Raw genomic sequence first — 71,489 nt, forward strand, 5'->3', positions numbered from 1 at the left:
TAATTACAGTTTTGGCTCTCCCAGAAATGGAATCGTACACCAGTCCACCAGGAATAGCACTAGTTAGGCCACCTGCTGCGAGACCCCTGCCATCCATATAGGAAAGTAACCTTGTAATAGCCAACCACTTTGTGCCTAGGATAGCTTCCTTGTGCCTTCTGCCTATAAAAGTCCCTCGTTTTGTATAGCTCCTCAGAGCTCCTTTCTATCTGCTAGATTGGATGCTGCCTGATTGAATCTATTTTTGCTCAAATAAACAAATTTTTTTTAATATGCCTCAATTTATCGTTTAAAGTGTTTCAGAGTTGATGACAAAGTTTTGTCCCTGTGAATGACTTGTGAACCTGATAACTGTCTAGTTTTAATTAAAATGTTACCACTCTGCTGCCCAGGAAACAAATAATTCATGACAATTAATTCTGTTTCATTTTAAGGAGACTCTAGGCCTTTATGACTTTACACAGTCAAATTTCCATAATATTTTGTTATCTATATTTTAAAGAACATTTCAAAATAAGATGCATTAAAAATTCTAAAAAATTAAGCATGCAGTAAGAAAAATATGGTGTACTGATATAGCAAATTTCATGTATTCAATAACTGAAAATCTGAATATTTTGTAAACTAAATCTTTCAGTCACGTAAAAGTGAACTATTTAGAAAATTAATTTACTTTGTCCTGAAGGTACAAAGGCCAAAATTACAGTGTAATTCATTTTATTTTTTCTTTTTCAAAAATTTATTTCCTTATGCAATTCCATCAGCAATCAGATTAATATTAAAAGTCAATAATAAATGTATGAGTATGTGTGAACTGGGCTGCAAGGTAAAATGAATTTCAAACAGTGAGTTGCAGTGAGAAAAAAAAAGGTTAGAAAAGCACAGTTCTATGGTTATGACAAAGGTCCTGCCTGCGGGAGCCAGGCTGAGCTCAGAGCTCCAGCTGCCACACGCCCAGGTGTGGTCTCCAGAGACGCAGCTATCTGATGTTATTTGGTGTCACGGCGCCCTCTGCTGGTCCTGGAAGGCATAGCTCTGATAGTGACAGGCGGGGCTCAGGTGGAAGTCCTGCAGGTCTTCTAGACTGACCACAGAGCGGTCTTTGGATTCCCTGGCAGCCAGGCCCTCGCTGTGGCAGCATCCAGGAGGCGCAGGGGCCGAGGATGGCTTGTGATAAGGCAAACATTTGCATTCGCTAAGTTATGCAAGGAATAGGCAAGGAGTTGAGCAGAATCAGCTCATAAAAGATCTTGGGGTCTCACTACAGAACTAGACTTGGTGGGTAGACAGTATGGAGAGTTTTACTCAGGGGATGGTGTGATTGCATCTGTGTTTTAGAGGAATTTCTTGGCCAGAATGAAGCGGGCAGCCTGGAGCAGTGAGTGGCTTGAGGTGCGTGGGCAGTTATGGGCTGGCCTAGGAATCCAGGTGATAAGTGGTGCCCTTGAGCCTCACTGGGCATGCCACGTGTCTCACCTGATCCAAGCCTGTGAGACTGACCTTGTTCACTGCATGTTCTGTCTCTTGCTCTCTGTTTCCTGGTTGGCGCAGGCAATGGGAGATCAGAGAGAGAGAGGAGAGTTTGGTTAGAGTCCCCATCCCCACCCCCCCCAAATTTGGCGGTGGCTGCATTCCCATATAGAAGGCCACAGCTCCATCTCTCGGTATACTGGTCAATGCCTGGTCTCCTTGCCTCTTCTCTTCAGGAGGGGTAATGGATTCCATCTGTCAGCAGCCCCCGGTGCTTCACCATCTCCTGTGGCTTTTTCTGGACCTGCCTGCACTTCGTCAATACTCCCTTGCTTACTTTCTCCCCAGTGTGCACCTTTGGAGTGTGTGCTCTATCCCTTGTCAAGACCTGACCCATGCTGGAGTTTTAACTGTATTGTCCAGGCAATAGGGAGTCATTGAAGATTTTAGAGAGGACAGTGGTAAGAGCAGGTGTGTATTCTGGAAAGATCTGGCTGACTGAAGTGAACAGAACAGCCTGAATTAGCAAGGGTTTGAGGCAAGCAAACCATTAACAAATAGCAGCAGGCAGCCACATACTAAACTAAGACACACCCCCTGAAACGCACAGCATTGGGTCAGGGAATGGCAGCAGGAAGCCAAGCCAGTAGAAGAGTGTGTCAGTTGCACATATCACTTGATAATTAGCTTTAAAAATCTTTAAATTTAATATTTTGTTTTTTTAGGGTTTAGGGTTGCAAAAATGAGTGTGTCAGAAGTGTCCACCAAAATGTCCTGCTTTGTCTCTTCTCTTAGCGCCTACCCCTTCCATGCAGGCTGGCTAAGCGGCTGCCTCTTCACTGATGCTGGACCTGGGCTTTCTGGCACCACAGTCACATCCTTAGACTAGTGTATGATCGAAATATAATGCGAGCCGCAAATCTGAGCCGTGTATGGAATTTTAAATTTTCTAATAGCCATATTAACAAAAGTAAAAAGAAATATGTGAAACTCAAAATATACAAAAAACTCTTAAAACCCAATAATAGGAGAACAAACAACCGAATTAAAAATGGGCAAAAAATCTGAATAGACACCCCACCAAAGAATAAGATGGCATATGAAATGATTACCATAAGATTACCACATAGATGGCAAATAAGCATATGAAAAGATGCTCAACATCATATGTCATTAGCGCACTGAAAATTAAAACAGCAGGGAGATACTACTACACCCCTATGAGGATGGCCAAAATCTGGAACACTGACAACACCAAATGTTGGCAAGGATGTGGAACACCAGAAACTCTTGACCATTCCTGATGGGAAGGCAAAACGATACAGTCACTTTGGAAGACAGACTGGGAGTTTGTTTGTTTGTTTTTTTACAAAGCTAATTACAGACTTACCATGTGATCCAGTGATTACAACCACACAAAAAATTGTGCGTGAATGTTTATAGTAGCATTGTGAATCATTGCCAAATCTGGAAGCAATCAAGACGTCCTTCAATAAGTAAATGGATAAACAAAATGTGGTACATGCCTGCAATGGAATATTATTCAGCCATAAAAAGAAATAAGCTATCAAGCTACAAAAACACATAGAGGAAACTTTAATGCATATTGCTAGGTGAAAGAAGGTAGTCTGAAAAGGCTACATACTGCATGATTCCAACTATGTAACATTTTGGAAAAAGCAAAACTACAGAGATAGTAAAATGATCAAGGGTTGCCAGGGGCTGGGGGAGAGACAGGAAGGGATGAATGGGTGGAGCACTCAGGATTTTAAGAGCAGTGAAACTATTGCATATGACAGTGTGATGGCAGATAGACATTATGCGTTTGTCAAAACTCGGAACTGTGAGCACAAAGAGTAAAGCCTAATATAAACTAAGGACTTCAGTTAATAATAATGCATCAATATTATTCATGATTATACATATAAAATACTGGCTAATCAATTATAACAAATGTACCTCACTAACGCAAGATGTTAATAATGGGGGAAACTGTGTGCGGCTCTGTTGGGGGTGGGGGGTTGGGGACAGTGTGTGAGAACTCTCTGTGCTTCCTGCTCAAGTTTTCTATAAGCCTAAAACTGCTCTAAAAAAATAAAGTCTATTAATTAAAGAAAAGAGAAATAGGTGAAAGTAATTTGAAAAATACATATTCTTTAGCTCAATATCCAAAATATTATCTTTTTGGCATGTAATCAGTATAAAAATTATTGAGACATTTTATACAACATTTTGTACTAAGTTTTCAAAATCTAGTGTGTGTTTTACAGTAGAGCACATCCCAATTTGGACCAGCCTCATTTCAGGCGCACAATATCCACCTGTGGTGACTGGCTGCCATAATGGGCAGCGTAGTGTTAGACTTCCGCAGGGATTGTATACAACTTCTTGGCTTGTTTTTTCCCCGACATTAGTTAGTAAGACAAAATACGAACTCATACAGCCCTAGCACCCCCACCGCATCCTGAAACTGGCCCCAGGTCAGAAAGCTGGATGCTGTCACCTCTCCTCTCCTCAGTTCTACAAAGCTCAGCACACGAAAGCATTCATTGCTCCTGCATCCCCACCTCCTTCAATCAAGCTCGTGAAGAGTGGTCTCTACTGTCTCATTTCCTTGTCCCCCATTCACTGCTCAGCTCACTCAGTGGGTCCTGAGCTCTGCCATTTCACTGAATCAGCTTTTGCTAAGAGCACCCGCCACTCTGTATGCATTTACACAGTGGGTATTTTTAGTTCTAAAGTGGCTTGACCTCCCAGCAGCAAGTACAATGGATCTCTTTCCCTCCTGCCAAAATCTCTTCCCAGGGCATCCATGATGGCCATTCTTCTGGGTTCCTTCCAACTTCTTTGACACATCCTTCTCCATTGTCTTTGTTAGACTCTGGGCTGGGCCACTAAATGGTGCAGCTCTTTAGGACTCAGTCCTAGGCATCCCTTCATTCCATCCTTTCTTCCTAAGTAATCACGTTCATGTGCTGACTTAAAGGATCATTTATGTGCTGACTACCTTGTTTATATCCCCCACCCAGCTCTCCTCTGAACTCCAAACAGCCATATGATCTTAACAAAGCTCATTCCAGAAAGAAGCTATTATTGACATAATATCCATTTTAAGTTGAGAATTTCCAAGACTTGCCCAACATCATACAGTTGGTAGCACCAATCACTGGCCCGGCTGTGTCCCTACCAGGGTCCTCTGGAGTCTGAGAAAACCTTGAGGGGTTCAGTTTGTGGGCTCTGGCTTCTTGTCACTGCTGTCCACAGGTTGGGCAGGATCCTGGTGAGAAAGTGTGACAGACGTGAGACTGGCAATGGCAGAGTGAGGGAGGGAGGAAGCTGGTGGAAACTAGCTAAGAGAGAGAGCGGGTATAAACACTCGAAACCATGAAATGTATTTTTTTCATTCACGGAGAGAAAAGGGAGATTCGGGGAGAAATTGGAATACATACTTCTCATTTTTAGCGTCACTTAGAGATCTAACATTACCGTATTCATTTGCAAACGTAAAATGTACTAGATATAAGTAGGAGGAATAAGGAAGGATATTTTAATTCTTTACAGTTGCTAAACTTCCCTGGTGATCTCACTTTTTCGAGAAAGTAAGCCTCATCGTGTCCAACTTCCATTTTAAATCTGCTTTATTTTTTGTGAGGAAGATTGGCTCTGAGCTAACATCTGTTGCCAATCGTCCTCTTTTTTGCTTGAGGAAGATTGTTGCTGAGCTAACATCTGTGCTAATCTTCCTCTATTTTATGTGGGATGCCACCACAGTGTGGCTTGACAAGTGGTGCTAGGTCCACACCCAGGATCTGAAACTGTGAACCCCGGGCTGCCAAAGTGAAGCATGCGAACTTAACCACTATGCCACCGGGCTGGCCCCCTTAACTCTACTTTTTGACAATATAACATTTATTTAAATTTATTTTTTGCTTTCTTCCCATTTCACTTTTTTTATTTTGCAAAATTTTAAAATCATGCAAAAAATAAGAACCTTATTTCCACCTCCCAGATTTTACAACAGTCAATTTTATTTTTAATAAAAGATAGCAAACATTACAAGGGGCATTTTTAACTCTCATCCTCTTCTGCATCTCCATTCTCCTCTATCCTTCCCAGAAACAGACACTAGCATGGATTTAATGTGAGTTCCTTCTGCTCGTTAAAACTCTGAATACATATTTAGGTGTGTTTACATACATAACCAAATGATATCTTGAATATTTTAAAGATTTTATTTTTTTTTCCTTTTTCTCCCCAAAGCCCCCCGGTACATAGTTGTATATTCTTCGTTGTGGGTCCTTCTAGTTGTGGAATGTGGGACGCTGCCTCAGCGTGGTTTGATGAGCAGTGCCATGTCCGTGCCCAGGATTACGAACCAACGAAACACTGGGCCGCCTGCAGCAGAGTGCGCAAACTTAACCACTCAGCCACGGGGCCAGCCCCCTATCTTGAAGATTTTAAAAGGGGAATAAACATATCAGATTATCTTGTAGTTTTATTGATAAATGATTGATGCATGATAAAGTGCATTTATTTAAGGTATACAATTACATGAGTTTTGGTCTATGTGTACACACATTAAACCATAACCACAATCAAAATAAGGCACATATCTGTCATCCCCCATTTTTTTTGTGCTACTGTATAACCCACCTCTCCCTCCCACTGCCCTGCAGAAATTAGGCAGCCACTAATTTGCTTTTCTGTCACCATAGATTAGTTTGAATTTTCTGTAGAATATGTATTAGGTAGGTAAAATCCTACAGTGTGTAACATTTTTGTCTAGCTGCTTCCATTCAGCATACAGTCATGCACCACACAACAACATTTCAGTCAATGATGAACTGCATATATGATGGTGGTCCCATAAGAATATGATGGAGCTGAAAAATTCCTATCACCTAGTGATGTCGTAACTGTCCTAACATCATAGTGCAACGCATTACTCACATGTTTGTGGGGATGTTGGTGTAAACAAACCTACTGCACTGCCAGTTATAAAATTATGTACAGTACATAATACTTGATAATGTAATAAATGACTGTGTTACTGGTTTGTGTATTTACTATATTATACTTTTTATGGTTATTTTAGAGTGTACTTTTTCTACTTATGAAAGCAAAGTCTACCATAAAACGGTATGCTGTGTTATTCCTGCAGTAGCCTCATACATCTCATGTTTACTGTGTCTCTTGATTTAATCATGTTCTCTTGTGCTAGATTTAATCTCATGTTGTTTTGTTCATCATTACTCCTAAGTGTACAATATCCACTGTTAATATTGCCAGAGACCACACTGAACGATTGACCTAGAAATGAAATTAAAAGTGATTAAGGACTATGAAGGTGGAAAATCAGTGATAGTTATTGCTCTCCAGTCAGGCATGTCCCATTCCACCATAGCTGTGATCTTGAAGAACAAGAACAGAGTGACAGAAGCTGTTCAAGGATCTGATTCATTGAAGGTAACAAGACTAATAAAAATCTGAGAAGGGCCTGTATCAGACATGGAAAACTTCTAATGACCTGGATTGAAGACTAGACACAGAAGTGTATCCCTCTCAGCACCATGATGATCACAGTCAAAGCAAAAAGTTTGTGATGTTGAAAGAAAAGGGTAGACCCAACTATGATGTTGAATTTACCAATAGCTCTGGGTGGTTTAAACAATTCAAGAATCATTGTTCATTACATCATGTGAAAGTGAGTGGTGGGTCTGTGAGTGCTGATGTGAAGGCAGCTTAAGAATTTTTGGAAACTCTAGATAAGCTGGTTGAGGAGGAAAATTACTTTCCAGAGCAAATATTCAATATGGATGAAACTTCCTCATTCTGGAAATGAATACCTGAAAGGACTTTCATCTATAAGGAGGCCAAGTCAATGCCATATTTCAAAGCTGTTAAGGACAGGATAACAGTCTCACTTGGGGGCAATGTTGCAGCCTACAAATTGAAACACTTTATGATATAGCACAGTGAGAACTCCAGGGCCTTCAAGCATATCAGTAAGCACACACTACCAATATACTACAGGAGCAATAAGAAGTCATGGATGACCAAGCTTCCCTTCCAAGATGCCCTCCTGAATTGCTGTGCCAGTGAAATGGAGAAGTACTCTTTGGAGAATAACATACCTTTCAAGATTTTGCTTATTATTGATAATGCTACTGGACATCCTCCTTTTATTGGTGATATTATTGCTAAAATCAAAGGGATGTTTCTCCCTCCAAACACCACCTCTTTGATCCAACCAATTAATCAAGAAGTTGTAACAGTTTTTAAGGCCTACTACCTGAGGAGGACCTTTGCCCAGGCTATTGCTGCAACTGAGGAAGACACTGATGTAATTCTGGAAGGGTTACATCTAAGACTGCATCAAGAACCTTGCTTTGACTTAGGGTGATGTTGGCAAAGAATGTTAATGGCATCTGGAAGAAGACACTCAACAGGTTCATCCATGACTTCAAAGGATTTGCCAAGGATGAGGACACAAGGATGAAGATGCAAAAATCAACAAGGCTGTGGTTGAGATGGCAAACAACTTAAACCTCAGTGTGCATGAGGATGATGTTGAGGAGCTCCTAGATGGTGGTTCCTGAGAAAGTGACTAATGAGGAGTTGTTGGAACCGGAACAGAAACACATGGCTGAAGAAGAGGCAAGAGAAAAGGAAACTGCAGGGGAAGAAAAAGAAGAACTCCCAAGAAGATCACGAGGAGGGTTTAGCAGGACCCTTTGTAGACCTCAACAAGCTCCTTTAAAAGCTTGAAAACATGGACCCCAACCTGGAAAGGTTTTCATTAATAGAGAGGACTATTCATGGTGCATTATCTGCTTACAAGTAACTCTATGATGAAAAAAAGAAACAAACCAAGCAAACCATATGGACGTGTTTCTGAAAAGTGTGGCACCTCCTCAGGACGAGCCCCAGGCAGGTCCTTCAGGAGGTATTCAAGAAGAAGGCATTGTTATCACAGGAGATGAAAGCTCTGTGCAGGTTATTGCCCCGAAGACCTTCCAGTGAGACAAGATGTGGAGATGGAAGACAGTGATATTGGTGATCCTATGTAAGCCTAGGCTAATGTGTGTGTTTGCGTCTTAGTTTTTAACAAAAAGTTTAAAAATGTAAAGAATAAAATAAAAAATTTTAAAAATAGAAAAAAGCTTATAGAATGAGAATGTAAAGAAAGAAAATATGTTTGTACAGCTATACAGAGTGTTTTTGTTTTAAACTAAGTGTTATTACAAAAGAGTCAAAAATGTTAAAAAATATTAAAATGTTTATAAAGTAAAAAAGTTACAGGAGACTAACGTGAATTTATTATTGAAGGAAGAAAAATATTTTTTAATAAATTTAGTGTAGCCTAAGTGTACGGTGCTTATAAGTCTGCAGCAGTGTACTGTAATGTCCCAGGCCTTCACACTCACTCACCACTCACTCATTGATTCACCTGGACCAACTTCCAGACCTGCAAGCTCCATTTATGGTTAAGTGCCTTATCAGGTGTACTGTTTTTTATCTTTTATACTCTATTTTTACTGTACCTTTTCCATGTTTAGAGATGTTTAGATAGACAAATACTTATCACTGTGTTAGGATTTCCTACAGTATTCAGTACAGCAACATGCCTGTACAGATTTGTAGCCTGGGAGCAATAAGCTAAACCACATAACCTAGGTGTGTAGTAGGCTACACCAGATAGGTTTGTGTAAGCACACTGTGATGTTCACACGATGAAATTGCCTAGTGCCACATTTCTAAGAATGTAGCCCTGTCCTTAAGTGATGCATGACTGCACAGGTAACAACGTGGACTTGCTATTGGCATCCTGAGTTGAAGGGGGTCTTTGCAACCTTCAACTTGTAGCCAGGTGATCAGAAGCACAGGTAACAACTTGGGATTTCCGCTGGCATCTGAAGTGGGAGGGGGGAGGGCAGTCTTGTAGTACTGAGCCCTTTACCTGTGAGATCTGATCTATCTCCAGGTAGGTAGTATCAGAATTGAGTTGAATTATCAGACACCTAAGAATTGCTTGTTAGTGTGGGGAAGTCCTTCACACACACATACACGTTGGAATTGGGTCCAGGAACCCTTTTAACCCCCAAATTCCATTTCAGGTCTCAGCAGCCTGTAGTTACAGATGAGGTTACCTTACAGTGCCCTGTAAAGCGCCCCCTCTTCATCTTGAGTGTGCACTTGTGCTCATGACCAGTCCATTCTTGCTGTTCCTGGTGTCCCTGGGGTTGCCTCTGCTCTGCAGGTGCTGGTCAGCCATGGTGACCGAGGAAACTGCATCCTTAAGGGGCCAGAGCTACGTGGTGGCTTGGGGTGTAGTCAGAGAGTGACGCTTAGGTGAGAGTCCAGCGGGAGCTTGGGAGAAAAATCTGAGTCACAGACATCATGTGAAACTCAAAATCGCTCCTCCCAGTTACTAACTGTGCTGTTATTACTGGGTTAAACTCACCAAGCCTTGTTTTGTCTCCCCTTATGGTGTTTTCTCTCTTAGAAGACTTCTTAATTCCTTCTGGAGTAGGCTTCTAGTGAATTCACAGACAACTGCACCAGGTATGTACAGAAATAGCTGACTCTTAGGTTTGACTTAGGCTGCATACTCAACTATGTCCTCATTATGTATATGCATAAATTACTCAAGCTTACAAGGGTATTAAATGGCTCCTGATAAATCCTAATGTATTTCATCACCATGCACCTTGTAGGGTGTGTGTGTGAAGGAGTGTAGGCATGGGTAGATTGCAGTGTTTGCCCATAAGGCTTCCTTCTCTCCCTGCACTTGCCATGGTTTCCCTGCCCTATGGGTAGAGTGTGTTCCCTGCCCCTTTGACTTTGAACTTGGTCATGTGACTTTTGGCCAATGGAATGTGGGCAGAAATGACAGTGAGCTAGTTCTGAGCTAGGGCTTTAAGAAGTGTGGCAAGTCTATGCCAGCACTCTTGGAATTCCTGCTCTTGGCGAGGAGAAGAGAATACCCAGATTGCACCCTCGGCCTGTGTCCTTGAATGCAAATATGCGGAGGAGAACAGAACCTAAATCAAAGCCTGGAGGGAAACTGAGCCTCATGGGATCAGCTGAATTGCAGGTGACCTACAGACCAAGAGTGAAATAATCAACTGACCTATGTCCCCAAGATTTTGTCTTTGTTTGTTATATAGCAGAAACCTAAGTAATACTGGGGCCTAAATACAGTGGACCAGTGATAGCACAGAATGGTAACATGGCGTGGTGGCCACTTAGATGGCAACCCTTCATCTCTGTTGATAAAGACTAAAAAAAAGGTGGCAGTCATTGAGAGTTGAGAGTGACTGAGGGTTGAATCCTGGCTGGTTAGAACTGGCAGATGGAACTCCGAGTAACTATAGGCATGTGTTCCTCCAGCTTCCTCAGTTCAGGTAATTAAACTAAGACACAGAAAAGAAAAGTGGAAGGCTTCCTTGACATTTAGCAGCAGAACCAGAGCTAAAGAATGAGTCTCTTGTCTCCTGCCTTTCTATTCTTGTTTCCTGAAGTTAGGATGTTGGGAAACGTCACAGAGAGATCAGCAGCAGGGGTGTGGAACAAGATGACTGGGTAAATGAAAGCCTCAGTTTCCATTCCTGCAGCTCTCTCCATCCACCAAGGCATCTCCAGATAACTCACCAGCAAGGGCAGCTGTGCCTTCTGCACAGTTTGTCTGACTGGCCACTGGAGTAAGCGTTCTTTTATAATGACTAAAGGGCTAAAATGTGCCTATTAAACTTTCATGTGTGAATCACCTAGGGGTCTTGTTAAAATGCAGGCAGGTCTGGTGTGTAGGTCTGGGGTGGGGCCTGAGATTCTGCATTTCTAATGGATGGACCACACTTTGAGTAGCAATGCATTAGATCATTCCAGTGGAATCTTGCTTGAATGATTGACATGAATTAATCAAGGCCAGGTAAGTGAGGCACTAACACATGAATATTAAGTTGAAGCGAAATTCCCATCGAAATAATAGTTTCACCTTGGCTTACTGTCCCAAGATTGTTCCCTTTTGAATGGTTTGGAAATGAATTGAATCAGCCATGGGTAGGTCTGTGGGTTGTTGTGTGATTAGAAGCCCTGCTCTAGCTTTGTGCTCCTTCCAATTCTTCAAACATGCAGTGGCCCCCTAGAAATTTGACTTTTAGGCTCCCTATGGGTCATCTGCCCCAATATCATCAGCTTGGCACATTTCCTGGGTGGGGTAGGGACTCAGGGACTGGGAAATGTGGAAAATCCAGCCTGGCAGTGAGAAGCTATGTTAAAATGATACATTATATTTCTAGATATTCAAATACTGGACTATTCATGCATTGATGAAATCTCACTCAGGACATGATGTATTTTTTTTAAAGTGACTCATTTTTCTGTTGTGCAATCTTTGTCAGTTTTTGGTATTAATTTTTATACTCACTTCATAATAAGAATTTGAGAGTTTCCTTTCTTTTCCTATGCTGTAGAACAGTTAAATAGAACTGAAGTTAGATCATTGCATTTTCGGTAGAATTCCTGTGTTAAACTCCTTGGCCTGTATTTCTGGGGGAAGTTCATTGGCTTCGTTCTCTCTTACTTCTTGGGAAATTGCCTACACAGATTAAAAAAAAGAATCTCCTCTAGGCTGTTTTGATAAATCACATTTTCATAGAAAATTGTTTATTTCATTCAAATTTTGCACAGAGATGAACAAGGTAGCCTTTTATAAACTTTTAAATTTATTTTATCCATCCACTAATTTCCATTAATTTGTCCTATCCATTTCATACTTTTTTTCATACTTTCCCCTTTGTTTTACTTTGTCTTTTTTCCAGTGTTTTGAATCAGGCTTGATGTTTGTTTTCTTCTTTTTCATCAAGGTAAGTATTTAAGGCTTTGAACTTTTCTGAGACGTGGCATTAGCTATCTCCTATAACTTCTGATATTTAGTCTTTTCATTATATTTTGCTAGAAATTCTGCAATTTTAGTTTGTGTATAACCTCTTTGACCTAAAAGTTGTCTAAGAGAAAATGTTTTAATTTCTTAGTGGAAGGGCCTTTTCATTTTCTGATTTGCTTTTTAGTGTCTGATTTTATTACATTGTGATCAGTGCATGTTATCTGTAATCTAGCTTATTTTGTTTTCTGGGTAACTTATTTTATTGTTCACTTGATGCGTTGCACACAGGCGGCCTTTTCTCCCTGCTGACCCCCTACCAAAGGCACAGTGGTGTGGAAGCTAGGATTTCATCTGGAGACACTCTCGAAGCACTTGGCCAAGGCACTGCAACTCGCTGCACTGCTCTTTATTCAACTGTAAAATGTGGGTGTCGTTGGGGTTCCTAATTTGAATCTACTCTGAGATTCAGGAATTTCTGGACATATACGATCAAGTTGTAGGATGGTTTCATTAGAACCCTATTTTCAGGACAGCAGTCAGTCAAAGAGAAGAAGAAACGTGGCTTGGGGAGGTTATGTAGCAATAGCAAAGTTTTGAAGCAGAGGGGTGATTTTGAACATGCTACAATTTGCTCACTTAGCTTTGTCTCTGAGCCAACTCTTTTTGGACTTGAGTTAGACTCATTCAGCAAAGAAAAGATGAGTGTTATTAGGAAAAGAACCATTTATCTAAATGTTCTATTTGGCATTAGGACATTGTCAAAACTACAGAAACAACAGAGGTTTAAAAACAAAAATTGTACTGAAAAACTACTCTCAAAAATTTGAAAGCCTAGATGAAATGGATAAGTTAGAAAATATAGTTCTAAAACAACATAAGAGGAAGCAGAAAATTTGAATAGGCAAATAAGCATCAAAGAAAGTGAAATGACACTATAGAATCGCCTTTTCCCAAAATTACTAGCCTGGGAGAATTTGAGGGTTAATCCTACCAAATTTTCAAGGAACTCTTAATTCCTGTTGTACACAAATTGTTCCAGAAAAAACCCCAAACTAAAGTTGCTCAACTCACTCTATGATGAAAATACAATTTTTGTTTCAGAAGCAGATAAGGATAATAATAATGGTAATAATAATAATAGTAGAAATAATCGTCCTATTTCATTTATAAATGTCAATGAAAAATTCTAAATAAGATATTAGCTCTTCAATATATTTTATGATCATATAGAATTTATCCCAGGAATGTAAGGAAGGTTCAATATTAGAAAATCTGGCTAATTCACTATAATAATAAATAGTAAAAATTACATAGTTGTCTCAATAGATACAGGAAAAGCATTTGATAATATTCAACATCTATTTCTGATTTTAAAAATTTCTTAATTTTAATCTAAAATTAGGAACAGTAGGAGAGTATTTCTTTAACTTGTGAAAAGCTATATATCCCAAATCTAATCAAATTTACAACCTAATAGAAAAACTTTAAATTCATTCTCTTTAAGATCAGTAACAAGACAAAAGTGCTCACTACTCTTTAATGTAATAGTGGAGTTCCTGGACAACGCTTTGGAATAAAAAGAATTGAGAAATGTAAGCATCAGAAACAAAGATAAAAAATTGCCATTATTTGTAGGTGATATTATCATAAAGAAAAATCAATAAAAAGCTATTAGAACGAGTTCAGCAAGATTGTTAGATACAAGATAACTTAGGAAAACCATTTCTCTCTGTCAGCAATAACCAACTAGAATATATTATCAAAAAATATTACTCATAATAGCAAAATACTGCAAATTAAAGTCAAATATATGAAACAAAAATATGCAAGATTTATTTGGAGAAGATTTAAAAATCTAACAAATTATATAGAAGAGTATCTGAATAATTGAGAGATGTTGCATTCTTTTCAATGGGATGACAATATTATCAAGTGGTTAAATTTATCCCAGATTAATTTATAAATTCAATTTTATCCAACAAAATTCCAGTTGTATTTTTTTTTTAAAGAAAATCATTAGAAATTATTTTCAAGGTCTACGGATAGCTAAGTGTACGTTGAAAAGGAGGAGTGAGTAGACTATTTAATTAAATCAATTTTTTAACGGGCACTATTAGCTTTAGGGCTTCAGAATATTATTTTTTTCCAAAACATTTTTCCAAAATAGCGTCTGAAGTGTTTTAGTATTTGTATCTTTTGAATATTTTGGAAATTCAATGGGTGAATAAAATAAATTTGTTATCCAAATTTTAATTTATCAAATATTTCATTGATTTGTTTTGAAACATCCTTAAGAATAAAGATAACCTAAATTTTTAAGAATTAATTCTCTAAAGTCATAAGGCCTTTTTGTATTTTATGTAAATAGATTCACTGCTTCTTAGATATTTATTTTCTGTCCAGCAAAAAGGTAAATTTTGATTAAAGCTGAGGAGTCTCAAATCTACAAGATAAACGTTGTTTTGTTTGGGGAAAAACAAACAAAAAAGAAACTGAAAATTTAAATCACCAATTAGACAATATATTAAAGTGTATTTCAGTTTGGATTTGCCTACCCCAATAATTCTCCTCTTCATTAGCCTAAACATCTTATTTGCATGTAAAAATTGTCAAGAGAATCAATAGCAGCAAACCAACTACTCTAGAAGTTTACCATAACACATTCACTTTACTTTTTTAAAAAACTTTATTTGAAATAATAATAGGCTTTACAGAGAAAGTTGAAAACAGGACAGAGAGTTTACGTATATCTTTCACCTAGCTTCCTCTAACATTAAAACCCCATATACCATAGTATAATAATCAAATCTAGGAAATTAGCATTGGTAAAGTACTAATAATTAAGCTACTGACTTTACTTGAATTTCACCAGTTTTTCCTCCTAATGTCCTTTCTCTGTTCCAGGATCCAATCCAGGACCCCACATTATATTTAGTTGTTGTATCTCCTTAGGCTCCTCCAAATGTGATAGTTCCTCAGTTTGTCCTTTTCTTTTATGACCTTGACTCTTTTGATGAGTATTGGTTAGTTGTTGCATACAATGTCTCTCAAATTAGGTTTGTCTGATATTTTCTCTTAATTACATTAAGGTTATAAATTTTTGGCCAAAACACCACAGAAATAATGTGTCCTTATCAGTGCATCATATCAGGGGTACATGAGTTGATGTGTCCTGTTACTACTGACATTAACCTTGATGGCTTGGTTAAGGTGGTGTCTGTTGAGTTTCCTCATTGTAAAATTAGTATATTTCCTTCCATAATTGACAAATATCATGAGATACTTTGAGACTATGTTAATATACTATATCTCCCCAAATTTTGCCTGCTGATTTTAGCATCTTTTAGTGGATCTTGCCTGCAATGGTTATTACTGTGGTATTTGCTTAATGGTAAACTTGCATTTCCCTCATTCCTTCCACATTTATTAATTGGAATTCTTCTATAAAGAAGAGCTGTTATTTCTCCCTCATGTATTTATTTGATTATTTGTACCTGTATGGTTTTTAAAAATTTGTGTGTATTTTCATTCCAAATTTGTTAAATACAACATTCTTATAAATTGATTCATTTCAAGTGCATTCATATACAAATGGCTGTATTTTCCTGTCCTTATCAGCGAGTTTTATACTTTTACGTGTTTTGCTGTTATTAATTAGTATCCGTTTGTTTCAGCTTGAAGAACTCCCTTTAACATTTCTTGTAGGGCCAGTCTGGTGGTGATAAATTCCTTCAGCTTTTGTTTGTCTGGAAAGCTTTCTATCTCTCCTTCAATTCTGAGGGACAACTTTGCCAGGTAGAATATTCTTGGTCGGTAGTTTTTTTCTTTCAGCACTTTGAATATATCATCCCATTCCATTCTGGCCTGCAAGGCTTCTGCTGAAAAATCTGCTGATAGTCTCATTGGGATTCCCTTGTATGTAACAAGTTGTGTTTCTTTTCCTGCTTGTAAGATTCTCTCCTTGCTTTAACTTTTGACAGTTTAATTATAATATGTCTCAGTGTGGGTCTCTTTGGGTTAATCTTTTAGCAACATACTTTTTTTTTTAAAGATTTTACTTTTCCTTTTTCTCCCCAAAGCCTCCCGGTACATAGTTGTATATTTTTAGTTGTGGGTCCTTCTAGTTGTGGCATGTGGGATGCCACCTCAACATGGCCTGATGAGCTGTGCCATGTCCGGGCCCAGGATTCGAACCGGTGAAACCCTGGACCCCCAAAGTGGAGCGCACGAACTTAACCACTCAGCCATGGGGCCGGCCCCTCTGTGGGTTAATCTTATTTGATATTCTCTGGACTTCCTGGATCTGGATGTCTGATTCTTTCCCCAGGTTAGGAAAATTTTCTGCTATTATTTCTTTGAATAAGCTTTCTGCCCCTTTCTCCCTCTCTTCTTCTGGGACCTCTATAATGCATATATTGGTCCATTTGAAGGTGTCATTGTTATCATGAATATTTGCTTCATTCTATGGTTTATGACACTCCATTTTAATTTTTTCTGTGTGAGGAAGATTGGCCCTGAGCTAACATCTGTTTCCAATCTTCCTATTTTTGCTTGAGGAAGATGATCACTGAGCTAACGTCTGTGCCAGTCTTCCTCTATTTTTTGTGTGAGATGCCACCATAGTGTGGCTTGATGAGCAGTGCTAGGTCTGTGCCTGGGATCCAAACATGCGAACCCGGGTGGCTGAAGCAGAGCACATGAACTTAACGACTATGCCACCAGGCCAGCCCCTCCATTTTAATTTTTAAAGTATAAATAAAAGATTATAATTTTAAAAAATGACTACAAGTGCCAAATAAGAAACACATTTCTTCTGAGAGATTAAACTCAAGATACTGGTTAGAGAGTGCCATAATTAATAACTAAAGGCACAATGGCAGAATTACTCATTTACCAGCCTGTACAGGAGTTGTTGGCACCGTGTTTGGGACCAATGAAGTAAAAGAAAGAGAGGAAGGTGCCATTTTGCAATAGTGCTATTTGCAGACACAATGCTGTGATGTCAGATGTTATAGAAATTCATAATCCCAAAGACTATTAAATAAAGTGTTCACTGTAAATTTATGAATCAACAGATATTAGTATTGTACTCAGTTAATAACACTGATTAGATTATTGATGAGAAACACTGGAAAGTACATTATTTCTTCTGCAAAAGAGTACGAAATTAAATTCCTAGGTACTGAGTATAGAAAGTGGTAAGTTAACACTTTGAAACTAATAGGATATGAAGCTCTGTGGAAGTTTGTGTAACAGTGGTGTGGCTGCAGTGACAGAAAAGGGTAACATTATATTTGTCAATAAAAGAAAAGAAAAAGATGAAGATTTAAAGAATGATTGCACCCTTGAAGTATAAATTAAATACATCGAAACATCCAGAGCAGTTGTAAGAAAATTTCTGCCAAGCAAGAAAAAAGGAATAAATACTCTTTTCCATTTGTTAACACCTACTTGTGTGATCACAGTTTCTTATTGATGGCAGCAGTCAAGATTTGAAGATATAGATTATTGTTAAAGAAAGGCTTGATCAGGAATTATCTGTAGCCATTTTGAGCTTTAAATCTGTTTTGAAATAAGTATGCTCACAGAAGCAAGCTCAAGCTTCTCACTAAAAATTCAAAAAATTTTATTTGGAAAATTTATTCAAATTCAATATTTAGTGATTCCCATAATATTTTGTGTTTTAATTTCATACTATTGTATAATATAAACAAGTAGTATAGTGCAATTTTCCACAAAACTTACGTAGATGTCTCTGAATCCTCTCCAGTTTACCTCTGTGTTGAAACAGTGAAAGAAGTTAGGTTTCATTGACCTTCAGATCTGGAAACTCAGCCCTCTGCACGAATTTGTGAGTACACTGGACAGCAGCTTGGAGTAGTAGGAAGAACAGAGGCAAGGATGTTAACCACTGTAGATTCCAGCCCCCTCCCAGTTTTTTAGTGGTGGAGAGAGCCCCAGTAATGGCTGAGATTTACCTCCCTTACCATAGATCAGTCACTGTGCGGGACTCAGTGAACAGATTTAGTTTGATTTAGGTTAGTAAATGAATATGACATTTCTTATACCTGAACGTAAAATGCAGTGGCATTACAATTATTCAAATTATTCAAATTATCATGGTGGCATGGGATAAAGATGCTATCGCAAGCATCAGGAAATCAAATGTCTGGTGACAACAGCAATTTCACAAGTGATGGAGCCAGCTGGTTTCTTTGGAAGATTTTAAAGAGCATGTATGGAGAAAAGAAGAAATTGAAAACCGTGAATGTCCCATTGAGAAGAACAAAGTGGACAATCAGCAAGATTTAATGGCAGAAAGAGTCCCTCATTTCCTGCAATTACAGAGCAGAAATAACTGAAAACTAAATCCAGTGCCTGCTGGTAAGTGTTGCAGTTTTGCAGAACCAATTAATTACTTAACCTGCCAAGAGGTCTCTTATGCTGAGGTCGGGAATGGTGCTCTGAGACATGAGTGGGGACACTGGAACAGACACATACCTGTTGAGAACTTCTAACCCTCATCAGCCCCTGAACCTCTGTTGATAGCTGAGGTACATAGTCCCCTCTGCTCCCCACCAAATGTGAAGGAAGCATTTCAGTGGTTGCACCTGAGCCCTTTGCCTCACAGGCCAGAGCTCCTCAGGACTTCCATAGAGCACTGATAAGGAAGTACAAGGCCTACTCTGAAAAGAAATGGCCTAAACTCCAAAAGACTTAAAGGATCTTGCCATCGGAGTCAGTACAAGCATGAACAGTATTCATGGGAGTAAATACTAAATGTGTTGATCAAGATTGGGCTGAATTTGTTGATAGAGACAGATTTACTAGGATTATGGAAGTAATGCATTGACTTGAGTACCTGGAGAGATGTTAATCATCTGCTAGGTTGACTAACTGAAGCCTAGATTTAGTAGTAAACTATGGTTAGTGAAGCTGAAATACTGTAATTTCCCTGGAATAATGTAGGGTGATGATTTTCAAACTGGGCACTTTGAACAATACTGATGCCTGGATCCTACCCCTAGAGATTCTGATTTAACTGGTTCGTTAAACCAGTTTAACTGATTTAACTGTGCGTGTGGTTGTATGGACAGGGGTTTTTAAAAAGTCTCCTCAGGTTATTTTCATATGTGGCCAAGGTTGAGTTGTTGCTGTACAGGAGGCTCAGGGAGATGGTGAGAATCTTGGTATACTTCTATTATGTGCAACCTACTCAGCTGCCCATTGATCATACACCTCAGGATGACCCAAGGGACTGATAGCAAATATGTTGGTGAGGGGCCCACCAGTTTCCTGGGGAACTCAACTAAAGACAGTTGCTGTCTTTAGGCTGGAGACGACAGTGAGGGTGCCGCAGTGGAATTGGGTTCCCAGCTCTGAAAGGGAATTAATGAGATCTCAGAGCAGAAGAGGCCAGATGATGGCGCCTATCACCAGAGACAAGGTGGGTGCAATTACCATAATAATCCACAGGGACAGGATGTTAGCCAGAGTATTTTGAGGATCAGAACTCTGTAGCAATGACTAATTCAGTGTAGGATTTCTAGAATGAAATAGTTGGAGAAGCATCTAAGGTGCTGCTTAACACATATGGGAAGAAAATTGCTAGGTCTAGTAGTCAGAAAACCTAACCTGAACTGCTGTAGTGAAGATTCATGGCTTCCTACCCACTTTCCAGATCTAAAGAAGATCACAGACCTGAAGCCCTTAGACTGAGGTGAAGGCCAGGTCCCTCTGAGGAAGAACTTTGCATGGTGGTGTATGCAATTATGGGGTGAATTGCCATGCCCCACTCCCCAAATTTGCATGTTGAATCCTTAACTCCCAATGTAACTGTATTTGGAGACAGGGCCTTTAAAGAGGTAATTGAGGCTAAAGGATGGGGCCCTAACATAATATGATTGCTGTCCTTATAAGAAGAGGAAGAGATATCAAGGAAGTGTATTCACAAAAGAAAGGCCAGTTGAGGACATAGCAAGAAGGAGAGATGCCTCAGGAGAAACCAAACCTGCTAGCACCTTGATCTTGGACTTCCAGCCTCCAGAACTGTGAGAAACAAACTTCTGTTCTTTAAACCACCCAGTCTGTGGTATTTTGTCATGGCAGCCCAAGCAGACCATACTTGGTGACAGGACTCTTCCCCCAAGCCTTCCCCAGAGATACTTGTGGCCATTTACCAGAGGACTGTGGATTGGGAGAGAGAAAGAGCCAGACCTTCTGGGGGGTTCAATACTGGCTCCATACTGATGCTAATTCCCAGAGATGCAAAATGCCACTGTGGTCCATCAATCAGGTAGAAGATTATAAAGGTCAGGAGACAGAAGGACTCTGGATCTGAGTCTGTCTGGAGACCCAGCCTGAGACTATTTCCCCAGGCTTAAAATTTATCTAATTTAAATAGATAAATTTAGTGATTGGCAGGGTGCCAATATTGGGTTCCTTCTGATAAAGTGAGGGCTACTATTGAAAGAGTACAAAGGAGAAGCCCATAGATTTCTTCCTCATCCCCTGCCAAGATAATAAACCAAATTCCTAAAGCAATACTACATCCCTGGGGAAATTACTAGAATTCACGTCATTATCAAAGACTTGAAAGATGCTAGGGTATTAATTTCACGTCCCCACTTAATTTGCCTTTTTGGCTGATGCAAAGGCTCCATGGGTTGCAGAGAATGCAAGTAGATCATCACAAACTTAACTAGCTTGTAAAGCCAATTCCAGCTGCAGTTCTGCATGTGGTGTCTTGACTGGGGCAAATAAACACAGCCCCTGGGAGCTAGAATACAGCTATTAGTCTAGAAAATGTTCTTTAAACACTATATATATGATCAAAGACGACCAGAAGCAATTTGCCTTCACATGAAGTCTTCATGTCCATGTCAACTCTCCAATTCCCTGTCATAATAAGTCCTGGGGACCTGGTGCTGGTCCATGACATTGATGAAATTAATGTATGTAACTGAATCTGGTAAGCAAGAAATAGCAAACATACTAGATGCCTTAGAAAGATAAATGCATGCTAGAGAAATGCATTCAGGAGTCTGCTCTGTTGGTGGGATTTCCAGGGATCCAGTAGTCTAGGACATCTCAAAATATCCCCTAAAAAGTGATGGACAAATTCTTATACCTCATATTTCCCAGCATGAAAAAAGAGGCAAAATGCTTGGGAGGCTTCTTCGGATTTTACAGTTAACACATTTCTCGTTTGGGCAGGCTGTTTTGGTCCATATACCTAGTATCCCACAAAGCTGCTAGTTTTGGTGGGTCCTAGAGCCAGAAAAGTTTATGCAGAGGATCCAGGCTGGGACATAAGTTTATTTGTCCCTTAAGTCTTATGATTTAACAGACCCAACAGTTTTAGAAATGTTTGCAGCAGATAGAAGTGCTGCATGGAGTTCTTGCAAGCCCCAGTTGAAGAATCACAGGGTATATCTCTAGGGTTTTGAAGTAAGGCCATGTCCTCTTCTGCCTTGCTGAAAATCAGCTCCTGGATTGCTATTGGTCCATTACAGAGACTGAACTCCTAACCCTGAAACACGAAATGACTATTTAAATTAAACTGCCCACCATGAGCTTGGAATGACCCAATCTACCAAATCATAATGGACATGCACAGGAACATTCTATTAAAAAATATTAGTAGATGGGAGACCAAACCCAAGCACACCTGAAAGGTAAAAGTAAACTTCGTAAGCAAGTAACACAGACTCCTATAATATCTGCTCCTACAGCTTTTCCACCCATTTCTTAGTCCATATTTATAGATAGTCTCATAGGGAGGTCTAGAGTAGTGGAGAAAAAGCATAGGCCTGATTTATGTATGAATCTGCATGGTATGCTGGCCCCAGCCGGAAATAGATGGCTACTGCCATTTCACTGTAGCCCACTCAAGTGGCCCTGAAAAACAATAGTGAAGAGAAATCCTCCCATTGGGCAGAATTTGAGGTACCGTATTTGTTTGTTCGTTTCACGTTAGAGGAGATCTGAGATATAGATCCACACTAATTTGTGGGCACTGGCTAATGGGTTGGCTATCTGTGCAGGGATTTAGAAAGACAAAGATTTAAAAATTGGCTACAAGAAGGTGTAGAGTATGGCATGTGGATGAACCTCTCAGAGGGCACAGATGTGAAATGTGAAGATATTTGTGTTCCAAACAAATGCTTACCAAAGAGAATCTACTGCAGAGGAGGCTCTAAAAAATTAGAGGTCGAGATAACCCAACCTGTGGATGTCAGTCTTCCCAAGTCACTTGCCTGCTCAGTGGGTCCATGTCCAAAGTGACCATGGTGGCAGATATGGAGGTTATGCATGAATTCAGCTGCTTGACTTCCCCTCAACAAATTCAATTTGATTATTGCCACTGATGAGTGCCCGAACCACCACTAGCAGAGATCAGCAGAAAATCCTTGATATGGCACCATTCCCTGACAAAATCAGCCAGCTATCTGGTGGCAGACTGATTATATTGGACTATTCCATCATGAAGAGGTCAATGCTTTCTTCCTGTGGGGATTGATATACGTTCTGTGTACTGACTTGCCTTCTCAACTCATGGTATTTCTGTCAGTAACACCGTTGTGGACTTACTGCATGACTTTATCTAAGGTGTCCCACATAGCATCCCTTCTGACCAAGGGAGACATTTTTCAGTAAAGGAACTGTGGCAACAAGCTCAACTCACGTAATTCATTGGCTTTACCACGTGCAGCTGTCTTGACAGCACAGTGGAATGGTCTGTTGAAGACTCACATGTAGTGCCAGCTGGAACATAACAGTCCGAGAGGGTGCTGTCTTACGGGAAGCAGTATATTCCTTAAACCACTGGCTGATATATGTTGCTATCTTCCTCATGACTGGAATGCACAGGTTCAAGAACCAAAGGGTTTTGAAGTCAGGCAGGGGTAGGGGGGAGTACCTCCTCTTACTCTTAAATCAAATAACCTACTGTAGGAATCTTTTCTTCTTGTTCTGTGCCCTTAGCCTCCGTAGATTGAAGGTTCTTGTGCCCAGGAATGACATGCTTTCTCCAGGGAATACAGTGAAGGATCTGAGAAACTGGAAGCTGAGATTGCCCCCTGGCCATTTGGGCCCCTCGTGTCGCTGAATAAGCAGAAAGGAGTCACCTTACTGGTTGGGGTGATTGATCCTGATTACTCAGGAAATCAGGGAAAACTGGGAAGCTGCTACTCAATAGGGGTGAACAGGACTATGTCTGGAACCCAAGGGATTCCCTCAAGCATGTCTTATTACTCCCTTGTCCAGTAGTTTTTGTCAACAGAAAACTGCAGCACCAATAAAGAAGAGTACCAAAGACTCAGGTTCCACAGAAAAGAAGGCTTGATTCGCCCTCAAGGTGAAGAAGAGCATACAGCTGAGGTACTGGTAGAGGGTAAGGGGAACATGGAATGGGTGGAAGAAGGCAGCTAGGATTACCAAACTAGACCTTGTGAGTAGCTATAGAATCAAGGAGTGTATCAGTTGACTGCTTAACTGTTTCCCCCAACTCCTGCCTTTTCCTCTAACCACCTTATATGAATAATACTGGGAATGGCTTTAAAAAAGTTTCAGTTGAGAGTATGACCACATTGACATAAATTACAACGACTCAGAAGCTGATGTCTTTTTATATTTTGATTGAGATAGGGAACACAGATCTCTCACTCATGGAGGAAGAACATGGGCGTGAGGGGCAAAAGGCTTGGACTGTACTGGATGACTTCCACTGATCCTTCAACATCCACTGGAAGGAAATTGGCAGATGGGAAGAGAGTGAGGTCAGGCTATTTATAGGCTGACTGCTTTTCTTGACAAAGGTCACAGCTCCTGCTAAATATCTCTCTCCACAAATCTCTCTCTCTCTGAGTTGTGGTAACCACTTTCTTCTCTTGTCTCTTCAGGCTTATGGGTGGTAAGGGCTGTATCCTACTGAAACTAGCTTTGGGATTTCTGTGTACTCTGCCCACATCTTTGTAAATAACTCCTTTATTACATTTATCTCAAATTGCCAGATTTGAATGTGTCATATGTTTCTTGTTAGGACTTGATTGACACAGCGTGGCTCCCAAGTTGGCCCAAATAGACTTGAAAGACTTTGGTGTGAGAAAGACATTCTCTTTACCATAAGATATAAATGATGGAGCATGCAGTTCTGATCATCATAGACACTTATCTTACAGACTAGAAGGAACTTGCCCTTAAGTTATGAATTTTGGTTCAGAAAGAATTAAAAATGCTGATTCTTGCTGACATCAAAGAATTTTCAGAACAGCAACCCTGATCCTATACTACTTCTGGACTTCCGATTGTGTGATCTAGAGTCGACATTTTTATTGGTTTAGCCACTTTGAATCAGGTTTTTCCTGCTTTTGAAGCTGCAAGTAACTTAACTGCTAGGTTCTTTGAAGTAGAATTGAGGGCTCAAAGGGCATGAACATTTGGATTTTTAATAGCTCCTGTGAAATTCCTTTCTAAAAAGGCTGTGCTGACTCATACACCGCTCGTACAGTGAGTGAGTCTATTTCCTTACACCATTGCCTACCATCATCTTTTTAATTCGTACCTTTCTGATGGGTGGAAACGGAATCTCGTTATTGCTTTGATTTGCATTTGCTAATTACTAGTATGGTTAAGTATAATTACTTCTATTTATTGGATATTTATATTTTTTCTCAGTGAAATGTTTTTTGCATTTATTGCTCCCGTAGAATTATCTGTATTTTTCTTATTGATTAGCAGGAGCTATTTAACAAGTTTGAGTATTAACTATTAGCCTGTTAGCTTGTTAGATGGGTTGCAAATATTTTCTCCCAGGTACCTTATCCTTTAACTTTCTTCCATGGTGTGTTTTGTCCAAAATTCTAAAATTTTGATGATGTTCAATTTATCATCTTTTCCTTCATGGCTTTTGCCTTTTCTGTAACGTGGATCATTGGGCAAGGCTAGAAGTTCTCTGTCATTTGGCTCTTTGTCCAGGAATTTCAAACTTTAGGCATTTAACCTACAACTTTTCCTTAAATACCGTGAGCTGTCCAATTAAGGCTTAAGCTGTTTATTTTTAATTTTTTGGTTGCACGTAAGTGTACAATTTAGTCCATAGTTGTTTTAAATGTAGAGAAACGTACATTTTTGTTGGAGCTATACAGATAGGTTCTTTTATCTTAGTGCTTTTAATGCTGCTATTTATTTCTGCCATTTTGGTGAGTAGTTTGGGGCTATTTTTGTTGATTTGTCCTTTATTTTCACGTGAGGGAGAGTAAACTGTTAAATAGCATGTTGGCCCAGATCCTAAAGTCTGGAGTTTCATGAAGAAAGCAGTTTCAAGGAGACGCGATCAGGCAACCCACAGGGAAGAACGTCTTAGACAGTGGGCTTGGGCTGTTTGGAGGAGCAGAGGTTCAGGCATGTTCAACTACATCATCCCACCCACGCTGAGTAAAGGCTGACCTGCAGAGGCTGCCCTGGGAATTTCCTGGGCATTTCCCCAGATCTACTAGAGTATAAATAGCCCCACACAATCCTCCGTGGTTCATGGTCCACATCATGTTGTTCCATCAGTTCAACTGAGGTAAGTGCCAGTTCTTTTCCAGTAGCAATGCCTGGGCCAGACTGCCAGCCCTGCTGGTAGGTAGCCCTTGATAGGACCTAAGCTACAGTGGTTTTGGTCGTCTCAGAAGCCCCAGGGGAGCTGGTGGGCACCGTAGCAGAGAGCCCTGGACTGGGGAGTTGGAAGTTGTAGATCCTATCCCTAATTCTACTATTAATTTGATTCTGTGTATTTGTCACCTGCAGGGGCCACATAACCTCTACTACTTCACAGTCCCTTCTGCTTTATTAGTTGTGATTGGCAGCTTGGGTACACGAATAAGTTGTTATGGAGATTGTGCCTCTATGAGCAGATTCTAGAGATTCTAGTGGTGGTGAATGCTCAAGCTTTCTCGCCCTACCTGGTTTCCATGACTTATCAAGATCATGGACATGTTATGTGAGCAAACTAGCAGGACTTGTTGTTATTGAACAAGCCTGGATGATAATGTCTTAGAGCTTGAAAATTGGAATCTGAACTTATTTGTGATCTCTTAAAATTATTTCCATGTCTAAGTTCTTTGACTTTATGAATACCTGTTTGAATTCAATTCAAGCCACACTTAATGGTGTGCATAATTTTCATTGTTCTATGTGACAGTAAAACATTAATAGAAAGAATCTGGCAAACTGAATTATGTTTATAGAGCAGAACCACATTCTTTACTTTTTATAACCAACATAAATATTGATAGTCTTCTCAGATATCGTATAATCACATTATTCATCCCTTCTATTCTAAGACAAAAGTGCCGGTTCATTTCTTCAGTAGATCGGCTCTCTGCTCTTCAATTATCCACCCCAATGGTTCAGTTCTTTCCTCTTTTCACTATCCCTCTTATTCCCTCTAATTTCTCTGATACCAGATCACACTAAAGTTTAAACTGGAGACTTCAGAATGGATGCTGATTGCTGAGAATTGTGGGAAGTGCTGTATCCTCTGAATGTTAGGAAGTTAGGGAAAGGTCAGCATCAAGTGGAATAAGAGGCTAAGGCTAAAGAGGACACTTGTGACCATAATACACAGATTTTTGCAACCTTCTTCTGGGCATGAAAAATTCAAGCCATACCCAAAGGCTTTTGAATCAATAGAAATACAGTTCTCTAGGTTGTGTCGCTTGGGTCCTCTGAGCATCTCCTGGGCTGCCTCCTCCTCTCCACCTTTGTGGTTCGTGCACTCACCAGACCATACTCTCTTTTCAGAGGTCTGAGCCTCAGTTTGGCAGAGGAACCCTCCTGAGCTCTGGCATCAGTCCTACAAGGTCCCTCCTTTGAGCGCCTGTGTTCTTTTGTTCCCTCTTCTTTCCTTCCCACAGTTGTTACAATCTGGAATACCTCGGGAAACTCCTTTTTACTCTGTAGCCTTCTAACACATGTGTAACCAGTTCTTCGTTTTCAATTTCTTATGCTTGAAATTCCTTGTGTGGGTTCTGCTTTCCAGACTGGCTCCTGATTGAAACAGAGACCCAAGGAATTTGGAGGCCAGATGATGGTGTCTTTTAGATGCTATTTTGTGGTGAGAATCCCAAGAAGGGGATATGTTGACTGATGCATAATGGAGAGGCTCTTCAACTGGGCAGAGGGGACTCAAGAGATGACTGGCTGAGCCTGGCTTTGAGCAGAAGTGTGTCTGAATTTGTTACTGTGCTCTCTCCTAGGGTAACAGATAAACTGGAAGCCAAAAGTGATGGGATTGAGACCTCTGCAGGAAAGGACTAGGTTCCTCCAAGGCCAAAAACCAGATAGGGGTGGAAAGTATGAGAGGGTGAGAAAAGAGACTCTTTTCAGGATGGGAAAGAGGGGCTCACAGAGGGTTGCCTAGAAGATTCTGTCTTCTTCTTCGCACTTATTTCCCCCCAGCTAGACAGGTGAATATGAAGTTGTAGGTGCTTCTAGTCTGTCTCCTGAAATTCACTTCAGTCAAGTTAACTTGTGCCTCAGAAAATTTTTATGCTTGACTTCAGCGGATGGGATGGGGGTGTGTGTAAAAACTTGATCCACAGAAAAGTAACAGTTACCATTTATTGAGAACCTACAAATGTCCTGAACCACAAGAGCAGAAGTTGGCGGATAAGTTGGGACCTGGGGCTCCGTTTCTGGAGAAATCACTGCCTCCCTCTCTAGTCCTTAGGCATTTCTGAAGTCCGCTGTATTTTGGGGCCACCAGGGACCAGGCTTGCCTCAGTTAAGGGTGTGCTGCTCAGGGCCTGTGGCTCCCCCAGGGAATGGAGGTGCGTCTCTGAGGGACTGAAAGAGCAGAAGTAGGGAGCTTTCAGCCTAACTATCCTTTCAGGGGTGGCCTGAGATGGAGCAGTTGTGACCAGGATTGCCATATGGATCCTGCCTGAAGCACCCAGCTAATTTTGCAATCACAGGATTCGCTTAATGGGACTGTAAAGGGCAACTTCCCAGCCCCAGGAGAAGGTCTCCCTCCACGAAGGGCCTGGCATTTCCAGTCCTAGCCCGGGAGTGACACGGCAGGAGAACTGAGCTTTGGGGAAATCCCTCAGTCTCCCCTTTCTGAGAAGCCCAGGGTCTGTCCTCTATTTCTTGTAGGGCTTGACTGGGTGCTTACTGCTCAGGAAGCTCAGACGAGTCTGATAAATAAATGAAAAGCAATAATATATATTGGGGTATATATAGGTTGGAGGGAGCCATTTGGTTTAAAACGAATTTGGCCTGGCCTTGTTTTGCCGAAAGGGCCTGATGTGGTCTGTTGAGCATGTATTGTACAACTGTTTAAACATTTGCTATGTCCCAGAGGTAAGAATGACTCCCTTATGGGCTGGTCCTGTGGCATGGTGGCTAAGTTAGCACACTCTGCTTTGGCAGCCTGGGGTTTGCGGGTTTGGATCCCAGGTGGGGACGTACACTACTCCTCAGCCATGCTATGGCAGTGACCAACATATACAGTGGAGGAAGATTGGCACAGATATTAGTTTAGGGCTAATCTTCCTCAAACAAAAAAAGAGGAAGATTGGCAACAGATGTTGGCTCAGGGCTAATCTTCTTCAGCAAAAACAAAGCAAAACAAAAACAAAAACAAAGAATGATGCCCTTAAAGATAGGGATGTAACTTTCCCCCATATCAGCATTTCTTTAAGGATAAGCATCTCTTCTTGGAGACTAAGGATTAATTACTGACCTGCTGTGCTCACCTTGTGACCACTGACCTGCTGACCACCGACCTACTGTGCCAGCTAAGCATCTCGAGACAGTAGTAAAAGGGACATTCCTATCATATGTGCTATAAGCTCTTTGTTCCAAGATGGTATATAAACACTCAGTATACCCTACTTCTTTGATGCCCTTCTTTCCTTGGGGAAGAAAGTCCCTGGGCAATAGTCCTCAAACCTGGGTCATACTAAACTCACCCCAATTTTGATTTATAGATTGGCTGTAGATTATTTGTGTCGATAGGTCATACTCATGCTGATGCTGTGATTTCTTCATCTGGGCCTCAGGGGATCTTCTGGCAGGAGGAACTGGCTTTCTTTCACGTCATACAATAGTCACACCCCACCAGGGAAGCTGCAGCCTCCCTATGCTCACCAGATAAATGACCCAGGCTCTGTCAGGGCCCGTCACTGCTCTTGGGAGCTGCTGGAGCTGTGATTCAGTCCCCCGTACTTTCGATAAAGGTCTTTCCTTGCCAGCTGATAGTAGGAAAGTCTTCTAACTCTGGAGCTTTCCCTCTTTTCTGTGCTTTAGGGCTCAGTCAAGGGATGGGGCCATGCCAGGCTGGCTCCGTGTCTTGTCCTGTGCGGAGCTAGGTGCTTCTGATGGGGAGCTGCTAGGATCCTGAAGGAGCTGCCCTGGCACGAGTGCCTCCCCTGCTCCCAGGCAGAACCAGATGCCAATGAGAGGTGGGAGGGCTCCTGGGAGGAGGACGCACAGGCATAGAGGGCTGGGGGTATTTAAGGACAAAAGTCATGCCTGGCTTTGGAACTTCTAGGGAGAGACTATCATTGGCTGGATCTCTGGGTGGAGGAAATTCTGCCTGACCTCCCACCCCTGAGGCTGCCTTGAGGGTTTTTCTCAGGAAGTGGCTCAGATTTTCTGATTAGGGCTTTGTGTCAAGCCAGGCTTCCCAGCTCCCTGTCCAGAACAAGAACCTCAGGAACCAGTGTCCTGGGAAGGTTTTGGAAACATCTCCTGAGGCTCATATCTCTTATTGCTGTCCCCACAGGTGTTGAGACAACCCCACTATGTCAGACGTTCGAGGATCCCCTATCCCCGAAAGAACCCATGAAGCAGGTGATGTTGGGTGGGGGCCTGGAGGCCTGGGACATAGGCACTCATACCTGTCTTTTCTGAGCACCTCAGCATTCTTAGCCCCTCCCTGTATATGGCCCTTACCACCCAGTGCTGTCCATCTCCCAGTGGACCGTGGGCTTCCCAAGAGTGGGGACCAGTGCTTATTCACTGCTCTAGCTCCAGACCCAACATTGGGCCAAACACAGAATAGGCATCAAAAAGCATGGCTGGGTCTTGACACACATGTGCTATGAGACCGATGGTTTACCCTCTTAGACCAGTTACAGCCCTTTCCCTCCTCACCAGAGCCCACAGCTCTACTGGAAAAGAAGGCCAGGCTGATAGGTCACTGAGTGCTGCCAGTTTTCATGTGTAAACCCTGGACCTTCCTTCCTAAAGGGCCTGGATTAGATAATCTTTCTCCTCGCACCTAGAAAAGCAGTCTAATCATAACGTTTCTTCATTATTCTTTTCCATTTAAACCTCAGTGAATAAACCTCAGACTGGCAACGTCTCTGACTTGAGTCAGCAGGTGTGGATCCTTCAGGGTCAGACCCTCGTGACAGTTCCACGGAGTGACAGAGTGGCTGCAGGTGAGTGGTCATCCAGCAGCTGCTGCTCCTAGGAGGCAGCCTCCTCCCCTTTGTGCAGCCAGCATGCTGGCGCCAGCCTTTTGTTGAAGTGTGACTTTACAGTAGGGCTTGCCTGGAGGGAGGAGAATTTCATACCTGCCTGGGAAGGCATGCCTTGTTGTTCTTACTTGTGGTCAAGTCAGCTCCCACTTCTGGTGACCCTAAGAATGAGTGCTGTCCACAATGTCTTGTCCTCAACAGACCTCCTCAGCTTCTGTAGACTCGTGCCTATGGCTTCCTTTATGGAGTCAATCCACCTCATACTTGGTCTTCCTCTTTTCCTGCTGCTTTCTACTTTTCCCAGCATTGTTGTCTTGGGCCAGGATAAAGAAAACAGAGAGGCTAGAGCAGCTTCCTGAGGAGCAGGAGAGCTCCATTTAGTGAGAGAAAGGCTTGTCCTATGGAAGAGGAGCAGCTTGTTCTGCCTGACTTCAAAGTGTCCTGAAAGGGCTAAATGGGTGGATATCACAGGAAGGCAGATTTCAACATCACATTAGCAAAACTTGCTAATGGACAGAGATCTCCAAGGATCAGAGAGGCTGCTTGGGGTTGGAGCTTTCCACCTCCAGATGTGTAAGCAGAGATGTGAAAATCTCATGGGCAGGGTCTGCCGTCTGTTTAACTCTTTGTGTTTGGTCCATTTCCTAGGGCAGTGATTGGCACATGGTGTGAATGAATGAATGAATGAATATAGTGGTTGGCCATTTGGAAGGTCTAGCGTAGCAGGGATTGCACTCTTAAGGTCTCTTCCATATGCACCTGGAAAATACTGGTTTTTTCCTGACTTCTAAAGGACACTGACACCATCTCCCTTCTTATCTTTATAGTCACTGTCACTGTTGTCCCATGTAAGTATCCAGAGTCTCTTGAACAAGGCAAAGGGATTCCCATTTATCTGGGGATCCAGGATCCAGAAATGTGTCTGTCTTGTGAGGACGTTGAAGGGCAACCCACGCTGCAACTGAAGGTGAGTGACTAAGAAAAAGTTATTTTAAAAAAAAGGCAATTTCTTTTACAAGTGGTAGAAAAATGTAATTCTACAATTAAACAAGAAATATTCTCCTGTTCCTAAGCATATTTTCCTAACTCCTTTTGAGTTACGTGCATGAAATAGACTTTTCTTTGATTTATCCTGCCCCTCACTAGTTGAGGACTCTTGTCTTTCTTGAATATTGAGATGTTCTGAGCCATGGATTCTTCAAGTATATTCTTTTTTTCATTCTGCCTTCTCTCTTCTTTTGGAATTCCTATCCGTCAGTCGTTAGAATTTCTAGATCTCACTTCAATATCTCGTCTAACTTTCCATACTTTCTATCCATTCATTGTTTTTCTTTACTTTACTTTTCTTTTCCTTTTTGGTGTTGCATTCTAGGAGAATTTCTTTGTTCAATCTTCCAGGTCATGATTACATTTTAAGTCTTGTCCCATCTGCGAAATCATCTTTCTACTGTGTTTTCTGAAATGTCAATCTTTACCATGTCAATTCTCAAGCTTTCTAGTTGGTTCTTTTTTTAAATTTTTATAACTACTTGTTATAAAAAAGACTTATTCCTTAGACTTCAGTTTCATAAACTTCAGTTTAATTCAATTCAGCTCAATTCAATTTAATTCAATTCAGCAAATGTGTGGATTCTTATTGGTCTCCAGCACTGTCATGGGCATTTGAAATACATCAGTGTACAGAATGGCCAAGAGCCCTGCCCTCATGGGGCCTGGATTCTAGTGGGAGGAGAAAAATGGTAAACAATAAGTATAATAACAGGTAATTTGGAGATATGTCACAGGGTGTTACGTCCCCTGGAAAAGAACAATTAGAGCAGGATAAAGAGACTGGAAGTGCCAGAGACAGGTGGAGTCAGGTTTTCCTGCTAAATAGTGCAAGAGGCATCATTGGGAAGGTAAGATTTTAGCAGAGAGTAGACGGAGGCAGTGGAGTTAGCCAGCAGGGTGTCCAGCAAGAACAAGTTCAGGACTAGTGAAGAAACCAGTGTGGCAGGAGTGAATTGAGGAAGGAGAAGTTCAGAGAGAGAAAGATAGATCATGAAGGGCCTTGACGGTCTTTGTAAGGATTTTAACTTTCAATCTGAGTGAAATGGGAAATTATTAGAATGTTTTGAATAGAAGAGTGACATGAATAGACATAGGTTTGAAAAGGATTATTTTGGCTGCATTGAGAATAGATTGTGGGGGACAAGAATGAAAGTCCTGTGGCAGGCTTTGGGGTGATCTAGGTGTGATTTGGTGGGCAAGGGGACAGCAAGGGAGGTAGGGAGAAGCTGGTCAGATTCTGGAAATTTTAAAAATTGAGGCAACAGGATTTCCTGACAGAGTGAATGTGGAATGTGATCAAGACAAGGACTGACAAAAGAAAAAAGAAGACAGTGACTGAGAATTACATTTTCAGCTATGTCCTGTCTGCTAAGCTGCCCTTTGATTGTGATTTTGTCCTCAGACAGACTGAGAATTGACTGTCGCATTCAGCAATGTACAGGTCATTAGGGACCTTCATGAGAGCAGTGTTGGTGCAGTGGCGGAGGCCAAAGTTTGGGTGGAGTTGAGGTTAAGAGAGGAATTGGGAGAGAGAAATCAGAGCCAGCAAATACAGACAACTGTTACAAGGAGTTTTCTGCAAAGGGGAATTGGGAGTGGTGGTGGGCAATCAAAATAGTTAATTTGAAGATGGTGAAATGACAGCGAATATGCTGATAGGAATGATTGAGCAGAGAAAGCAAGACTGATGGAGTATGAGAAAGCAGGGAGAATGGCTAGAGGAATACCCTTAAGTTGGTGAGTGCAGATGAAGCCTGTCACCCAGTCCTTCCCAGGCAGGAAGCTGAAAGTAAGGATGGAGAAGGAGGCATTAGAGTTTGAAATGGGAAAGTGTCCTTTTATTTATTAAACAGTCAATATATTTCCACTGAGTTTCTACCTGTTAAGGAATATAGTCTGTTCTTCTTAAGATGAACAAGTCTGGCAATAATTAAATGACTGGTGAATAAATGTGCTAAGTTCAGAGAGGGATTGGAACTAATGAAGAAAATAACCCAGTAATGAGATAGTGGTGGGTAGGAGGAGGGGGTTTGAGACCTCCTTTGGCTAGGAAATTCATGGAGTTTCTCCCCAATGAGGTGGCATTTGAGCTGGGAGCTGAGTAATGGGAAGGAGTTGGCCATGGGAAGATGGGGGGCAGAGCACCCGGGGGAGTGAGAGTAAGTGCCAGGGCCCTGGGGCAGGAATACCTCCATGTCTTTGAGGGGAAGGAAAAAGATGGGTGTGGCCAGAGCAGAGTGAGCATGCAGAGAAGTGATAGGAGGTAAGGGCAGTGAGGTGGGCAAGAGCTGAACGGCATAGACCCTGCAGGCTTTGTGAAAAAGTTTGGATTTTATTGTAATACAATTGAAAATCATATAAAACATTTAAGCCAGAAGATAACACAATCCTATTTATTCAGTGGTTTCAGTTGAACGGTCATTCATCTGCTTTGTGGAGAATGGATGGTAAGGAAGGGAGCAGGTGATAGATTGGGGCTTTGGGAGTGTGTGAGGGGTATGAGAAGTGGCCTGTTCAGGAAATATTTTGGAAATAGAGTTCACAGGCCTTGCTGCTGGGATTGAAGAAAGCGGTATCAAAGTGACTCCTGGGTTTTTGGCCACCCAAAGAATTGGAGAGATTCACTGGAAGTCATTAGCGGAGTAAAGGAATCTTATGGAAGAACTCCCCCGTCAGGGGAGAATGGCCTGCATTACGGAGGATTCTTATGTCTCTCTGGAGATCTTACACATATGTAATTTTACTTAGAAATACTTATTTTAGCTAAATATACAATTTATGCATATACAAATATATACATATGCAAAATCTACTTCTGTATAAAAGAAGGCATTTTCTGATTGCTCTATTTGCCTTGTTCCTTTGCATGCAAATCCTTTGTTTTGTCAGACCTTCTTGTGTCTTTTTCCCGGCATTGACCTTTCTCACATGTGGGCAGTTGGTCAGAGACCCACACCCCCAGCCTGGCCATCCTTTGTCAGAGCAGTGGTTCTTGCAGGCTGGTGGCTCTCCCTGGTGCGGCTTTGGTGAGGGTGGTCCTTGGCTTACTGCTGCAAATTTGCATCTCCTTCCCTTTTCTAGAGGGCCCTCGCAGCCTCTTTTGTAAGGAGAATTCCAATTTATTGTTCCAGTGTGGCCACTTGTTCATTAACCTGTCCCTTGCGTCTGTCTGACGCCATCTCTGGATTAGAGGCTGGGACCTGGGCAGGTGAGCTTTCCTGCGTGCTTACTCTGCTGCTCCTTTGAAACGTGTGCATCCAGGCCCGCTCTAAAAGATGGATAAGGCCCTCTCGATCTTTGGAACACTTAGTAGTTGTGTACAGGTAACCTTGAACTACTCAAACAGCCTCAGCTTCTCCTCCTGGGCATTCTCTGTCACGTTTCAGGAGCAGAAGATATTGGAGCTGTACAACCAAGCTGAGCCCGTGAAGCCCTTCCTCTTCTACCACGTCAAGACGGGCAGGACCTCCACCTTCGAGTCCGTGGCCTTCCCTGGCTGGTTCATCGCCTCCTCCGAGAGAGGCCAGCCGATCTTCCTCACTTCTGACCAGGGGGCAGTGCACAATACTGCCTTCAACATCGATTTCAGTGCTTGAACTCAGCCTGGAGGTGGCAGCTTAGTCAGAGGTTTTGTCTTAAATTTTCTAGTTCCTAGTGTGTTTTCATCTATATTATTGCAGTGTCATTTCACATCAGTGCTGAGAGGTGAGCTGGGCCCTGTTCTCATCTCATTTGTGAATGGAGCAGAAGCGATGACTTCATGACAACCGAGGAATAGAATATGGGCTCAGAGCAGGAGGGAGGGGTGGTGTAAGGCTCTCCTCCCAAGCTGAAGCTGTCCTGCCCACAAGCCATTTGCATAAGCACATCAGTACCCAAAGATGGTACAGCCTTCTCCTGAGGGTGGACATGAAAAAGCCCAGAGCTCATGAATCTTACCCAAGATCGCGTAGCTAGCGTGCAAATGATCTTTGTTTTTCTTTTGCTTTGTTTTCTTTCCTATTTGGATTACATTTTCTGTATTCTCTATAGGTTGCCAGTACACCTCCAAGTGTGTGATACATCCTTTTAAGGGTTAGGCCCTTTTAAAGAAAAATAGTGTTTAACAATAATAAAATATTTTTGTCCTAATTCTAACGTGTAAACAGAAAGCCAAATATAAACTTCATGTGTTCATACCATAAAAAGACTAAAACAGGTATAGAATGAAACAGAAAACAAAGAGTAACCTGAAATTAGCAAAAGAGGAATTGAATGAGGACGTCACAGTGGGTGAGCCCAGGACTGGGGGAGAAGGGACAGCGATCCATGGTGACTGGGTGCGTGGGAGGTTAAGCATGTGAAAGCACCACTAGCTGAATACTTTCTCTACAGTCTCACAGCTTTGCTTTCTCCCTGCTTCCTCCAGTCTTTTCCTTTCAGGCAAACTCAGCATACACATATGCCCTTTAAAAACTGTAGTAAAGGTGCCTTTCGTGGAACAGATAGCCTGGGTCACTCCCCAGCCATGCTTCTGGTGATGTATTCTGATGAAATTTAATAAGTGATTGTGGGTATAACCGGAGAAAGACGTAGCTCAGATCTGGTTCTGTATATGATAGATTTCTTCTTTTGACCCTGATACTACAAACGCAGAATATTCTGTTTGCTTAAGTACTGTCTCCAAAATAGCACCAGTAACTTAACTGTTTTTTTTTTTCTGCTTTTGGACAATCAGACCACATACTCTGCTAGGCATGCCAGTGAGCAATCAGTAAGCACTGATTTATTACAATGTCTCTTGATTCTTTAAAGTGTTCTTCTTCAACTAAATATAATTTTAGCACTGCAGTTTTATGAAAATCAACATTAAAATGGCACTATGCTAATTAGTTTTAGAATATCAAATAAAAGAATTAGTCACTGGATATTTACTGCTGTACTCACTGCTAATAAATGGTGGCAGGTTGTTACATCTGCCAATTTACATTGTTACATTGTCAGTTGTTACGTATGACAACTGGGATCTTATGACACATTTGCTTGTGACATGATTATAGTTCTGAGTGCTGCAGCATTGCCACCCTACCACAGGCTGTGTGATGATTCAGTTTCCCCGTCTCCTTTCTCTACTGTGAAAACTTTATTTGTGCAGGCTCTATGACTCCTTGGATTGACACTTGGCACAGATGAGCTCAAACAAAACCTCAAATATGAGTCCTGGTGTCATGTAGCTGGATTCAAAGGTAAAGTGGTCATCCTGTTGATCCAAAAGAGGTTTTGATAACTATTTAGAGTGTAATTAAAATGAAAACACAATAATCTCATAGCTTCTGGAGCCTGGAGAACAGACTTCCATGGACACCTGCCTTACGCATCACATTTGAGATCTGCCACAGCATATGAAATCACAGAAGGCCCCTGTGAGTAGTAACACCCTCATTTTCAGGCAATTGCCTGGTGCACACCTATTTTCACACATTTGCTGTATCAAATGCTCTTGAGTTTGAGTACCAGGAGCTCCGGGCCAACATTCACTGAAGGATTTTGTTCCTTTGGCTCTTTAGCACATAGGTACTGTCAAGGGCCTGATGCACTGGGCGAGGGGCTTTTGGATTCCAGGGGAGGAATCGAGAAACTTGCTACCAAAATCACAATTGCAGAGAAAACAGTTGAGTGGGGTGTTTCTCTGTCAAGCTGCTTTGGGGCTGGTATCTTCTGGCACCAGGATCCCCGAAGGGCAAAGGCTGCTTCCTGAAGCTGGACCTGAAGACACTGTCTCTTAACTCATGAACAACTGGGCATGAGGACTGAAGATGCTGCCTCCAGGACCTTGAGAACAATGTTTGTACTTAATAATTCTTCACATCAATAAAACGTTAATTTTTATTTCTTAGACTTTAAAAAGTTGTTCAAAAGAATATTCTTACCAGAGTAATACATGTCTGGGGTAAAAGCAATATTCTCCTGTCCCAGTACTATTTCCATGAAGCACCTGCTAACTCTTTTCAGTTCTTTTCCAGTTTTTCCTTTGTGTGTCTAGGTATATCCTTTGTTAAAAACAAAATTTCAACCGAGTAAATTTGAAGATCTAATTGGCTTCACTCACTGGTTTGTGAATGGGGCAGCATCCATCTAGCAAGCAGAGAGATACTCTGAGAACTGTGCAGATGGAAGGTTTTATAGGCAGAAGGATGGTGCAGTAAGGAAATTGTTAGTGAAAGAAAAGAAAGCATAGTTTCAGGCCAGGGCATCTTCTCTTAGGGGAAAGGGAAAGGCAGGGGTTTTATTATGTAATTATCTCACCAGTGCTAATCAGGAAATTTCAGAGTGACTGTTAACAAGGTCACATTCCTGCCATAGGTTGAAACCGTAATGAAATCTTGATTTGCTGTCGTGGGGTGAAATGACTCCATTTTGGGCCTGTTACTTCTTTTTTAACAGTTTGTACTTCTGTTTCTTGAAGTACCAACTTTAGACATTATCTTTTCTACCAGACTGATGTCATTTGCATCTCTACTGGACAAAAATCATATGCTTTTTATGTTTTCTACAAGTTAATAGTAAGTGGTAAGTCACATAAAGTTGTTTTTATAGTGAGTAAGATGAAACTTGGGTGGCCCTGCTAGACAATGCTCTAGTATGACATTGAAAAGGCATACAATGATCTTTTTGCATTTTTTTCAAGATTTGGATAATTTTCTTAATGACATCATCTCCTTTACCCTTTTCATTTTGTGAGTGAGAAAAGGGAGGTACACGGAGTGGACACAACTTGATGAGAGTGGCACTGACCTTTAGTAATAGAACTGGAAATAATGATACTCTTGATTTTGGTCTTTCAATTTCTGTCTCCTGGACCTGGAATGTTATGAGACACTGTGTGAGAAATCAGCAGCAATTACCCAGAGCAAGACAGCAGAGCAAAGTGTGAGCCACCCCCTCCCGTCATTAGGGCTGTCCTTATCCAGCAGGGTGTCAGCAGATGACCCACCCAGGGCGGATCACCCTTGGCCATCTAAACATATGTGTGTTATGTAATGATATAAATGCTGAAATGTATTGTGTACCTGTATTTCTCAAATTTGAAACAACATCAAAATCACCTGGGGTGGGCACTAAAAACCCAGGTATTTAGCCTCCAAACCTAGTAAATTAAAACCCATTCCCCTCGAAATTCCAAGTTACTAGGTTTAGAGCAGGGCCTCAGAATCAATATTTTACTAAGGACCCTAAGGAATGCTGATTAACCAAGCCTGGGAAATACTCCTCTGGTCCATCCCAGTGGAGTTTCACATGTAAAAAGATTCAGATTAGTCATGCTTGGGATGATTTATGTGCTTCTACAGAAATAAAGAGGTATATAGAAATTTATACTTGTTGATTTTGTTGACATTTACTTCTGTAAGGTTGTTCTCGCTTGAGTGATTCAAAAGTGAATTGAACAGGGGCCATCCTGGTGCAGAGGTTCCGTTTGCACGTTCTGCTTTGGTGTCCTGGGGTTTGCTGTTTCGGATCCTGGGTGCACACCTGTGCATCACTTGTCAAGCCATGATGTGGCCGGCGTCCCACATATAAAGTAGAAGAAGATGGGCACAGATGTTAGCTCAGGGCCGGTCTTCCTCAGTAAAAAGAGGAGGATTGGTGGCAGATGTTAGCTCAGGGCTAACCTTCCTCAAAAAGAAAAAAAAAGTGAATTGAACAAAATGACTTGTATAAAAATATCCAAACTCTCAAATAAAATTTCATAATGTTCCATAGCTGGAAAGAACCCAAATTTCCATTGGCCAGTGAATGGATAAACAAGATGTGTTATATTCATACAAAGGAATACTACTCAGCAATAAAAAGAAACGAACTACCAATAGACATTCAACTGGATTAATGCCGAAAACATTGAGGATGCCAGACACAAAAGGGTTCGTATTGTGTGTTTTTGTTTATAAGCAGTTCAAGAATAGGTAAAACTAATCTATGATGATAGAAATCAGAAAAGCAGTTACTTTGGTGGGGGTAATGAGAGATAGAAGATTCTAAAAGCTGCCATAGAGCTAAAACATCACACCCATAGAGTCAAAAACCACCACAATGGCTTTGCTTTTCTCTGCAGCAACATAGTAAGCCAGAAGTCAATGGAAGGATGCTTTCTACATTCTGAAGGAAAATGATTTCCATCATAGAATTCCATACCCAGTCAATCTATCAATTAAGTACAAGAGTAGAATAGACCTATTTTCTTTTTTTTCTTGCAGTAACATTGGTTTAATAGCATTATATATATTTCAGGTGTACATCATTATATTTTGATTTCTGTGTAGATTACTTCATGTGCACCGCCCAAAGACTAATTACAATCCATCACCACACACGTGTGCTTAATCACTCCTTTTGCCCTCCTCCCTTCCCCCCTTCCCATCTGGTAACCGCCAATCTAATCTCTGTTTCTATGTGTTTATTTGCGGTGGTTTTATCTTCTTCTTTTGAGTGAGATCATACAGTATTTGACTTTTTCCCTCTGACTTCTTTCACTTAGCATAATACCCTCAAGGTCTATCCATGTTGTCACAGATGGCTGGATTTCATCATTTTTATGGCTGAGTAGTATTCCATTGCGTATATATACCACATCTTCTTTATACATTCGTCCCTTGATGGGCAACTAGGTTGCTTCCGAGTCTTGGCTATTGTGAATAATCCTGCAATGAACAAAGGGGTGCATGTATCTTTATGCATTCATGTTTTCATGTTCTTTGGATAAATACCCAGCAGTGGAATAGCTGGATCATATGGTAGTTCTATTCTTAATTTCTTGAGGAATCTCCATACTGTTTTCCATAGTGGCTGCACCAGTTTGCACTCCCACCAGCAGTGTATGAGAGTTCCCTTTTCTCCACCTCCTCTCCAACATTTATTGTTTCCTGTCTTGTTAATTATAGCCATTCTGATGAGAGTGAACTGATATCTCATTGTAGTTTTTTGTTGTTGTTTTTGTTTTTTTAAAGATTTTATTTTTTCCTTTTTCTCCCCAAAGCCCCCCGGTACATAGTTGTATATTCTTCGTTGTGGGTCCTTCTAGTTGTGGTATGTGGGATGCTGCCTCAGCGTGGTTTGATGAGCAGTGCCATGTCCGCGCCCAGGATTCGAACCAATGAAACACTGGGCCGCCTGCAGCGGAGCACGCAAACTCAACCACTCGGCCATGGGGCCAGCCCCCTCTCATTGTAGTTTTGATTTGCATTTCTCTGATAGTTAATGATGTTGAACATCTTTTCATGTGCCTGGTGGCCATCTGTATATCCTCTTTGGAGAAATGTCTGTTCAGATCTTTGGCTCATTTTTTAATTGGCTTGTTAGATTTTTCATGGTTGAGATGTATTAGTTCTTTGTATATTTTGGATATTAACCCCTTATCAGATGTATGGTTTGCAAATATCTTCTTCCAATTTTTATGTGTCTTTTCATTTAGTTGATGGTTTCCTTTGCTGTGCAGAAGCTTTTTAGTTTGATGTAGTCCCATTTGTTTATTCTTTCTACTGTTTCCCTTGCCCCATCAGAGATGGTGCTTGAAAATATGCTAAGACCGATGTCAAAAAACATACTGCCTATGTTTTCTTCTAGAAGTTTAATGGTTTCAGATCTTACATTCAAGTATTTAAATGATTTGGAGTTAATTTTTGTGTGTGGTGTAAGATAATGGTCTACTTTCGTTCTTTTGCATGTGGCTGTCCAGTTTTCCCAACACCATTTATTGAAGAGACTTTCCTTTTCTGATTGTATGTTCTTGGCTCCTTTGTTGAAAATTAGCTGTCCATAGATGTGTGGGTTTATTTCTGGGCTCTTGATTCTGTCCCATTGATCTCTGTGTCTGTTTTTGTGCCAGTACCATGCTGTTTTGGTTGCTATAGCTTTGTAGTACGTTTTGAAATCTGGGAGTGTGATACCTCCAGCTTTATTCTTTTTTCTCTGGATTCTTTTGGCTGTTTGGGGTCTTTTGTTGTTCCATATACATTTTAGGATTTCTCGTTCTATTTCTGTGAAAAATGTTGTTGGAACTTTGATAGTGATTGCATTGAATCTGTAGATTGCTTTAGGAAGTATGGACATTTTACCTATGCTAATTCTTCCAATCCAAGAGCATGGGATATCTTTCAGTTTCTTTGTGTCTTCCATTTCTTTCAACAAGATTTTGTAGTGTTCAGTGTACAGATCTGTCACCTCTTTGGTTAAGTTTGTTCCTAGGTATTTTATTCTTTTTGCTGCAATTGCAAATGGGATTGTATTCTTAATTTCTCTTTCTGCTACTTTGTTCTTAGTGTATAGAAACACAACTGATTTTTTTATGTTGCTTTTGTATCCCACAACCTTGCTGTATTCATTTATTATTTCTAAAAGTGGATTCTTTAGGGTTTTCTATATATAAAATCATGTCATCTGCAAATAGTGACAGTCTCACTTCTTCCTTTACAATTTGGACTCCTTTTGTCTCTTTTTTTTGCCTGATTGCTCTGGCTAGACTTCCAATGTTATGTTAAATAAGAGTGGTAACAGTGGGCAACCTTGTCTGGTTTCTGTTCTTAAAGGGATAGCTTTCAGTTTTTCACCACTGAGAATGATATTAGCTGTGGGTTTGTCATATATAGCCTTTATTATATTGAAGTATACCTCAACATGATTTCCTTCTATACCCATTTTCTTCAAAGTTTTTATCATAAATGGATCCTTTATCTTGTCAAAATGCTTTCTCTGCATCTATTGAGATGATCATGTGATTTTTATTCTTCATTTTGTTAATGTGGTGTGTCACATTGATTGATTTGGGGATGTTGAACCATCCCTGCATCCCTGGAATAAATCCTACTTTATCATGATGTATGATCTTTTTAATGTATTGCTGTATTCAATTTACTAGTATTTTGTTGAGGATTTTTGCATTGATGTTCATCAGTGATATTGGCTGTAATTTTCTTTTTTTGTGTTGTCCTTGTCTGGTTTTGGTATCAGAGTAATGTTGGCTTCGTAGAAGGAGTTAGGAAGCTTCCCGTCTTCTTCAATGTTTTGGAAAGTTTGAGGATAGATATTAAGTCTTCTTTGGATGTTTGGTAGAATTCACCAGGGAAGCCATCTAGTCCTGGACTTTTATTTCTTGGGAGGTTTTTGATTTTAATTTCAATCTCCTTACTGGCGATTGGTCTATTCAAATTCTCTATTTCTTCTTGATTCAGTTTTTGAAGATTGTATGATTCTAAGAATTTGTCCATTTCTTCTAGATTATCCAATTTGTTGGCATATAGCTTTTCATAGTATTCTCTTATAATCTTTTGCATTTCTGAGGTGTCCATTGTAAGTTCTCCTCTTTCATTTTTGATTTTAATTATTTGGGACTTCTCTCTTTTTTTCTTGGTGAGTCTAGCTAAATGTTTGTCAATTTTGTTTATCTTTTTAAAGAACCAGCTCTTGGTTTCATTGATTTTTTCTATTGTTTTTTCAGTCTGTATTTCATTTATTTTTGCTCTGATTTTTATTATTTCCTTCCTTCTACTGATTTTGGGCCTGGTTTGTCCTTCTTTTTCCAGTTCCTTTAGGTGCACTGTTAGATTGTCTATTTGAGATTTTTCTGTTTGTTGAGGTAGGCCTGTATTGCTATAAACTTCCCTCTTAGAAGCACTTTTGCTGTATCCCATAGATTTTGGCATGCTGTATTTTCATTTTCATTTGTCTCCAGGTATTTTTTGATTTCTCTTTTGATTTCTTCATTTACCCAATCGTTGTTCAGTAGCATTTTGTTTAATCTCCACATATTTGTGGCTTTTCTGATTTTCTTCCTGTAGTTGATTTCTAGTTTCATAACTTTGGGTCAGAAAAGATGGTTGGTATTATTTCAATCTTCTTAACTTTATTGAGATTTGTTTTGTGGCCTAATATGTGATCTATCCTGGAGAATGTTCCATGTGCATTTGAAAAGAATGTGTATTCTGTGGTTCTTGAACGAAATGTTCTGTATATATCTACTAAGTCCACCCGGTCTAATATGTCATTTAAGACCAGTGTTTCCTTATTGATCTTCTGTTTGGATGATCTATCCATTGGGGTAAGTGAAGTGTTAAAGTCCCCTACTATTATTATGTCACTTTCAATTTCTCCTTTTATGTCTGTTAATAATTGCTTTATATATTTAGGTGTGCCTATGTTGGGCACACAGATATTTGCAAGTGTTATATCCTCTTGTTGGATTGTTCCCTTTATCATTATGTACTGCCCTTCTTTGTCTCTTGTTACAGTTTTTGTTTTAAAGTCTGTTTTGTCTGATACAAGTATTGCTATCTCAGCTTTCGTTTATTTGTCATTTGCATAGAGTATCTTTTTCCATCTCTTCACTTTCAGTTTGTGCGTGTCTTTAGGTCTGAAGTGTGTCTATTGTATGCAGCATATATATGGGTCTTGTTTTTTTATCCAATCAGCCACCCAATGCCTTTTGATTGGAGCATTTAGTCCATTGACGTTTAAAGTAGCTAATGATAAGTATATACTTATTGCCATTTTGTTACTTTTTTTCTGGGTGTTTTAATAGTTCTTGTCTGTTCTTTTCTTCTTCTCTTGCTCTCTTCCCTTGTGGTTTGATGACTTTCTTTAGTATTATGTTTGGGTTCCTTTCTTTTAATTACTTGTGTATTTATTATAGGTTTCTGGTTTGTGATTACCACGAGGTTTATATATAATAACCTAAATTTAAAGAAATCTATATTGAGTTGATGGTCTCTTTAGTTTGACCTCTTTCTAAAAGCCCTACTCTTTTACTCACCTCCTCCCACATTTTATGTTTTTGATATCATATCTAAACTCTTTGTGTGTGTGTATCTATTACCTGCTTATCATTGAAGTATGTGATTTTAGTACTTTCATCTGTTGACTTTCATATTATCTTCATAGGTGGTTGATCTGCTACCTTTACTGTATTTTTGCCTTTACCAGCCTTTTTTTTGGATAACTTTCATATTCTTATTTGTGGTCTTCTCTTTCCCACTTAAAGAAGTCCCTTTAGCATTTCTTATATAACTAGTTTCTTGTTGATAAACTCCTTTAATTTTTGCTTGCCTGAGAATCTCTTTATCCCTCCTTCCATTCTGAATGAGAACCTTACCAGGTAGAGTATTCTTGGCTGTAGGTTTTTTCCTTTCAGCATTTAAAATATATAGTGCCACTCCCTTCTAGCCTGTAAAGTTTCCACTTAGAAGTCAGCTGATAGCCTTGTGTGGTTTCCTTTGTATGTTACTTGTTGCTTTTCTCTTGTGGCTTTTAGGATTCTTGCTTTATCTTTAAATTTTGGACATTTTAATTATAATGTGTCTTGGCGTGGGGCTCTTTGGCTTTATCTTGTTTGATGCTCTCTGTGTTTGCTGTACTTGGATATCTGTTTCCTTCCTTAGATTAGGAAAGTTTTCAGCTGTTATTTCTTCAAATAGATTCTCTGCCCCTTTGTCTCTCTCTTCTCCTTCTGGGACACCTATAATACAAATGTTAGTGTGCTTGAGGTTGTCCCAGATTTCTCTTAGGCTGTTATTCTTTTTAATTCTTTTTTCTTTTATCTGTTGAGTTTGGTGATTTCCTCTAGTCTTTTATCCACCTTGCTGATCTGTTCTTCTGTATCATCTATTCTGCTATTGAGTCTCTCTAGTGAATTTTTCATTTCCAGTATTATTGTCTTCATTTCTGATTGGTTCTTTTTTATGTTTTCCACTTCTTTGTTGATGTTCTCACTGAGGTCATCCATTCTTCTCCCAAGATCAGTGAGCATCCTTATGACTTTTTGTTTGTACTCTTTGTCAGATAGATTGTTTATCTCTGTTTCGTTTAGTTCTTTCTCTGGGGTTTTGTCCTGTTCTCTTGCTTGGAACATATTCCTTTGCCTCCTCACTTTGCTTTTTCTCTATGCTGTATCTATGTATTAGGTGGGTCAGCTACATCTCCTGGTCTTGGAGAAGTGGCCTTATGTAGGGGATGCCTTATGAGGTCCAGCAGCGTGCCTCCCTCTCATCACCAGTTCCAAATGTTTCAGGAGTGACCCTGTGTGGGCTACATGTGTCCTTCTGTTGTGGCAGGGTTGCTCTTGCTGCAGGTGCCCAGGAAGGATAGGCTGTCCCCCTGGCTCGCTAGTTGTAATTCTCAGATGTTTGTGGCTGCTATGGGCCCTTTGGTCACTTTATCAGTTTGGGGAGTCCCAGCACAGTTGGCCGCAAGGTCTGATAGCACAATCCTGTTGCAATTTTTGCCTTGAGTAGGCCCCCAGTATTGCTGGTTGCTAGGCCCAGGTGCTTACAATTGCTGTAGGCTTCCAGGCTGCAAGCCTGTTGTCAGCTCTCTCAGGATTGAAGTTGAGTAGGGCTGGCCCCAGGCATGGGAGCATCCAATTGTTTGAGGTTTTGGAAGATGGGACTGATCCCTTATGTGGCTATTTGAGAAGCACAAGTCTTCTGCAGTTGACAAACCCCATGGCCCACAGGTCCACACACACTGTCAACACAATTCTGGCCTGTCCACACATCCTGACCCCCTGGAAGTGGACACAGTCACCCCACTGCTACACACTCCACCAACACTCCACACATTCGACCTGCTTCTCATGCATGCCTTGCCCAGCATAGGCAGACCCTCTTGCCTGCCTGCAGAAGATCCAGGCACCCCACCTATGCAAGCCCACAAGTTGCCTGAGGGCTTGCTATTGGGTAGGGCCAGTCACTACTGCGGGTTGCCTGCCCTGGCTGAGCTGGATTAAAATGTCTCTCTAGTGGGTGGGGCCAGCCCTGGGCTAACAGGCCAGGTCAAGGGAAGAACTCCAATGGCTTCTGCTAGTGTCTGTGTCAGCATGCCTGTACTAGGTCACAATAATGGCTTCTGCCAATGTCTCAGTCTCTGGAGAGGTCTCACCTATCGCCAAGATGCACCCAGAACCTATCAGGTGAGTCTCTTTTCAAGAAAGGACTATGCACCTTTCTTTCTGATGATTTTAGGTTGCTTTCTGAAATGGGTGATTTTGTGCATGGGCCCTTTAAGAGCCAGCTTTTTTCTGCTTGTGTCTGATAGCTTTTCTAGGGTTATTCCCCATTGTAGTTAATAGCCAGCAAACCCAGATAATATGAGACTTGTCTCAGTTGTGCTGAATCTGAAGGATGCCTATAGTGGTAACACTCCCCTGCTCAGGTCCCCCACTCCTCCAGGGAAGGCTGCATAATTTAGGATAGCTCCTGGCTGGCTGTGAAGCTCTGTGGCTCACCAAGGTGGCCTTTTTTCTCTCCAGAAGGAGTTTTTGCCTCTTCCACCTCAGTCAGTACTGCCCTTTCTTGCAGGGGTTCCTTTTATCCAGTTTCAGTTCTCTCTCAGGGCTAACTATTCCAAGAATATTTGTAAATTGATTGTGTCTATGGGAGGAGGTGAGTTCAGAGTCCACCTATACAGCCATTTTGACCTGATCCCTCAGAATAAATCTATTTTCAAACAAGCAAGATTTATCTTTTGTGTAGTTGCACTTGAGAAGCTCCTAGAGAATGTGCTCTGCCTGAACAAAGGATTGAGCTAAGAAGGACAAAGCTACGGGTTTCTGGAAGCAGGGGATCCCAACCAGAGAAAAGTAATATGAGCCTGCTAGATGGTTGTAAAGGGAGATCCCAGGAGACAGGCAGGCAGTGTGAAGCTGTTCATGGCTCAGGGGCATCAAGAAAGTCAAGCTGATAACATGCCTGACATGTTTGATTGAATTGGGAAGAGATTTCAGCAGTGGGGAAAAGTTTTGGGTTGATAAATTGCATAGAAAAATAAACAAAAATCAGCAAAAATAAGACAAGTCTTAATTCCAGGGAAAACATTAAGTTATCTAGGGGAGGAAATATAATCATAAGTTACTATATGACTCAACTGTTAATAGTGTTTATGTTGTAATAAAAATATAAAGTCTGTATGGTGATATATTCAAAAGTATGATGTAAATATTTGGGGCGGATGCATGGGTTTGTGTATGTGTGTTTGTGTGTGTGTGTGTGTGGTAGCAGGGGGGTTAGGTGAGTTCTATAGGAAAGTGTTAAAACTTTATCATTCATAGAAGGATGTCATACATAATGATCAAAACTGAAAAGTCAAGAAGTAGCAACATATTAATGGTATTTAGAGATATGGAGGTAAATATAAAAGAGAATCAACTAACAGAGTTAAAAGCAGTTGTCTCAGAGTAGCAGGAAATAGTAACTGTTCTGTTTTATAATAAGACGTATTATTTATTGACTTTTTAAATTATGTACAAGTACAATTTTGATAAAACTTAAAAAAATCTTTTGTTCCATATAGGCTAGCCAGCCCTGGTGGTCTACCGCCGTAGCCCAGGTTCATATCCTGGTCAGAGAACTATACCACCCTTCTGTCCGTTGTCATACTATGGCAGCTGCATGTTGCTGTGATGCTGAAAGCTATGCCACTGGTATTTCAAATACCAGCAGGGTCACTCATGGTGGACAGGTTTCAGCAGATCTTCCAGACTAAGACAGACTAGAAAGAAGGACCTGGCTACTCACTTCCAAAAAATTGGCCGAAAACCCTGTGAATAGCAGTGGAGCATTGCCTGATACAGCGCTGGAAGGTGAGAGTATGGCACAAAAAAACCAGGCAGGGTTCAGCCATGCCATACACAGTGTTGCTAGAGTCAGAATCCACTTGACAGCAACTGTATTGGCTGGGCTGTGTCTTGAAGAGGCAAAGTAAAATATTTAGCCGAGCACATGAGATACCAGGAGGCAAGATTCCATGTACAGGCTTTCCTTACCACCCTGAAATCTCCCTCTATCCTGTGGGTTGGTAACCAAATCTGGTTCCCAGACTGCAAGGGAACAGGCACATACAACCCATGAGGCGGGAGTGGGTTGGGGGTGGAGAGGACAAAAAAATATATAGCTCTCCTGAGCATCACAGTGGGAACCACCCCTATCTAAACCTTTGTGTGAGTCAGCTTATAGAAATGAGTCATCACTTTTGGTGTGAGTTCTTCCTAGGGCTGGTGAGGCCCAGAAAATCACGGGCTGCATTTAGGTGAAATTTGTTCTTGGAAATGAAAAGATGAGAGCAAAGAGGACTGGTGGGAAAACTTTATTTTTCTATATGGAAAACTCAGGCTGTGTTCACAGTCTGTCTTTCAAAAATGATGTTTTAAAGTACATCATCAGTTGTCTAACTCTTAACATTTGAGCTTGAAATAATTTTCCTTGGCCAATATGCTCTTTTTGTTTTAAGCAAATTTTGATTGTTAATTTTGCCCATGGGCTGGAGGCCACAGACTGGGGAAGTGGTCCTTCTTTTCCACACTGGAAGGATGTACCGTCCCTGTGCCTGCAGGACCTCACCCTAAGGTCGCTTAGATTGAGCCCCAAGTCTATGGAGAGGGACCAAGTCTTTTCATTCTTCACAAATCCATGTCTTTGGATTGTAATATCTGGATATTTATACCTAAAACTTTCATAAATGATTTTATTTTTTCTCTTTGTAAAATTTAGATAAAAGAATTTCTGGCTTTTCCATATGGCTGAATTTCTTTTTTCTTTTTTTTTAAACTGATGTCTGATTTATTTCTACCTTTTAAGTAATTAATATTTTAGCTTATTTTGTTTTGTTTTAAATATGGCTCTAAAAATAATTGTTACATATGGCTTTTAAAAAATTGTTATAAGCATTTAACAAAAGAATGAAATTATGATTGATAAACATTCAATAAATGATAGCTTTTGTTGTTGTGTTATTCTTATTGTTTCCAGAAAATTCAGGAAATCTCTTCTGGACCACTGTCTATGTTTTAAAATAAATATTGAGTAGGTATGAGGAAATATTTATAACAAATATATCCAAGATATAAATAAAAGGAACCCACATGAACTCATCACTAGCTGAAGAAAGAAAACAGGGACCTTTGGCACCCCTGCGTGATCATCTTCCATCCCACCCCCCTCCCTCCTTCCCTCAATGTAACTATCACCCTAAATTTGATGGATGTTATTCCCTTGCATTTTCGTATAGTTTTACCACATATGTACATGTCCCTAAAATAGATGTTATTTAGTTTTGCATGTTTTTAAACTTAATATAAGTGAAATCATACTGTTGGTATTCTTCAATAGCTTACCTCCTGTTCCTGGGGTTCATTCATGGTTATGTCACAGTCTGGGTACTCTGAAGAGAGACACCAAGGTTAAATTAGAGAGGCAGTAAATGTATTGAGAGATATGCATGAAAGACAGAGGGCAGAGGGCTCAGGAGTTGGCAGCCTTCAGAGCACAATGATGGACTGACACCAATGATAGGATAGAGGGAAGAAAGATGTGGGTGGGAAGAGCCTCAGACTGCAGTGCTGCTGTGAAAACTCTGAGAAAGTCTTGACCAGACTGATGGGGAACCCCTGAGCAAAGCTTACCTGTAGAGGCTTCCCTGTCACCAGGAAAGGCCTGGCTATAGTACCCCGATGATCTCAGTCTTTGGCTGGGAGCAGCCCGTGGAGATAGTAGCCTTGGCTGGAACCCTGCAGTGGATGGAAAGGTGTGGGAGCCTGAGGCTGTCTGCCAACTGTTCTCGCGGTAACAGATTCTCCTAAAGGGAGATCTGAGAGGCACACCTCTGGCCACCACACTCCGCTCTTGCGTGGCATCCATCCTCTCCTCTACACATATTTGGGAGCAGATCCCACATGGTTCCCACAAGTCTTTTTCCTGAGGGGAACTTAGAAGCAACACATTAGTGAGTGGACTACAGCACCCATTTCTACTACTGGCTACAGGGCAGTGACTGGTTCTTATCATCTCCCTTCTCCACTATCTATTCCAAATTCTCTTTATCCTCAGCCATTGCCTTGGCAGGTTCTAGTGGCTTTCCTGGTGACGTGACCTAAATCCTCATTCTTGAGGATTCTGACCATTTGGTAATCATGCCCTTTCTAGGCTGAGGTTGCTGTGTGTGTCCATTCACAGTTACAGTTAGGCAAAGAAATATCCAGAGGTGCCTGAGTGGATCGCCTGGGTTCCACAAGCATTGCATGTGCGTTCCTCCCTGCCTTCACATGTGAAAGTAACTCTGCCTCCTCCTGCACGTGCTGCATCCTGAAGAATGGAATCCTATCCTCCCAGTGTTTTGCTGCTTAGATGGTACTTGGATGAATGGTCACTTGGTGCCTCATTTTGAAGCATTGTGTCTCCACTAGGGCTCAGTAGCATGTCAAGAACTGTTTCTCAAAAAACATTCAATTCTCTGCTACAGAGAATTCTCTGCTCAAAGTTCCTCCTTTATTATTCCGTTAAGTGAGCCTTTTCTCATGATGAGCTTTAAGTTTTCATCTGAGAATGTTCTTGATCTGCATTTAGTCTGGAAAGAAAATTTGCAGAGTGTGGAATTCTATCAGAAGTTTCTTCTTTCAGCATTTTGAGATATTGTTCTATTGTCTCCTGACTTCCATTGTTGTTATTGAGAAGTTAATGGTAAATATTTTGCTCCCTTGAAGGCGATGTCTGTCTATTATCTGTTGTTTGTACTATTTTACCTTTGTCTTTAGTATTATGCAATTCTAGTCTGATGTGGATTTATTTTATTTTATCTTACTTGGAATTTGTTGTGTTTCTTGAATCTGTGAACTGGTGTCTTTATCAGTTTGAAGAAAGTTCCCAGCAATTCTTTCTTCAAATAATGTCTTTGCCCCAGTTTATCTTTCCTTTTGGGGACTCCAATAAATGTGATAAATCTTCTCACTTCCTTCCCCACATCTTGTCCACCTTCTTCTGTATTTTCCATCTTTCCTGTGTCTGCTGCAATCTATTTTTCTTCTCATTTATTTCCAATTTGCTAATTCTCTCTTCTATTTTTTCAGCTTTGTTGAGATATAATTGACATATAATATTGTGTAAATTTAAGGTGTACAATCTGATGACTTGATACATATATACGTTATGTAATGATTACCATAATGAGCTTAGTTTACACCTTTATCACATCACATAACTATCACTTTTTTGTGTGTGGTGAAAACATTTAAGATTTACTCTTAGCAACTTTCAGGGGTATGATACAATATTGTTAACTATAGTCAGAATGCTGTACATTAGATCTCAAGAACTTATTCATCTTATAACTGGAAGTTTGTATTCTTTGACCAACATTTTCCCACCTCTCTCCCCCAATGAAATAAAAGCCTAGCACGGAGGGACATGATGGACCCAGGGCAGGCAGCAACCACTCTGGCACTGAGGGACAATACTTTGACCAGCAATGCTTTCTATTGAAAAATTATTGATCAAAAGGAGAAAATGATGAGAGATTTTCACAGATTGAGGTATATGGGGTAACTATTTGAGTTCAAAACCGATTCGGCTTGAACTAGAAAGCCCGACTTGTGGCCTATCAAACGTACATTGTACATCTACTTATCCATTAAAGTATGGAATCTCTCTTGAGATAAGGAATGCACACTTCCCCTCCTATGCCCTATTGGTAACGCCTGGATTAGTCCTTTTCCTGGCATCATGGTCATGTTGACCTGCTAATTTGCAACTGAATACCTCTGTGAAAATGTATCCTAGGTGTGTTTAATGTATCTTCTTTGTTCTGAAAAGATATAAGACTGGAACACCTTCTAAGTCCTTCTCAGGTTATAATCCTCACTTTGGCTCATAATAAACTCACCCCAATTTTGATTTATAGATTGGTTATGGATTATTTTCATCGACACCGCGCATTAAAATTCCTTCACAAGAGCTGAAGATTTCAGGTGAGGGGTTACAGCACCTTGGTGGAACACAGAAATAAGAAAAGAGACGTTGAAGAGGATAGGAAGGAGACAGTTTCACATTACCCCCATCACTCCTCCCTTACAAGAAATGCTGAAAAAATTTCTTCAAGCTGAAATGAAAGGACGCTAATTAGTACCATGAAAATATACAACAGAGTGGTAAAGATAGTATACAGTAAGTATATAGTAAATTCAGAATACTCTAATATTGTAATATGGTGGTGTGCTAATCCTTTGACTCTAGTATAAAGCTTAAAGGACAAAGATATTAAAAGTAACTATATATGTAATAATTTGGTAATAGATACACAATATAAGAAGAGATAAATTGTGATAACAAAAATATAAAATAACAGAAAATGAGTAAAAGGGTAGAGTTTATGTATGTGATCAAATTTAAGTTATCAGCTTCAAATAGACAGTTGTATCTTATAAGATGCTTTATGTAAGCCTCATGATAACCTTAAAGCAAAAATCTACAATAGAAACACAACAGATAAAGAGAAGAAAATTACAGTATACCACTAAGAAAAAATCATCAATTCACAAAGGAAGACAGAAGAAGAGAACGAAAGGAACAAGGAAACTAAAAAAGTCAGAAAATAATTAATAAGATGGCATTTGTAAGTACTTACCTATCAACAATTACTTTACATGTAAATGGATTAAATTATCCAGTCAAAAGACATAGAATGACTGAATGGATAAAAACAAGATACAACTATATGCTGCCTATAAGAGACTCACTTCATATTTAAGGATACACATACATTAAAAGTGAAGATATGAAAAAAGATATCCATGCAAATAAAAACCAAGATAAAGTAGGGGTAACTATATTTATATCAAAGAAAATAGATTTTAAGTCAAAAACGACACAAGAGACAAAGAAAGTAATTACATAATGATAAAGGCATCAATTCACCAAGAAGATATAACAATTGTAAATATGTATGCACCCATCTTGGAGTTGCCTAAATATATCAAGAAAATATTAAAAGATCTCAAGGGAGAAATAGACAACAATATAAAAATATTAGGGGACTTCAATTCCCCACTTTCAACAATGAATAAAACATCCAGACAGAAAATCAATAAGGAAACTTTGGACTCAAACTATATTTAGACCAGATGGACTCAGCAGACATATATAGAACATTCTTTCCAAAAGCAGCAGTTTACGCATTCTTCTCAAGTACATATGGAAAATTCTCCAGAACAGATCATATGTTTGGTCACAAAACAAGCCATAGTAAATGCAGGAAGATTGAAATCATGCCATGTACCTTTCTGACCACAATGGTATGAAATCAATAACAGGAGGAAAACTGAAAAACTCACAAATATGTGGAAACTAAACAACACACTCCTAAACAACCAATGGGTCAAAGATGAAATTAAAAGAGTTATTTTAAATACATATGCCATAAACTGTAATTATTACTAAAAGATTATCTATAAACTCTTATTTCATTTATCTCTAAATCATTTATTCCCAATAATGATGTTTAGATTACCACACAAACTTTATGAGACATTAGACAAAATTAGCTACCATTTAAAGCTATTATTTTGATGACAAATTTCTAAAAGATAATGTGAGCTTATTTGACTAGTAAACCCAGGCTGCATGTCTGCATCATATTCAAATACCGACAACTCTGAGGACATGCTTTTTCAATCAAACCAACAAACTTAAACTTTTCATTAATCAAAGATTAATCAATATCATGTTAACTTAAAAGACATTGGAGTAATTTCTATCACATTTAGAAGTTATGTAAGCACTTGCTTTAAGCCGATTAAAGAGAGCTCTTAATTTTGGCCATATCATCTGCAGGTAAAAATATCACACACATATAGCATACATATAGACACACATACACAGAGACTGCACAGCTATTGTTTTAAAATTACTGCCATGAATCAGATACAAGGCTCCCTAGTTATGAACCCAAATTTTTGTTTTAAGCTTTTTTACTAATATTTGTGGAAAAGACCCTAAAAATGCTAGATTTTGGGCGAGGTTGCTCTTATGGCCATTTTTCTGGTCTTTTTCCTTTTTTCCCCTTCAGTTTTAGGAATTGGTGATAAGCTAGATGACAGTTCCCAGAGAGGTGAGGCCATAATCCTTTTTAAGATAAAAGAACTGGGTGGAATCTGAATTGCCCCTAGAACTGCTCTTTTTTTTTTTCCTCTGAGTGCTTAGTTTTAATTTAATTTAGGGAAGAAGGCCTGGAAAGAAAATTCTTATCAGACTCTGAATATCAGATTTCAGTTTGGCCAAATTTCTGATCCTAAGTTGCTTAAATCCTTTCGAATACCTTGTCAGTTTCAGCCAGGACAAACAGTAACTACCTGGCAGTATAGAACAGCTCCAGTAATCTTTAGCGTAGCAGTTTCCCAGAAAATCTCTCAGAGTCTCATTAATTTGTAGATTATGGAGGTGTCTGTAAAGTCATGGCCTAACGTATTCCTTTAATTACTATTTATAACTTAATTTTCTATTAGCTTTTTGCAACAAAACTTTCAATAAGATTATTTCAGAATGCTGAAGTTTTTGCTTTTTAAGTACACTTTTTAAACGATCTTATCTAATTATCTAATGGCCAATGTAATTCCCCTGAGGCTGGCAGCAGCTTGGGAGGATCCTTAGCCATGAACAGAGTGTAACCCACATTTCTCTCTGACTATCTCTGACTGCAAAATGGGGTTCAGTGCATTTTGTCTGACCATATTTCAGGACCTCTAACTTGACGATTATTAAGCCAAACCCTCAGGACATGAAACAAGCTTGGTAAATATTTTTTTGCTGTTCTTTGCAAATATTTAGAGCTCCTAGAACCTTTAGTTTTTGAGCAATTGTGCTGGAAGTTGGCGAGCTCGACTTTTTAAAAATGTCTTTGTTACCTGGCTCTTAAAAAGGAGCCCCACAGTGGCCACTGTAATTTCAAATTATCCTGGATTATTTTGCCAGCCATTAACAGTTATCCTTATTTCATTAAGCACTTCCAAGCCACAGCACGAAGAGCTGGCCGGAGTTCCGAGGTGAGGCTGCCCACTTGGGAACTCATAGGCTTTTAGAAGTTCGATTTCTTGTTTTTCTTTTAGTTTTGTTTTGCTATGAAGTCTGAACAATTCCTAGGGACAGTGTGGTGGGTCAGAAGTGTGCTCCTTGTGAGTGTTACTCCCTAAAGAAAGGTCTTAAACATGCTCTTACATGCCTTGGTTTCTCCCGCTGGCAGCCTAAAACCGCTGGGGGGTCTCAGAGCTCAGGTGACCAACCCTCATACGAGCTTCCCCGGGCGAGCCTTTAATTAATTAACGTGAATGATAGTGGAGTTCCCTATGGGACCGCTACACATCATGAGGGTTTGACCCTCCAAGACTCCTGCTTAGGTCGTCAGTCACCTGAGAATGCCTTTCAGCCAGGAGGAGCAATGTCCCTTTTCTTTGGAGCTGAACACATCAGTCTCTCATTTCTCTATCAAGCAGTTTGTTCAGAATTTATAGAAATGAAATTCTTCACAATTTAAAGCCAAATTAAAAAGGTCAGCCTTCCCCATTCACTCCAAAGTTCCCCCCAGGCTCCCCTGGCCTAGGAAATTCCCCCAGGTTCCTCTTAACTAGAGTGTGTACCGGTACCCCCTAAGACACCTGGTCTTAAGGTTTGAAACAGCTCATGTAAACTCTGGACCATCAGCTTAAAATAAGGAGGTCTGGGTTTCAGGAAAACTCACCAAGGTCAGCTGAAGAATGCAGTGATCCGGGTCGGCTCAATGGGCCCCTATTGGTGCCGGATGCCTGTTCAGAGTAGATTCTAGGTGGTCTCCCATGGGTTTCTCTGAAATCCTGCTAAGACCGAGAAATGTTGATGCAAATAATCCATAACCAACCTATAAATCAAAATTGGGGTGAGTTTATTATGAGCCAAAGTGAGGATTATAACCCAGGAAGGCCTTAGAAGGCGTTCCAGAGAAGCATGAGTTTCAGTACAGTCTTATATCTTTTTAGAGCAAAGAAGATAGATTAAACACACCCAGGATACGTTTTCAAAGAGGTATTCAGTTGCAAATTAGCAGGTCAACCTGACCATGATGCCAGGAAAAGGACTAATCCAGGTGTTACCAATAGGGTGTTACCAATAGGGCGTAGGAGGGGAAGGATGCATTCTTTATATTAAGAGAGATTCCTTAGTTTAATGGATAAGCAGATGTACAATGTATGTTTGATAGGCCACAAGTCAGGCTTTCTAGTTCAAGCTGAATCGAGTTTGAACTCAGATAGTTACCCCATATAACTCAATATGTGAAAGTCTCTTGTCAATGGATAGTTGTTCAAATTGATGTTTCTGGGAAGGAACGAGCGCTAAAAATTCCTCTGCTGACATCTCACTGATGTGACTCTCTTCTGCTGTGTGCTGTCTGTTGCCAAATACAGGCATTGGCTTATTTTGTTTTATTTATTGTGTTATATAGTTCTAGAGGTGCTGTTTGACTCTTTCAAATCTGTCACCTTTTGTAATTTGCTGTTCTAGAAAAATACATTCATGTTTGTCATTTGCTTCTTAAACAGGTAGGATGATTGTTTTAAACTTGGTGTATAATAATTACAAAATCTGAAGTCTGTGTGGGTATGTCTCTGCTATCTTGCTTTATTTGTTTTGTTTCTTTTTTTCATTCTTGTGATCTTTGCTTGTATGTCTGGTAATCTTCAACTACTTTTGGCTTGTTGCCTTTGTAAAATTATTTGAGAGGCTCTGCCCTTCTCTAAAGAGGCTTTCTCGTTGCTTCTGGTGGAACGTGTCTAGCCTACATTAAACCAAATACCGTTTGAGAGTTCTTGGCTCAAGCAAGCTGTGAGTAAGCAAAGTGGAAATCTTTGTGAGGGCTTGTCCATGGGCGCGGTCTTCCAGGAATGACTACTTTTCTTGACATCTTTCCCTCTTCCCCTTTGTTTGGTACCAAGACAGCCTACTTCCTGGGTCCCAGAGATTGGGGAAAGATGAGGGCGGGTCTAGATCTGGTTTACTTGTCCCCTCCCCAGCCCCAGGCAGACACTGAGCCTTGACCTCTTTTTTTGTGCTGCTTTGACTAGACTACTGGCATGGTGTGTGCTCTATCAGCACAGAGCATAGAGTGGTTTCAATGTTCCTTTATTCCAGAACCTGATTCTATATGTCTGGGGTAGGGCCTGAGATTCTGCATTTCTGACAAGCTGCCAGATGATGCCAATGCTGCTTGTCCATGAGCCACACTTTAAATGTCAAGAATGTACACAACAAGGACAATTCCATCTAATGATTTGGCAATATGTGAACAATAGCCAAATCGAATGGTAGGAATTGTGCTATGGGAGTTGGGAAGGATTTGTGGGGCTGAGTTGACTATATCAGATCTTGACCTAAGTAGCTAAGGATAGATATGGGTGGATAAAGGGATGAAATCCCAAGGCAGATCTAGTTCTGGCTAGCTGAAGAGAGAGGGGAGGCTGTATCTGTAGACTTTATCTCTATGGAATTCTTCTCTTGCAGAAAAAGGTGTTTCCTTCTTCATATTTGACACAATGTCCCTTCTCTGAAGTATCTAACTCTTTGGCTGTAAAGGATGTCACCCGCATACTAGCGAAAATAAGTATGGATCTAGGGCTGTTAGGTATTACCAAAGCCCCCATCACCTCCACTAATGGCACTGTGGACTAAGTGCCCAGGCTGCATAGAGCTTCACGTATCTATAGGATGAAATGAGGAGTATGAAAGGACCCACATCTCAGGTGTGGTTGTGAATGAGTTTGCATTAGTTTATGCAGCATTCATACCAATGTGTCCTGGGTGTTCACTTCTTTGTACATTATGGCAGGACATTTAGCCCCTCCCCTCAAGATATCCAAGTGGGTCCAGTCCTGTGTAGGGGGCATGGAGTGATGTCAAAGGCTCTGGACTTCTTCTTAGAGCATGGAAATCAATTCATGCTAATGGACACCTGGGGGCAGCTTCTCTTCATAAACTCAGCTTGATTCTGAATTCTAGTTTTGCCCCAGGGCCCCTGCTGCATATTTAAATGTGGGTACTTCACGATTCCACACTCCTGAGGGTATGGCTAGAGGCTTCTCAGGATGAGATTGTAATGGCCTTTATATCCCCCTATGCAGTGAGAATCCCTGGGAATGGTATAAGTGTGAACATGAGGGTGTCTTTATGTGGTCAGGTAGGCTGATGAGGTAGCACAAAGGTCAACAGCTAAGATGATCTATTGTTGGTCAGTGCACAAAGGCTGATGGAGATAAAGAGGCTGATCTGGGGTCTGGTGACAGTCATAGGGGAATCACTGGGCCACTTGCTCCAGGAAGCTGTCATGTACTGGGAGTTTTGCATACTTATCTTTAACCCACACTACAGTCCGGCAAGGTGCAATGCATTTCATACAAGAGTCCTCTGAGGATCAGAGATGTGAAAGGACTTTGCCAAGGACACAAGTCTGAAAGTTGCAAAGCCTAATTCTGAATGTGCATCTTTTGAATACAAGTCTCTTGTTTTTGACACTAAACTATCATCTTAGTTTGGGTTCTCTCCATGATAGACTCAGGGAATTCATTTAGAAGATGATCCCAGGAAAGCCAACAAAGGGAACATTAGTGAGCTGGTTACTGTTGTGGGCAACTGGGCCAGGTCCCACTGGGAACCTTCTGAGAAACCCTACCCTTGGCTCACCAGAGGCTGGGGGGGCTGAGACATTTATCCACCAGTCCTTTCCCCCATAGGTTCAGGTTGCCCCTGAGAGGCAAGCCCTGGAGGTATGAAGCTGACAGGTGATGGGAACAGCCGTAGTGGCAGGGAACTCAGGTTGGCTGAAGGATGGGACAGAGCATCAACAGCATTGCCTCAGCTTTCCTTCGTGGGATACCTAATGCATGTGTGCTAGCTCAGGGCACTGCAGCACCTGGGAGCCAGGCTCCCTTCTTCGCTAGTCCAGTGTAGTGATCCAAGTAGTCCATGCAGGGCAGGGTGTCCAGGAGCTGGTCTTGCCCAGGTGAGGCTCCCTTGAGTGGAGAGGCAGCATGCACAGTGGCTCTGAGAAGCTGGAGGAGCGTATGCTGGGTTGTTTTTCCCTGGTCTGGGATTGGCAGAGAATATGGTGACTGTGGAGTAGGAATGACTAGAAACGACACAGGTCTGAAGGGACTCCCTCCCTCAGTCTAACTTGCAACTACAGGGAGCTTCCACTCTTACAAATAACATTTCTGTGTGTCGTTTTGCAGCCTCAGAGTCCAGTCATCGGCACTGGGGCAGTCCTGTAATTTTTCTTTCTTCAAACTCAGTGTTGATGACTATATTTCCTTGTTCTTGCACTTAAAGGCTTGGCATGCCCTCCTTTTTCAGGGTGCACAGACATGTCACAACCATGCTGCGATTTGCATTTATTTACATAAAGCCTTACTGAATCCTCTGACACCAGGAACCAGTGAATACCCAGGGTGCCAGGCAGTCCCAGCCCCAGTGAGGCGGAACCCCCTTCCTTGCTCATGTGGATAAAAGCTTTGGGCCTCGTTGGAGTCAGGGCACCTGAGTGCAGAGAAAGCCACAGTCCATAATAGGGACAGGGGGTCCTCTGTAAACAGGTTACAGGTGCAGCCTGGAGCCGTGAAGTCTGCTACCTTTGATCTGCTCTTGCTTCTGGACCTCTGGTCTTGGCACTCACTGTCTTCTTAGAAGTCTGGGTCTAGGCCTGAATGGGATTCATAGGTACAGCTGCTTCTGCTTGAAGGTAGGCTGGGTCCAAGAAGGTGAGCAGGTGAGGGAGTGAGGTGAGTTCCGGGAGTGTAGATTCTAACAGGCATCATCGTTGGGCTGGTCACTAGCTGTTCTGACTTGGGGTCAAGCTGTGGCTCGGGACTGACTCAGGTGCCCTCGTGGAGTCTGTCTGCACGTAAATATCTCCGCTCTTCGGCAGTTCTGACACACCACCAGCATAATGAGTAGAGGTAAAGATCCACATGAAAGGGCAAAAAGCGGGAAAGGGGATATTCTGTGCCCTTATCCTTACTTTTGCATTTGACTTTCTCTACAGGGCTTTCTGTAGCAGTACCTATTGTGGGGAATATTCAGGATAACAATCATCTGGTGTGGTTCCTTCAAGGCCAGACCCTCCTATCAGTCCCAGGGAAGCACGATAAGGTTCCAGGTAAGTGGACACGGTCTGTTGAAGGCAGCCCCTTTGGGCTAGAACTGTGGTGGGTCTTGTGCTCAGCTTTTCATTTCACTATTAAAGAGGCTTGTTGACTGGGCCTATCCGGAGAGAAGAGCATCTCACAGGCAGTAATGAGCCAGAGGGTGATCAGAGGGTTATTCTGTGACTATGGTCAGGAAGTCAGAGGAGAGAGAAGAATCAAGGGAGACTGAATGGTTGGCCTGTGGAAAATGGCAGAAGACTCTGTGAAACTCCAAGGAGTAGGACTAGGACAAAAGAGAGGGATCTAAGGGCAGACCAGTTTTGAATCCATGAAAGGCCGACTTTTCTAATGGATGGAGTTCCCTCGGGATGGAGATGGAGGTATGTCTGGGGTAGGTGGTGGGCGACAGGGTGACCACTCGGTGGGTATCAGTTAGCAGATTCCAGCCTCTATTGCCCTTATAGCCCTGGGTCAGGGATGCCGCCTTGGAAACGACACCTGAATGCCACTCTTCGGGTTGTGTTCACAGTCACTGTCGCCATAGTCCCATGCAAATGTCCGGAGACTCTTGAGAAAGACAGAGGGAATCCCATCTACCTGGGAGTGAAGGAGCCCGAGTTCTGCCTGTTCTGCACAAAGGTCGGGGATCAGCCCGCGCTGGAGCTCAAGGTGAGTGTGGCAAACAACGGTCTTGTCAAGGAGTGACTAGGAGAGGAGAGCTCATTTATTTTACAAAGTGCTCATTTGATGGAAACTCTAGATTTTGTAATCTTTTTTTGGTGAGGAAGATTGGCCCTGAGCCAACATCTGTTACCAATCTTTCTTTTTGCTTGAGGAAGATTGTCGCTGAGCTAACATCTGTGCCAGTCTTCCTCTATTTTGTGTGGGATGCCGTCACAGTGTGGCTTGATGAGAGGTGCTAGGTTTGCACCCAGGATCCAAACCTGTGAACCCTGGGCTATTGAAATGGAGTGCAGGAGCTTAACCACTACGCCACCAGGCTGGCCCCTAGATTTGGTAATCTTTTAAAGGCCAATTTATTATCCTTATGTATATTTATTTTTGGTTCTTTTTGGGTTGTATGTGTCATGAAAGAATAAGAAAAAATTACAGGGATGTTTTGAAACTCATCTGCTAAAATCACGTATTATTTTATTTATAAAAATAATTTGGCAAGAAGAAAGGTTTTTAGAGTTATTCTTAACTCCAATAGAATATACATAGAGAAGATATAATAGTATATATATGTGTGTGTGTATATACTATTACATGTGTAATATATTACATATGTATTACGTATGATATATTACATGTAATACACATGTAATAGTATATACACACACACATATATATACACATATATATACACACACATACTCATTTATATACACATATGTCATGTGCAGGTAAAACCAGCAAGGACATTTTTAGAAGTTAATTATCACAAGGTGGATAAGCATATTAAAACATCTTTTTTTATAAGAACTAGTTTGCAATTTTAAGTTAATGAACATAATTCTCTGAGCAAACATTTTAATAATTGCTATTCTCCATTATTAAAAAAATAAGTCATAGGAAGATCACAAATCAGGGCTCTGTGTTAAAGGAAATCTCTTGACCCTTTTGAGCAAACAAGCACAGGCAGACGCTCAATTTAATGACAAGTTATAAAACAGTGGCTTTCAACCAGGGGCAATTTTGGCCCCCTGGGCCATTGTCAATGTCTGGAGATACTTTTGGTTGTCACAGCTGGGTGCTGGGGATATGTTACTGGCATCTGGTGAGTGGAGGCCAAGGATTCTGCTAAACCTCCCATCATACACAGGACAGCCCTGATGACAAAGGATTATCCCACCCAGAAGGTCAGTAGTGCTGAGATTGGAGAGACTTGACCTAAAACAGTTATGTTTTAATTCAAAATTCATGGCAACTGTGATGTCAATATTCTTTGGATTTCTCCATTTCTAAGCAAGAGGTAGTGGCTAAACCAGTGCTTTGCATTCTCAAAAACTTTTGTGTCAACATTGTCTTCTTTCAAAGCCTCACATTAAAAACCATTGAAATTTGTGGCCTAAGGTTTCAACCACAATCTTAACAGAAATAAAGTATTTGAGGCCTATGATTCTTTTTTGTTGAGGTCACATTGGTTTACACCATTATATAAATTTCAGGCGTACATCATTCTATTTTGACTTCTGCGTAGACAGCATTGCATTCACCTACAGTTTTCAGTCCCAGGGTATGAAGCAGTGGTCTCCGGGGCTGCTTTAATGAATGGGCAAGGCTGTCTTGGATAGAAACTGTCAGGGTGTGGAGAATGTGGAGCAATTCAAGCAGTCACGTTTTGCCCTGGGGCCGCCTTCTCACCCTTCAGAAGCAGAACATAATGGAGCTGTACAACCGACCGGAGCCCGTGAAGCCCTTCCTCTTCTACCACAACCAGACTGGCAGGACCTCCACCTTCGAGTCCGTGGCCTTCCCTGGCTGGTTCATCGCCGCCTGTGCCACAGGAGACTGTCCTCTCATTCTTACCCAAGAACTGGGGAAAGCCTATATCACTGACTTTGAGTTCACTACACTGGCTTAAGGTCAGTTTGGGGTTGCAGATGGCTCTCCATGCAGAGAATCTTGCCTTGGTTTCCTCCATTTTAGCTTTTAAGGTGCTTCTGAGATGAACGTTATCATACTGACCCATTCAACAAGGGGGAGCAGAATTGTCACAATTATGTCCGATTTTCAGAAGTAGAAATCAGGTTAAATGGAGAGTAAGCAGTCAAATTTTAGGCTAGACTAAGAAGGAAGCGTCTGTGGTTGGGCTTTTCACACAAGGGTATCTTGCTGTACCCCAAAATATTCATGCAGTCACCTAAGCGTTGGGCGAGGCTATATGCCCTCTCCCAGGGGCCACGTGGAAAATAGTCCAGGGATACTGAGGGTCTTTGCCAAGGCCACATAGCAAAAATAAGGCACAATTACAAAAATAATAAAGAAAACTCTGCTTCACACACTTGCTAATACGACTTCAAATAAGAAATGAGGGGGATTCTTCCATTTGTAGTCCAGGTCTCCGGATTTTCAGATGTGTTGTTCTGTGGCGTTGGATCAAGACCTTCTGGATCTGCACAGGAAGAGGCAGACATAGACGTTCCATCAAAAAGAAGAGACTCAGAAGAGAAAGCCGAGCCCCTCCTGGGCTTGGTTTATGTCTCCGTGAAGTTATTTATTCTGCTGGGTTGAATAAGAACTAGTGTTGTTTATGAAACTTTCACCTAAAGGGTTACCACTGGATCTCAGAAAGAGTTAAATTTGTGAAATAAAAGTTTTTTCCTTTCAGTTGCTCTGTTATGAGTGGAATGACTTTATGAAATATCATGGTTGTAATACTGATTCCTCGCATTTATAAGGAGTTTTATAGTTTGTAAAGCAGATTCTCATGAAGTCTCTCATTTCTAAGAAGAACTCAGTAGGATTGTTGGGGAATATGGCCTCTTCCTAACCTCAGGTCTCCCCAGGACTCACAACTGGGGTGGGTAGTAGAAATAAGGCGTCATTAATAGAAATCATGCTCCATATTTCAATGCATAATGCTGGTGCACAGCTAACTGAAATATTTCCCCGTCCTACCCCAGCAAGGGTTTCTGAGTCTTTCATGGATTTCTCCCATGCTCGCAAAATGTAACCTGACATGGCTCCCATGCATCTAGAACATATTTATTATAAAGGCTTATCTGTTCTTTTTTTTTTTGGTGAGGAAGATTCACGCTGAGCTAACATCCATTGCCCATCTTCTTCTTTTTTCTCTGCTTAAGGGAGATTGTCCCTGAGCTAACATCTGTGCCATTCTTCCTCTATTTTGTATGTGGGATGCCTCCAGAGCATGGCTGATGAGTGCAGTAGGTCCATGCCTGGGATCCGAACCAGCAAATCTGTCCCACCAAGCAAATCTGGGCTACCAAAGCAAAGCGTGGGAACTTTAATCACTTGGTCATGGGGCCAGCCCCTGTTCTATCTTTTTATGAAATCAGGTTTCTTCCCACATAATATCAGTGAACTTCTCTGTAATATGGTGATCTTTAGTCCCTGTAGTCTTGTGATTTTTCACTTTCCATCATAGTTTTACTTGTCTACAAGATTTGGAGAAATATGTGGGGATACTATTTTCCCAAACACATTGATAACTTCGAAGGCCCTACAAGCATAGCCCCAAACTCCTCATCCCATCCTGATATCTTCTGCCTTTCCTCATTTGAGTGATCACATTCGTGTCAGAGATTAGACTTCTTCCTGGCTACAGCACAGCACTCCCTGAGCTTTTCATTTCTCATGGTTCCTACAAAAAGGTAGAAATGCTTCTCCTGCCTTTCCATATGTAGGTAGTTTCTCTAGAGCTGTGGGGTGACCAGGACATAGGAGAGTGAAAAGGGTTCTATTAATAATTACACGGGGGTGATGGGCATAAACTGGGACACTCTTGGACCAACCGGGAGGTATAGTCTCCTGGGTGCAAGGTTAGAACCCATGTCAGGCCCTCTTCAGAACTTCCTCCACACACCCGCCCAGCCGAGGAGCCAGGGTGAGCCCGTGGGTCTCTAGGTACATCAATCATCCAGCTGGAGGTGAAGCTCCCGGTGTCCCCTACCTGTCTGAGAGATTATCTCGGGGCACTCCATCCCTCATATGGGATGGGAGAGCCTCCCCCCAACCCTCTTCATGAGGAGGGCAGAAACTCACCATGTCTCACTACACCTCATGCCTTCCCTACAAGGCAGCCCACTCTCTTTCTCCCCAATCTTCTCTTATTCATGAGAATGCTTCATTCATTCCTTTGTTTATTCAACAAATATTTATGAATTCCAATAACAGACCAGACACTGTTCCAGAACTGAGGACATAGTTTACAAGACAGACAATTTCCCTTCTCTCTCCCCAATCTTTCTCTTATTCATGAGAATACTTCATTCATTCCTTTGTTTATTCAACAAATATTTATGAATTCCAATCATGGACCAGACGCTGTTCCAGACATTGAGGACATAGTTAACAAGACAGACAATTTCCCTGGCTCCATGGAGCTGGTATTTTGGTTGTGAAGATAACACACACATGGATGCCTGCATACATGCATACATATCCATGGCCATGGAGACATACATTTTATGAAAAAAATAGTAGAGAAGAATGAGGGATTAGAGCATGAGTGGCTGGGCTCTTGTAGATAGCGTGGTCAGGGAAGATCTCATTTAGAGGTTGGCTTTTTTGCAAATACAAGGAAGAAGTAAGGGAGTGAACTCCATGATGCTCTGGGGAAGCCCATTCTTGCAAAGAAACAGGAAAGACTCCTGGTGAGGATGAGCTGTCTGGGTGGGAATATCAGCAGGGCCCTAGTGCAGCTGGAGCATGAAGAGTCAGAGGACAGGGATAGAAGATGTGTGGAAGGCTCACGTGGGCTTATGTGAGCCGTGGTGAGAGCTTTGATTATTATTCTGGGTAAGGTACGAAGCCATCAGAGAGTTCTGAGCAGGGAAGTGATAGGACCACGTTTTGCATCTTTGATCCTGCTTACTGCTGGGTGGACGTTTAACTCGAGGGAGGTAAGAACAGAAGCAGGGACACCAGTTAGGGACTAGTGTAATACTCCAGGGGAGAGAGTTAACGGTGGATTTCAGAGAACAGAATCATGGCCAGTGGTTGTGAGTTAAAAGGAAGCATAGAATTTAGGCATAGAACGAGTAGAATTTTTTGACATTTAGGACTGGCCAAAAATATTGGGTTTCAAGGGTAGTGACTGCCTTTCACTGCCAATGTTGAGGCTGAGTCTGATTCCTAATTCTGAGTTAGGAGACCACAAGACCTACAAAGTCCCTCCTCTGACATGTCTCCTCTCTTGGACACAGCGCAGGTTTCAATATCTACCACTGAACCCAAGGCCTCCCGTGTGTCTCAGCCAGCACAAAGTGCAGGAGACAACGACCCCGAAAAAGCACATAGTGGTTAAGAACACAGAGACATGGCTTTTAACTTGGCTAAATTTATTAGTACCTATGTGACTTTGGGTAAGTTTTGTCATCTCTCAGGGCCTCTGTTTTCTTACATAGGAAATAAAAATTCATGGCTTCTAAAGGGTTGTTGTGAGGATTAAAAGATTAATCAAGTAAATCTCTTACAACTTTATTAGACACAGAATAAGCTCTCAATATTGGTTATGTGAAACTCCCGAAAGAACTGTGAATTGTCCAAAATTAGATGTGAACGAGGCTATGTTTCATGCAGTCAGTGAATCAAGAGAGCCACACGTCTGCCTCCAAGCCTATCCAGAAGGAAGTTCTCTTCCTTAACTCAGCATCTGGCCTCATCTGTATTTCCTCATTGTTGTTTCTTGATATTGCTCTCTTCTGGTTTCTCCGGGACCCCAGATGGGCCACACCTCTGTTGCCTCCCCGTAACCCATTGAAGCCTCAAGGGACCTCTGTGCCAATCCAGCTTTCTTGTTGAAGTGGGCACACCCAGAGCCAGGAAATGACCCTCCTTCCTTGCTCATTAAAAGGGCTGGGAGTCCTAGATAGCTCGCTAGAGCCCTTGGATGCAGGTAGAGCCTCAACTTTGGATCCAGAGACAAGAACATCTCTTTGGACAAAGGTAACTTTTGCTGCTCAGAACCCATGTGTGGGGAACCTTTCACGGCTCTGTGTAGTCTTGAGGAGGCTCCGGGGGTCTTGGTCTAAGGCACAGGGTATCAGAGGAGCTGGGGCTGCTTCCAAGAGTGCAGGTGGTGGTTTGCTCACCCTCTTTCTAGGAATAACTATTGAATCAGGCACTGAGGATTGTGAGACAGGGAGGGGTGCGAACAACTGGTTCTCATCATGGGAAGTTTGTGGTCTTCTTGGGGAACTGTCCTGGTGCCCTAACCAGAAGCCCAGAGACAGATGTCGCCTGACAGTCAAAACAGCTAACGGGGCCTGTGGATGTCCATGTGCAGGATCCTTAGAGATGCCTCTTTGGATGAGGAATCTTTGGGGAAGATGGGGGCCGGAGAGAGAAGTTTGCTGTCAGTAATTTAATGTTCAAGCTTCAAGTTGGGATAATCTGATGACTTATAGTTATGTGGAGGGCTAAATGGACATAGATACGTACTCTCCCTTCCTTCCCATAAACCCAGAGACTCTCTGTTCTAGAAGGTGCCTGGGGTGATGGTCTGGAACCTCCTAAAAATTCCAAATGTGATGGATGGAGGTCATCCAAAGGCTATCGCAGCCTGGAGTACCAGGACCACCCAGCCATGACAGAGATGGGAGCTTCCTTTTGGGGTTTTCTGGCCTTGGAACATGCTCTTCCTATCTTAGTCTCGAATATGCATTTGCGACGGGATCTCAGGGCAGGATTTTTACACAAAATTCCAGGGGAGAGGGAAGAGAAATAGATAACATGTTTTTCTTCTCTTCTTTCCACGCAAGACCAACTCCTGACGACCTTCTCTCCACCATCTGATTTACCTTGTCCTCTTCACAGAAGTCCTGAAGCCAACATGGCCACCCCACAGTGTAAGTGATGAATTGCAAACCAGCTTGGAAATATTTCAATCTTGCCTCACCAAAGACAATAGGGTACAAGAGCCCCTATCATTTGCTTAGCTACAAGTGTTTTTGCTCTTGCTAAATTGCTTAGACAGTGAAACCTGCGTTTGAAAATCTCAGAGCATTTAGCTTTTCTCTTATTATGTGTATTTAGAATTGCTTATTTATTTTGATAAAGAGGGTAAAGAAAAAAGCAAACAACATACTGATGTCCAATTTAAATATTTTTGGTTTTGTTACTAGCCAGAGACTATCAATCAGAAAAAGACAAGTCACTGATAACCCTAGAAATGAGGTGAATCCTGAAAATCTCTTGGGACCATGAATGCATGTAGATCCTTTCAGGTGCTTTGATCCACAAACTGGCTTCTGCCTAATTTCTCTCCCTTTCTCCTTGTAGCCACCCTTTCTCAGAGCAGTAAGCCTCTCCCAGAGTTCAAATCTATTATTACCAGAAAGCAAGCGGAATCCTGAAGTCTGTAATAACCTCATGTGTTTTTTGTACTTTTCTGTCACTTGGCAGTGAAGCAAATTCCTGACTGCTTTCATGTTCGTGATCCTCTACAAATGGTGTGGGTTGTGGAGGGAGATTCTTTGATGGCAGTTCCTTTCAACAACAATGTCAAACCCGGTGAGTAACAATTGAAGCCACTGGTTCCTCTTTAATGGACACCAGCTCCACCAGTGATGGGGCTGAGCTTGCATGAGCCTGGCCATTGGCCTCTCCTACTTCTGAGCACCAGCCCAATGTCCACAGGAAGGGCAAGGAAGGGCAAGATGGTTCCCTCCCACAAAGGAAATCCCATACCTAGAAATGAAGATGCGAGGGATTGGCAGCTTTTCTTACTGGGAGAAAATGTCTTCAGACAAGAAGGGATTGTCCATTCAAGCAGCAGCTGACCTTCCTCTTGGAGTTTCTTTCCTTTAAATTCCAACCATTGCTACCTGTGCCCTCAGATTCAAACTCCATCATCTTTCCACCACCAAACCTACCCAATTTTTTAACCTGGTGTCCTCTTTTCTAATAATGGGGGAATATTCCTTCCTCCCATCAAAAGTCAGATCATCTCAGCTTCTTTCCCTTTCTCTAGGGCTTCAATGTTTAATTATTAAACTAAATTAATTAATTTAATTCCTCTCTTCCCTGCATATTCCACCTTTGTCTGTCTACTGGGTCCTTTCTATCACTGACAGACATGCTCTAATATAATATTTCCAGGCTTAATACTAAAAAGCTTCTCGTGATTCCCATGTTTCGTTCTTACCACCATTCTATTTTCCTATATACTGATCTATATCCTGTTCTATATGTCAATCATAGCCAAACTTCATGGAAGAGTTGGCTGCAGAGCTCGCCTCCATTTCACCTCCTGTTCATGCTTACATCAAACAATATGACTTCTGAACTATTTGACCAACCCCCTCAAGCTCCTCTTTCCAATGTCCACAGATGTACTTCTCTGCCCTCACATTTGGTTCCTCAGCTGCAGTCATAATAATTGAGAACTCTTTCTTTCCTGAACACTCTCCATCTTCTCCTTCTGTGAGAACATTCTCTGTGGTTCTCTGGCTCCTCTTTTGCATTCTCCTTTCTGACTCTACTTTCTCTATAAAATCTCCAAATGCTGGGGATCCTCAGATGTCAGTCTGCAATCATTACACAACCCCTCTGAAGGGATTGTAAGCTGGTCTCTTGGACTGATGTATTTGCCTTTTCACTCTGGCATTTATGCTTCCAATTCAGATGTCTCCTTTGAATAGTTTACTCACATCCTTTTGCTGGCCTCTCAGTCGTCTCTGACTTCATCTATCCCAAGTAGGTCTATGGATGTGATGTCTCAAAACTGCTGACAGAACCAGTCTTCCCCATGCCTGTTAGCTACCATCATCCTGCCAGCTGGAGCCAGAAATACAGGAGACATCCTTGATTCCTCCTTTTCCTCAATCTCCATCCAATCCCTCAGAAAAAGCTGATGAGTCTCTGTGCAAAATACACCTTATTTCTAAGACAATATCATCATTCAGCTGGACCACTGCCATCACTTCTTCACTGCCCTCCCTCTCACTTCATTTGTGAAGCCTCCCATCCATCCTCCACAAAGCATCAAGAGTGACCTTACTATGTTGATTGAGTACTATCATTCCCAAGTGTTTGTGTTGCGGGGGGGAGGTGCAGGGTTGGGGGAAGTGAGGAGATCTCAGGCACACCAGTCTTATTTCAGGGCCTCGAACTCACCAAGCTCTTTTGCATGGAGGGGTCTTTCTTTTCCTTTCCCTCTAATACCTTCCCTCCAGACCCCTTCTACCATCCTGTTACCATTTCTTCAGATACTAGCTCCCTCTTAGCTTTAAGGTCTTGGTTTGAATTTCACCTTTGCAGAGAGGTCTGTCGTGATTTCTATCACAATTTGGTCTCTCTCCTACTGTCCCAGGCTTTGATCACTTCCCTCAAGAGGGTGTTGCAATTTATTGTAGTTCTTGTCATTTCTCTGCTTAATTTTTTCATCTCATTTTCCATGGGGGCAATGACAGTGTCTCTCTTGTTCTTAGTTAAATCTTCAGTGCCTTGTCCTGGGTGGGCATTCAATAAGGAGTGCTGAGTGGATGAATTCTCTGCCCCCTGCCCGGAAGGACAGATACAGAATGCCCAGGCTCCTGAGAATCACCTGCTAAATTAGTTGGGAATTTAATTCAGCTGAATTTAAATTTAAATCAGCTGATAGAGACAGAAACCCTACATGACTGGGACTTAAATAAGATAGGAAGTTCTTTCTTTCTCACATAAAAGAAGGCTGAGCAGCCAGGCTGAGGCCGATCTTGTGGCTCCATGATGCCACCAGAGTCCAAGGATTCTAGCCTTCTGCTTTATCAACCTTAATGTCCCCTCAACCACCATCTAAGTATTTAAAGGGGGCAGTAAGAAGACACAGGGTATAAGAAAGGAGCTCCTCCCAGCTGAGTCAACTCCTTATATAGAACATTCTTAGAAATCCCACGCAACACTTCTACTTATATCTCATGGGCTACAACTTAAGCATATGGTCAAAATCAGCTGCAAATGTGGTGGGAAATTTTATTCTTATTTTGGG

General features: G+C 41.3%; 3 protein-coding genes across 8 annotated transcripts in view; all 3 read left to right on the forward strand.

Annotated features, from left to right (window-relative positions):
- Positions 1–25,843: 25,843 nt before the first annotated feature.
- Positions 25,844–36,858, forward strand: IL36G (interleukin 36 gamma). 5 transcript variants are annotated; one of them, XM_046661720.1, is made up of 5 exons: positions 25,844–25,928; positions 30,135–30,202; positions 30,691–30,795; positions 31,662–31,801; positions 35,271–36,858. In XM_046661720.1, the coding sequence occupies exons 2-5, from the start codon at positions 30,154–30,156 to the stop codon at positions 35,478–35,480; spliced, it is 504 nt and encodes a 167-aa protein (XP_046517676.1). In that variant the 5' UTR covers positions 25,844–25,928; positions 30,135–30,153; the 3' UTR covers positions 35,481–36,858. The 5 variants fall into 5 exon arrangements, with proteins under 5 accessions (XP_046517676.1, XP_046517681.1, XP_046517677.1 ...); XM_046661725.1 differs by lacking the exon at positions 25,844–25,928 and adding an exon at positions 27,440–27,461; XM_046661721.1 differs by lacking the exon at positions 25,844–25,928 and adding an exon at positions 27,604–27,710.
- Positions 36,859–60,172: 23,314 nt separating this feature from the next.
- Positions 60,173–64,162, forward strand: LOC124239748 (interleukin-36 alpha-like). Of its 2 annotated transcripts, none has more exons than XM_046661982.1 (5): positions 60,173–60,640; positions 60,727–60,840; positions 61,359–61,498; positions 63,204–63,417; positions 63,888–64,162. In XM_046661982.1, exons 1-4 carry the CDS (start codon positions 60,631–60,633, stop codon positions 63,414–63,416), a joined length of 477 nt encoding a protein of 158 aa, XP_046517938.1. In that variant the 5' UTR covers positions 60,173–60,630; the 3' UTR covers position 63,417; positions 63,888–64,162. The 2 variants fall into 2 exon arrangements, with proteins under 2 accessions (XP_046517938.1, XP_046517939.1); XM_046661983.1 differs by having other exon boundaries at positions 60,173–60,423; positions 60,518–60,640; positions 63,204–64,162.
- A 3,219-nt stretch (positions 64,163–67,381) lies between these two features.
- Positions 67,382–71,489, forward strand: part of IL36B (interleukin 36 beta) — a 5,913-nt gene continuing 1,805 nt past the window's right edge. The window contains exons 1-3 of the mRNA XM_046662221.1: positions 67,382–67,465; positions 68,281–68,367; positions 68,924–69,031. Of these exons, the coding sequence (XP_046518177.1) occupies positions 68,352–68,367; positions 68,924–69,031 (124 nt within the window). The 5' untranslated portion in view covers positions 67,382–67,465; positions 68,281–68,351. The remainder of the gene's footprint in view (positions 67,466–68,280; positions 68,368–68,923; positions 69,032–71,489) is intronic.

The sequence above is a fragment of the Equus quagga genome, chromosome 5, assembly GCF_021613505.1.
Source record: "Equus quagga isolate Etosha38 chromosome 5, UCLA_HA_Equagga_1.0, whole genome shotgun sequence".
NCBI lineage: Eukaryota > Metazoa > Chordata > Mammalia > Perissodactyla > Equidae > Equus > Equus quagga.

Coding starts and splice junctions, on each gene's coding strand:
- IL36G (XM_046661720.1), top strand. CDS start 30,154: ATGTCAGACGTTCGAGGATCCCCTATCCCCGAAAGAACCCATGAAGCA. Junction 30,203..30,690: donor CGAAAGAACCCATGAAGCAG/GTGATGTTGGGT, acceptor TTTAAACCTCAG/TGAATAAACCTCAGACTGGC. Junction 30,796..31,661: donor GAGTGACAGAGTGGCTGCAG/GTGAGTGGTCAT, acceptor TTATCTTTATAG/TCACTGTCACTGTTGTCCCA.
- LOC124239748 (XM_046661982.1), top strand. Junction 60,841..61,358: donor GAAGCACGATAAGGTTCCAG/GTAAGTGGACAC, acceptor TTGTGTTCACAG/TCACTGTCGCCATAGTCCCA. Junction 61,499..63,203: donor AGCCCGCGCTGGAGCTCAAG/GTGAGTGTGGCA, acceptor CTCACCCTTCAG/AAGCAGAACATAATGGAGCT.